The sequence below is a fragment of the Pristiophorus japonicus genome, chromosome 7, assembly GCF_044704955.1.
Source record: "Pristiophorus japonicus isolate sPriJap1 chromosome 7, sPriJap1.hap1, whole genome shotgun sequence".
In the NCBI taxonomy this organism is placed as follows: domain Eukaryota; kingdom Metazoa; phylum Chordata; class Chondrichthyes; family Pristiophoridae; genus Pristiophorus; species Pristiophorus japonicus.
Window position 1 is genome coordinate 176,395,813 of NC_091983.1, and position 72,089 is coordinate 176,467,901.

Here is a 72,089-nt window from a genome sequence, read left to right on the forward strand (position 1 = left end):
CACCATTCAATAATCTGCCTTCCTGTTTTTACCACCAAAGTGGATAACCTCACATTTATCGACATTATACCGCATTTACTATGTATTTGCCCACGCACCTAACCTGTCCAAGTCACCCTGCAGCATCTTAGCATCCCCCTCACAGCTCACACTGCCACCCAGCTTAGCATCATCTGCAAACTTGGAGATATTACATTCAATTCCTTCGTCTAGCTCATTAATGTATATTGTAAATAGCTGGGGTCCCAACACTGAACCTTGCGGTACCCCACTAGTCACTGCCTGCCATTCTGAAAAGGACCCGTTTATTCCTACTCCTTGCTTCCTGTCTGCCAACCAGTTCTCTATCCACGTCAGTACATTACCCCCAATACCATGTACTTTAATTTTGCACACCAATCCCCTGTGTGGGGCCTTGTCAAAAACCTTTTGAAAGTCTAAATACACCACAGCCACTGGCTCCCCCTTGTCCACTCTACTAGTTACATCCTCAAAAAACATTCATAAGAACATAAGAATAAGGAAAAGGAGTAGGCCATCTAGCCCCTCGAGCCTGCTCCGCCATTCAACAAGATCATGGCTGATCTGGCCGTGGACTCAGCTCCACTTACCCGCCCGCTCCCCATAACCCTTAATTCCCTTATTGGTTAAAAATCTATCTATCTGTGATTTGAATACATTCAATGAGCTAGCCTGAACTGCTTCCTTGAGCAGAGAATTCCACAGATTCACAACCCTCTGGGAGAAGAAATTCCATCTCAACTCTGTTTTAAATTGGCTCCCTCGTATTTTGAGGCTGTGCCCCCTAGTTCTAGTCTCCCCGACCAGTGGACTCAATAGCTTCCTCACCCCACATAAACATAAATCGCAAAAATAAAAACAACCACACTTACCTAATGTATTCATTCCTTCCCTCGCCGCTGCCAGGACAGCTTTGACCGCCTGGTTGTTCAGGTGGTCCCACTTGAGCATGCTACAAAAATCGAAACTATGATCGTTGCACACTGGCTCGATGTTCCCGGGCAGTACTGATCAGCGGCATCGGCACACTGAATGTGTTGAGCGGCGCAAATGCCCCTGTTCCGACACTCTCCAGGGGCGGTAAGTGAACGAATTTCCACCCCAATGTATTATATAATACAGCTAATCTCCTGTGCTATTTCACATGAAAAAAAAACAATATTTACTATTCCTGCAATTATCCCTTGTTCTTTCTTACTCAATTCTTGTTTTATTATTTGTCTTCCAATTTTAGTCTCTCTCTACATTGCATTGACATTTCTCATTTTGGTCTGTCTGTCTCCGTTTCTTTTTCTCCCTTTTAACTTTTGCTTGTTGTGCCTCCTTGTCTCTCTCTCTCTCTCAATATGTCTTAATGGCTCTTGGACACATTGCTTTAGCTATGTACTTAATTTTTATTACTTTTTTTTTAAAGCCCGAGATATGCAGCAACATTTACAAGATTGAAGTTAGGTATTGGGATCATGCAGGGAGGGATTGCTTGGAGGCGGTAGAAAAAATGGGAGCCATAGAGTTGGGCTGGGCTTGAGTAGGGAGGCTGGGGTTGAGATGCAGATGGTGATGTGGCTTGAAATGGGGGCGTTAGAATGGGGCCAGGCAGGAAATAGGGAGGGTGGTTGGAATCTGGAGTACACATGGTGATGTGAAAGGGGTCTTTGATGCACATTATGGAACCATTTCATGGAGGAGGCTGGAGTGCAAGATCTGTCATCAATTTGCAATGGTTGGCGCAGTGCGTGGGGCTGAATGCAAGAGAACTAATGGAGACCTGGGATTTGATCGCACTACAAAAGAAATACTAATGTTTAGTAGCACTGGGGAACGGGTTCTTGAAGTTTTGAAGCACTACAGAGGTTTTCCTAGGGTTTCACCGCCCTAGGGTGGGCTTGTGATTTGGTAGAACCCTGAAAGAAGCCCTGAGGTCCTGAAGAGGAAATGTGGGGACTGGTGCCACAACAGGGAGAGGATCTCCCTATCTAGAAGTATATGTGGGTGGCCCTCTTGTCTAGTAGCACTGGAGTGAGTGGGAGGGGCTCTGATAGCACTGGAGAGGGTCTTCCGATCTGGAGAGGGCAAAGAAATGGGTTACAGCTGCTCCAGAATCATTCAATGCATCATTAATATGGTGCCTGTGTGCATCATCGGACTCTAGGCTGCTCATGTGCCCATGAGACCTACTTTGACTACAGGAGAGCCCAAGTAAGGAATAGAATTTCGAGGCATGCACTCCAAATTGAACTTCAAGCTACTCCCCTAGAAGTAGGCCTCTCCAAGAAAACATAGTCTTACATGATATAGACAACTCTGCATAAGAATATGCATTTTGTTCTGAATAGTTTCAATTTTTTTATGGATTTAGTAACTCAAAACAAATTCACAAAATTATCTTAATAATTTGATTGGTCACTTTTTGCTACTTATCAGTTTAGTAATTTTAGATCCACAAAAAGAACAATTGCTCAGTTTTATGCTTGCTCATTCTCATTGTTTTACCTTACTTTCGTTTTGTAAATTTCCAGCTCTTCATTTCTGCTTTGCTGCCAATATATGCATAAATGGAGGTGTGATGTCCAAAATGTAATAGTGTGATGTGCCAGATAAAACACATAAGTGCAGTGGTATGAAAAATTCCAGTGGAAGCTTGTTGTTGATGTAAACTACAACTGTAAATTTGTCAGCAGTATTACTAATCAAATTAAAGATATTACCTCGAATGTACATCATAGAAATAGGCTATTCGGCCCAATTGCCCTATGCCGGTGTTTATGCTCTCCACGAGCCTCCTCCCACCTTACTTCATCTCACCCTATGAACATATCCTTCAGTCCCTTTCTCCCTTGTGTGTTTATCCAGCTTACCCTTAAATGCATCTAGTGGTAGCGAGTTCTACATTCTAACCACTCTCTGGGTCAAGAAGTTTCTCCTGAATTCCTTACTGAATTTATTAGTGACTATCTCATATTTATGGCTTCTAGTTTTGGTGTCTCCAAAATCATATCTTTTCTATCTCTACCCTAGCATACCCCTTCATAATCTTAAAGACCTCTATCAGGTCGCCCCTCAGTCATTCTTCTAGAGGAAAGAGCCCCAGCACATTCAATCTGTCCTGATAAATATAACCTCTCAGTTCATAGAATCATAGAAATTTACAGCACGGAAGGCGGCCATTTCGGCCCATTGTGTCTGTGACGGCCAACCACGAGCTATCCAGCTTAATCCCACTTTCCAGCTCTTGGTCCGTAGCCCTGTAGGTTACGACACTTCAAGTGCATATTCAAGTATTTTTAAAATGTGGTGAGGGTTTCTGCTTCTACCACCCTTTCAGGCAGTGAGTTCCAGACCCCCACCACCCTCTGGGTGAAGAAATTTCCCCTCATATCTCCTCTAAACCTCCCCCAATTACTTTAAATCTATGCCCCCTGGTTGTTGACCCCTCCACCAAGGGAACGGGTCCTTTCTATCCACTCTATCCAGACCCCTCATAATTTTATACACCTCAGCCTCCCGTTCCAAAGAAAACAAACCCAGCATCTCCAATCTTTCCTCATAGCCAAAATTCTCCAGTCCAGGTAACATTCTTGTAAATCTCCTCTGCATCCTTTCCAGTGCAATCACATCTTTCCTGTAATGTGGTGATCAGAACTGCACACAGTACTCCAGCTGTGGCCTAACCAGTGTTTTATACAGTTCAAGCATAACCTCCTTCCTCTTGTATTCTATGCCTCAACTAATAAAGTCAAGTATTGTATATGCCTTAACCATTTTATCTACCTGGCCTGCTGCCTTCAGGGATCTATGGACCTGCACTCCAAGGTCCCTTTGACTCTCTCCACTTTTCTGTATCGTACCATTATTGTGTATTCCTTTGCCTTGTGAGACTTCCCCAGATGCATTACTTCACACTTCTCCAGATTGAATTCCATTTTGCCCACCTGACCAGTACATTGATATCTTTCTGCAGTCTACTGCTTTCTTCATTATCAACCACACAGCCTACTTTAGTGTCATCTGCAAACTTCTTAATCATACCCCCAACATTCAAGTCCAAGTCATTGATATATATCACAAAAAGCAAGGGACCCAGCACTGAACCTTGCAGAACCCCACTGGATACAGCCTTCTAGTCACCAAAACATCCATTAACCATTACCCTTTGCTTCCTACCTCTGAGCCAGTTCTGGTATCATCTTTGCAAATCCCTTTTTGGACTTCTCCAGTGCCTCCATATCCTTTTTATAACATGGAGACCAGAACTGTGCACAGTACTCCAAGTGTGGTCTAACCAAGGTTCTATACAAGTTTAACATGAATTCTGTTTTTCAATTCTATACCTCTAGGAATGACCCCCCCCCCCAGTGCTTGGTTTGCTTTTTTTAAAGGCCTTATTAATCCATATTCCACTTGTCCTCTACTGTACTCTTATTGAGTAACCCATCCCAATCCATTTGCTTTAGTTATTCCTTCATTTCTTTGAAGTGAACCTTGTATATTAGACCCAGTCTTGTGTATACCTGACTCCCAGATTATATTGAAATTGATTGTTCCCCCATAGTGCTATGACTTATATTTCCCGAACATTGTGTGTCACTAACCGATACCAAGTCAAGGTGTGCACTGTCTGGTACAGCTTCCATGATGGACTGGATTACGAAGCAGTCACACGTTGCATTTACCAACTCTGAATCTAAACCACTTGGGTTTTCCGCAATTTACATTTGGGTGATTGAAGTCACCCATTAAAATAACTTGTGTTTTCAGACCCTTCCTATCGCTTCGTGAAGCAAACTGTCTTCCGTCTTGTGCTGAACTGAAGATCTGTAGCATACCCCAATGTAGGCTTGGATTTTTTTAGATTTGGAGATGTCTAGCCCGAGTTGCTGAATTTGAATCTCGCCCCTCCCACAGGATCAGGTGCAACTCTCCCAAGTGTTCTCGACATATATGACTACACCTCCTATCCTGTTCGCTCTTGTCTATTCTCAACTACACCTCTTATCCTGTCCACTCTTGTTTATTCTGGACGCTCTATGACCTTGAATATTAAAATTTGTGCTGTTTTTGTTATTCTCACTACTTCATCATTCCACCATTGGCGGCCATGCTTTCAGCTGCCCAGGCTCGAATTAGGTTGTTCAGAAACCAACAGTGGAGTTTGTAAGTAGTTGATGAAATTATGTACAATATCCAGCGCTTGATTACTGCTTTTTGAACTGTCTCCCAGGTAAGCATTTCTTTGTACATATATATTAAAGTTATTTCCAAAAATGTTTAATAATGCTATCTTATTACAAAGACCTGTTTGACTGCATTAACAGAAATTATGTAAGCCTATGGTTAGTACAATCCATTATGATGCAGGTATTGAAAGATTACACTACATGATTTGTAGAAAGGTGCAACAGGTACTTTATTTATAGTTTACTAGGTTGTTCATTGTGTATATAGAAGTACAAAGTAAATACCTCACATTGTATTCTCCTCCATAGAAACAATCAGGACTAAGGGAATATCCAGATGCTTCCACTGTGAGAAAATCTTCATAGTTCAATTATGGCAATCAAAAAAGCTATTAAGTTTGTTTTAAAATATTTTATTGAATTTAGGAGCATTATGAAAGGTTAATATTGATAAGGTCATTAATATTAGCAACAATCTGTATATATAATTTTAAATTATAATGCAGCAATTTGGAACATGGTTGGGTTGAACAGGCCGTGGTTGCACATTCCCACCTACCTGCAATCTGACCCCTGTTTCCCAGCCAATACTCGGCTTACTTCACATCTGACAGTCTAGCTGACGATGCAAAGTTAGAATGAGGTCTAATCAACTGGATTGGGAAAACAACTCCACAATAAAGAATGAGAATACAATGAATGTGCATTGAATAAAGGTGTGCACCAGCTTTGCCAAGCCTCCCTTGCGCAGAATTGATTTAAATGAACAGTAAAACCCACAATGTTGATTTCCTCACCTTTCACTCCTCCCTCCCCTATGATATTTCAATGCCACATTGAAAATTGCCCTAAACTGGGGCTCTGATTTAAAATGTGGAACATTTTAGATCCAAATATAAAATTAATTTGTCACTGAGGTAGACCATGCTACTAGTTCTTTTCATAAGTTTAAAAATAAGAATTTAAAATCCATTCCTTATTTTGGTGAAATGCACAAAGACTGTGAATACTCATTTAGGCAATTTGGCAGCAAAAGGTTTTTACAAAATGAAGGCAAGGAGAGGCTGAAATTACTCCTAGATTATGAAATAACCATGGGATATTTTATTAATCTAATTATTTTGGTTGTAGGATTTCCAGCTGACACTGTCATGAGAACTTTAGGGGAATGGAATAGCTGTGTGAGAAGCATTAAGTGTGGAATATGGCACGGCATGGAGAGGGTGTTTCTCCATGAGCCTTGCACATTTCTCCACGGAAAGGTTTTCAGCTCTCTTGCATTGGCTATAGTTCTATGCCTAAATCTCTAAAAAGCTGGTTAAATTTTATTCCTTAAGGGAAAGGATCTGCTTTACTGAGCAGAGACCTTGAGCTACATCTTTAATCACTGTTAATTAGTGCTAAAATCATTGCCTCTGTGAGCAGCAACAAAGGTTGGAGTCTTAAAAACCCTTTTCTGAATTCCCACCACTGGCCCAGTCAGTAAAGGAACCACCTGGTGTTATACAGACCAGAAGGTCCCACGTCCAGACTCCTGAGTCTAGACTTTCCACTTGAGTTGCATCAGGTCTCCACTGTAACTTAAGCAGGAGATTTTTCATGTAGGGAACGGTAGCATAGTAGTTATGTTATTAGACTAGTAATCCAGGGACATGAGTTCAAATCCCACCACAGCAGCTGGGGAATTTAAATTCAGTTAATTAAATAAATCTGGAATAAAAAGCTAGTATCCGTAATGGTGACCATGAAACTACTGGATCATTTGGTTCACTAATGTTCTTTAGAAAAGCAGGTGTCCAAACTTAAATAGCTTTAATGGCACTTGTGTAATTATGGTGCACTGCAGCAGAGTGACCAGAATAAACAACAATATTTGCTTTGCTGTAAAATATTTAATCATTTTGGCTTCAATTTAAAAAAAAACACGAGTTCTTGGAAAATGAAAATAAAATTGTTTTTATTAATGAAGTAATCCTCAGTCCCATTATGACTATAAAACTCTGTCATGTCACTGAAATTGTGTCGGTTCTCAACAGTGAACCAGGAAGATACGGTATTCTGACACACTATCCTCCTGACTCCGTGGAATCTGGATATTACAGATGGTTAGAAACTATACTCCTTCCTTAGCGTGGGGGGTGGGAATTGAGTTTCCTCAGTTATTCCAGCAGACTCCCACCATAACTGTCAGGTTCCAGATGGCTTGAATATGGCTGGGACATGGATAGGCCAGGTCCCAGCTTAAACTGGGATTCCCTGCTTGGCCTTGTAAGGGGTGGAGCCTTCGCCCACCACTTACAAGGCCAATTGCAATGGAGGAGGTGGGACCAGGGTCTCCTTATACGGAGAGCTCCTGGTTCATTTTATGGGATCTGACATATGTCTGGAGGCCAAAACGCCCAGTGAGATGAGGGAACCCGCCTTGAGAAAGGTACAAGTGGGCTCCACTGGAGGGGGTTTCTAGACCAGGGGAAACGAGAAGATATATATTTTTAAAATCCTAGCATCAGTCCCCTGTATAAGGGGAGCCAGGTAACCCTAGTCTGGGGAGTGGAGGAGCAGGTACAGTAGCCCATCCCTCAGGTGGCAGGTGGATACCCGAGAAACATTTGCCTGCCAGCCCCATACATTGAAGTGCACTGGCAGGCACAATCCTGCTGCAACTGCCAGGATTACACCCTGCGTTACTTCAGATCCACGGCACCAGCAAACTCACAACCTGAAACAGACTTGCACTATCAACTTTAGTTTCCTTCAGACGTCGGGGTACTGAAATGGCTGAAGAGGTATTGGTAATACTGACTCTCTTGCACAAAAACACCATATAGCCTCACAGTTGTGTATATTACCAAAAGCTGCATCAAAAACTTTTTGTTCCCAGAGATTTTTGATGTTGATCGCCACCAGTTCCATGTTGCCTTGGTTACTGCTAACCGTGCTGAATAAGTAGAAACAGCAGGTGCTGTTACGCACCTGCCCAATGGATCCATTTTACCTACATTAAGGAGCATATTAAAAATTAGCACCATTAAGAGTAGACAGTGCAGCATTTATAGCTCCAAAAATATCCACACTAAAATAAAGACACCGGATTGCCTTCCCTAAATCTGCATTTTATGGCCATTTTAAACAAGCAGATGGTTTCCTTATTTAAAAGTATAACAATAATTTGTCAATTCAAAAGGGATTTACTTAATTATTCCTTTTGAAATTCTCTTTTGATTTAAGTTCAAAAGTCACAAACACTTTGGAATAAACAGTCACAGATGTGTTGCTAATCTGCTGCTGAATAGTCAGTGGCTTGGTGTTGTCAGGTGTTGGTGCTTCAGAGGCTAGTCCCTCATTCTCCTTGGTTTCTTCTTCCCGGATGATCAAAGGTCTGCCGAGGGACTGGCCAAGCAGTCGGCACACTTCAAATGCTTTACGTCGAGAATTAGCAACAGCTCGAAGACATGCCTGCCGTCTATACAAAAAAAAGAATCTCTGATGTAGTTTTATTTTATTCAGTGAATTTCTTTTTAGTTAAAAGACATTTCAGGTGACACTTATGCCTTGGATTTTAACTCCCTCCCCCCATAATAGCTGGCGGAAATCAGGCAGAGGGTTAGTTAAAATGGAGCGGGGGACTTATGCAGTCCTTTTCCGCCCTGATCTGGATGACTACCTTTTTAAATTGCGGACGTCAAGGCCACATGCCCCAAGCCAGTGGGGTCCCCTTCAAATATGCAGGTCGGGCTCAGATGTTATTAGCGAGGCACTGTAACCTGAGGCCCGAGCAAGCGAGTGGTGGCTCCTCCACCATGCAAAACCTGCCAGAAACAGCCAGGGCTGGAATAGGCCAGACGAGGCAAGATGGATATTAAGGGATATGGGGATCGTGCAAGAAAGTGGAATTGAGGTTGAAGATCAGCCATGATATTGAATGGCAGAGCAGATTCGAGGGGCCGAATGGCCTACTCCTGCTCCTATTTCTTATGTTAAAAAAAATAATTTTTATTCTTTGGAGTAGCAGGAATGGTGGGAGATCGGCAGATTCTCCAAAGAATCAGTATAAATGGCCATAGTTTTATTAATTATTTGCCAACTGTCAAGACTTCTGGATCAATAAATTCTCCTTCTGATAACAATTTCACATGCTATTAAAAATTGTGCAATAAAATTTTTCATATTTCCACAATTCCTGTATACATGATAAAAATTAAACCCATATTAAAATTGATTTTTTTCCTGCCTTTGTGATGCAGTATTATTCTGTTATCCTCATGCAGTAAACATAGTAGGCAGCATCTCCTGAAACATTCCATTTTTAGTCACACAAATCTCAGGAATTGGGGGAGAGTAACAAATGGGATTAAAAAAGGTTAGAGGAGCAGAAACAGAGATTAGGGCAGGTCCTGGTTAAAAGTGGGCAACGGTGTTATATAGGATTCTGTTCCGAGATCACTTTTGTTCTCTGTGTACATCAATGATTTGGATTTAGGGCTGTAGGATGTGCTGTCCAAATTTATAGACAATATAGGGTACTAAGCTAGGAGGTAGAGTAAATAAGTCTGAAGACTAAAGGAAGCTGCAAAGGGATATTGATAATATGATGGGAAATTGGCAAAAAAAAATGGCAGATAGAATTCAATGTCAATAAATTTAATAGCCTTGTGCAGGCTGACAGAGAGTTAACTGTTCAACATCAGCTTGAAGCCAACTCAATCCCAAAAGAATCATATTACCAATCCTGACTCCAATAAAGCTAACCATTACCCAGTCAGATAGCAGAGACGTACAACAGGCTCCCAGAGAGGATAGTTGATTTGGGATCAACTAACACCTTTAAAAAGGAAACTGGGTCAGTATGTTAATATCTGCTATACAGATATTAATACAGGTAGCAGCGTTTGATTTTTATTTTCAAGAGAGAACTTAGTTTTCTTTAAAGTAATGGATCAACATAGGAAGATGTGCATGTAAAAACAACCACGTGGATTTTGAAGAAGTTTGAAGGACTGACCGGCTTTTTTTCACTGTACTTCCTTATATCATCATCATAGGCGGTCCCTCGAACCAGGATGACTTGCTTCCACACGAGTTCACAGATGTTTCAATGAAGGACCTAATATTCCAGGTCCCGAACTGCATATTGAAGAGTGGAAGATGCCTGTGCGTGGATTCTTTTAACATGTGGTGACTGTTGCACATCAGCCACCACACGGGTTTGACAGAGCTAGCCTTTATCTAGTGGCAAGGGTTAACCAGGTCGACTGGAGACCTGCACGGACCCAGTGTGCACACATATCGCAGTGTGGGCTGGCCTGTGCTGCCCTCGGCTCTTCTGGGCCCTGTACTCTCATTTACCACACCTCCATCATGATCTCTTGCCATTCCTCCACCATAAACATTGGCCGCACCTCCGCCATAATCTCTCACCAATCCTCCGCCATGATCACTCAACGGTTCTCCACCTCGATCACTCGCCGCACCTCCGTCACGACCTTCCCGCTCCTCTGCTGTACCTGGGCCCCGCCGATGTTCCTGCCCAGGCTCCAAACAGCAACCTGGATCCTGATGACGTCACCCAGTTGCCCACCTCGAAGCCGTCGCACACCTGGAGTAGCTCATGCTAGAAGCTGTAGTGGCCGCTCCAGGTAGCCCTGACCTGCGGAGATATTCTCACGCAGGCTGGGGTGGCCCATGATGTTGAGGTCCAATAAGGGGAATAACAGCCTATAAGCAATCCTATACAAACTGCGACATTTTCTATACAGCTCAAAGGTTTGACTGGCCGCTAGCAGACCTCCAGTGGCGCTGCTCACAGTGGGTCGGCGAATACAGGGTTTTGTAACAGGGGTACTATCGACAAAGTGTGGCGAGGAAAGGGTTACAGGAAGTAAGTGTGGCCCCTACATGAAGTATGCATTATACGGAAGAAATTTTTAAAATACATTTTGAGTCAATCTCCTGTGGGGCTGAACGCAGGGAGTCGAGGCCTGTCTGGTTTAACAGGAGACGTGGTGAGACAATTACAGCACCACTGTTATAGGCAGATCTGTGAGCGGCGTGAAGCCACAGGTAGATGCAGGATGGGAGGCAATGCAACAGGCAAGGCAAGGCCTTGAGGAAGCTCAGAAGTTGCTGAGCTGCAGGTATGGGACAAAGCCATGGAGGCTGGGGGAATACTGTTCACATTTTAAAAAAATTAATGGTACCTGGTCCAGCAGCAGAGGCCCGGGAGGGACGGGGCCAGAGGGGCGGGTCCAAAGCCAGAGCCGGAGCGGGGACAGAGGTGGGACCAGGGGCGGGGACCAGAGGCTGGGAGAGGGGCGGGGACCAGAGGCTGGGAGAGGGGCGGGGACCAGAGGCTGGGAGAGGGGCGGGGACCAGAGGCTGGGAGAGGGGCGGGGAGAGGGGCGGGGACCAGAGGCGGGGAGAGGGGCGGGGACCAGAGGCCGGGAGAGGGACCGGGACCAGAGGCGGGAAGAGGGGCCGGGACCAGAGGCGGGGAGAGGGGCCGGGACCAGAGGCGGGGAGAGGGGCCGGGACCAGAGGCGGGGAGAGGGGCCGGGACCAGAGGCGGGGAGAGGGGCCGGGACCAGAGGCGGGGAGAGGGGCCGGGACCAGAGGCGGGGAGAGGGGCCGGGACCAGAGGCGGGGAGAGGGGCCGGGACCAGAGGCGGGGAGAGGGGCCGGGACCAGAGGCGGGGAGAGGGGCCGGGACCAGAGGCGGGGAGAGGGGCCGGGACCAGAGGCGGGGAGAGGGGCCGGGACCAGAGGCGGGGAGAGGGGCCGGGACCAGAGGCGGGGAGAGGGGCCGGGACCAGAGGCGGGGAGAGGGGCCGGGACCAGAGGCGGGGAGAGGGGCCGGGACCAGAGGCGGGGAGAGGGGCCGGGACCAGAGGCGGGGAGAGGGGCCGGGACCAGAGGCGGGGAGAGGGGCCGGGACCAGAGGCGGGGAGAGGGGCGGGGACCAGAGGCTGGGAAAGGGGCGGGGACCAGAGGCGGGGAGAGGGGCGGGGACCAGAGGCTGGGAAAGGGGCGGGGACCAGAGGCTGGGAAAGGGGCGGGGACCAGAGGCTGGGAAAGGGGCGGGGACCAGAGCCTGGGAAAGGGGCGGGGACCAGAGGCTGGGAAAGGGACGGGGACCAGAGGGGCGGGTCCAAAGCCAGAGCCGGGACCAGGGGCAGGGACCAGAGGCGGGGAGAGGGGCGGGTCCAGAGGCTGGGAGAGGGGCAGGGACCAGAGGCGGGGAGAGGGGCGGGGACCAGAGGCGGTGAGAGGGGCTGGGACCAGAGGCGGTGAGAGGGGCGGGGACCAGAGGCGGTGAGAGGGGCTGGGACCAGAGGCGGGGACCAGAGGCCGTGAGAGGGGCTGGGACCAGAGGCGGTGAGAGGGGCTGGGACCAGAGGCGGGGACCAGAGGCGGTGAGAGGGGCTGGGACCAGCGGCGGGGACCAGAGTCGGTGAGAGGGGCGGGGACCAGAGGCGGGGAGAGGGGCGGGGCCAAGGCAGCATCGGAGCGGGGCCAAACATGGAGAGGAGGCGGGTCCAGGCACAGAGCCGAAGAGGGGCAGGGCCAGAGGCAGGGAGAGGGGCGGGCCACAGGCGGGGCCAGATGCCGAGCCGAAGAGGGGCCATATAATCACCTCCCAAAACACCCATAAATATACTTAGAATCTAATTAATACACAAATTCAAACTATAATCCTTTTTATGGTAACTTGCAATTAAGATCACAAATGTTGTGTGAATTTGTTTTACTGAGGCTTAACTAATGGTGATATCATTCCATCGACAAGGAACTTCAGTTTTCCTGAACATTGAAAAGGCTAAAAGCAGGAGATAAATCAAATGGAAAAAGTAACAGTTTCAGGAATGAATAATACATGAAACAATCTAAAACACTTGCCTTGGAACAATTTGTAACACTATTAACTGTGTCTTGGTCCTCGGTAACAAATGCATAAAGTAGTCTACATTACCTGATGTTTTCCACAGCTTCGGTTGTGTGGTAGAACTGCGGTGAACCAACAATGACAGAACTGTCTAGTTTCTCCACTAACAGGTTACACAAGTTCTCCATCTTGCTAAAGTCATCGAATATAATAGAGGCCTGGGGAAGGGAAAGATATAAATGTCCTTTAAAAATATTGCAAAATAGGATCCAAGTCTCTGGCTTAATTAAGGTCAAATATAATGAAGTGAAAGATAGTCAGTGTATGGAATACTTTTGGGCTTTGGCCAGGCTGATTGATTAACCAGAAATATTATTCTGTGCAACAGAAGTAGTTCTTATTAACCTTCCAATTTTTTTTGAAGATCACAATTGCAAATTGCCAGCAGTATTGCTAGTTTAGCCAACAGGAAATGTGCTTACTGCAGGTTGATGTCTGTTTTTGCTCCACCTATTGGCTCAGATAAGTAATGCAAAAATATATCATGTTCCCATTGTCACTTTTGGATGTCTTCAACATTTTTTGAGTTGTCCATAAATTTCTAAAAATGTAAACTGGACATCAAAAGCCTCTTTAAAATAAAACATATTTTTCCACTTACTTCTCTGTCTTAATATCATAAGATTTTCAACTAATTTTCTTGATAGAGCAATAACAGAACTCAATCCATAATCCCATCCCCTATTCTGTCTCATGGTTGGTTTTGGATTTAGCAAATATTTGAAATCAGATACAGGTGGGACTGAAACCCACACGGTCATAAATACAAGGTGAAGGCTAACTCTCAACATTCATAGATGCTGGAGCGCTGAGGGTAAGCTAACTGTTTCTTTGCTGTGAGGGAGTAAAAATTTGTGCAAAGTTATCCAGATTGCTATCATGCAAATCTGTCTCCCTGTTACAGAACAACACTAGTAGCGACCTAGGATAAGGGCTCCCGCTTGCTCTTTAAACCAGGGTGCATGGAGATCTGAAAGATGCAGGAAAAAAATCTGTCGTCTTTACACAAACACTAGGCAGTAAGCTTGGTTCAGTGGTAGTACCGTCACATAAGAAATAGGAGGAGTAGTAGGCCATTTGGCCCCTCGAGCCTGCTCCGCCATTTAATCATGGACTCAGCTCCACTTCCCTGCCCACTCCCCATAACCCTTTATTCCCTTATCGCTCAAAAATCTGTCTATCTCTGCCTTAAATATATTCAATGACCCAGCCTCCACAGCTCTCTGGGGCCGAGAATTCTACAGATTTACAGCCCTCAGAGAAGAAATTCTTCCCCATCTCAGTTTTAAAGGGGCGACCCCTTATTCTGAGACTATGTCCTCTAGTTATAGTTTCCCCATGTGTGGAAATATCCTCTCTGCTAGTTCACTAACCAATATGTCCCAGAGTAGTAGGAGCTGGGTTCTCCCCTGTAATTATCTATAAAAATAGCTTTTTGATCTCACTTAGATTTTCTGGAGAAGATACTTCCCTCTTTAAATCATTTCAGAGAGGCTGCCAATCAGGTCACTATTCAGCATTATCTTAGTGACTTGTACGAAAGCAGCATTCAGTACAAGAGGCCCAGAAGTTGCTAACCATTCTTCTTGGTTAGTGATTGGTGTGTGGGCAAAGAGATAATGACCTCATAAAGACCTTCGACACTGTCAACCGGGAGGGATTATGGAATGTCCTCCTCAAATTCGGCTGCCCTCAAAAGTTTGTTACCATCCTCCGCCTGCTTCACGGCGACATGCAAGCAGTGATCCCGACCAACGAATCCACCACAGATCCAATTCGCGTACGGACCAGGGTCAAGCAAGGCTGTCTCATCACACCAACGCTCTTCACGATCTTCTTTGCTGCAATGCTCCATCTCATCCTCAATAAGCTCCCCACTGGAGTGGAGCTAATCTACAGAACAAATGTGAAATTGTTCAACCTCCGTCGCCTCCAGTCCAGATCCAAGGTTGTCCCATCCTTGCGTTTGTGAACACTCGGAGGTCGAACTGCAAACCATCGTCAACACCTTCACTGAAGCGTATGAGAGTATGGGTCTTACATTAAACATCCGTAAGACAAAGGTTCTCTACCAACTGCCCCCGCCACGCAGTAATGCCCCCTGAATATTAAGATCCATGACGAGGCCTTGGACAACATGGACCATTTTCCATACCTCGGGAGCCTACTGTCAACAAGGGCAGACGTCGATGACGAGGTCCAACACCGCCTTCACTGTGCCGATCACCTGAGGAAGAGGGTATTTGAAGACTAGGACCTCAAACCAGCACCAACCTCATGGTCTAGAGTGATTCCCGCCCTCCTATATGCTGCAGAAACTTGGACTATGTACAGCAGGCACCTCAAAGCACTGGAGAAGTACCACTAATGCTGCCTCCGCAAGATTCTGCAAATCCATTATCAGGATAGGCGCACCAACGTTAGTATTCTCGCTTAGGCCAACATCCCCAGCATCAAAGCATTAACCATGCATGGGCGTGCCACATAGTCTGCATGCCCGATATTAGACTCCCAAAACAAGCACACTACTCAGAGCTCCGACGCAGCAATCGAGTCCCAGGTGGGCAGAGGAAACACTTAGACACCCTCAAAGCCTCCTTGAAAAAGTGCAACATCCCCACCAACACCTAGGAATCCCTGGACCAATACCGCTCAAAGTGGAGGAGAAGCATCCAGGAAGGCACCGAACACCTCGAGCCTCTTCGCTGGGAACACACGGAAGCCAGGCGCAAACAACGGAAGGAGTGCACGGCAACCCAAGTACCCCACCCACCCATTCCTTCAACCACCGTCTGCCCCACCTGTGAGAGACCGTAGATACCGAATTGATCTCATCAGTCACCGGAGAACTCATTAGTGTGGAAGCAAGTCATCTTCGACTCCGAAGGACTGCCCAAGAAGAATGGGGCCAATTTTTTTTTGTGCCCCAGTTACGTTTATTTCCCAGGTGCAAAGCAGAAGAAACAAGGGCAAGATGATTTCGGGTCTCTGCCTTTTTCTGTTGTCCACATAATTGTGGTGGTTTCCCAGAGAGGGGATGCCCACAATTAGTCGGCCTTACTGCATGCTCCCAACACCTCTTCAGACGAGAGGATCTGAGAGGGGACTAGGAAGTCCTGAAGACCTAAAGATATTTTAGAAAGTAGTAGCTGAATGGTCATTGTAGATGGACGCCCTCTGGCTGCTGTTTTTAGGCAAACAGCTGGATGGCCTGGAAGCTGGCAGCCGTTACCACTGCTGCAGGCCTCTTCGGCAAGATAGGTGTGGGGGTGGGGGGGGCGGGGGTGGAGGAAGCAAGCAAGTCGGCCTTGATAACTTTTTGGTAAACTAATTAAAGACAGCCACCTAAACAGCATAAAAGCTACAACCTCAAGCAACAGGCCTGAATTTTACACAAACAAATACAGATAAAGCATTCAGGCAAACCCACATTAACAGGACTACGCATTTCCAATATTACATCTGTAACTGATTTAAATTAATTCCATTCAACAATCATCATCTCCTTTCCAATGAAACCCAAAACTGATGGTAACAACTAGTTCTTCGTCCATATTAACCAATGTAATTAACCTAATGCTGAGGGCACAGTTTACGTGCAGTATTTTCTTACAAGTTTATAAAAAGTTATAACCGAGTAATACCTCTGCTTCCATGTGATAGGCACTTTCAACTCGCCGAAAATCCTTAGTCACTGTAATATTGTCCTCCTAGAACATTAACAAATCATTTGAAACCAAAAAGTATTTAATAAAGAAGTATTAGTACTAAAAGTGTAGTGTAGGATTACACTCAGAATAAAATCATTGCATCACTGAGCAGATGAAATACCTTATTGTGAGCAGACAGTAGTCTGGAGTCTCCAACCCCCAAGGTATCTCCCACTGGGTAATAGAAGACATTTATTTCAATTCAGCATGAACAGGATTCATTATGTCAGAAGCCACAATTCCTGCTAATAAATGAAACTGAGCTATGACATGAACCCCTAGGACTCGAGGATTTTCCATGTGTGCACTTTCCCCAACTACAAGAGCCTGGAATCCTGACCTGAGGACAAGACTTCAGTTTTTTGCGAGAGCTATGGCAGGGTTGAGCCTGGGGGAAGATTTCACTTGGTGGGAAAGGGAAACCAGCAGAGACAACTAAACAGATGGTCTCAATCTTAATGACAAAAAAGTCCATGAGCTCCTCACACTTGTTGTACAGGAGAGGGGTTTAAGGAGACAGTTGGTAGTGGGGAAAACAAGCCAGTGGTTATTTTTGATATCTAGTATGATCCTGGAGTAGTGGGTGGTTATGGCAGAGGAGAGTGAAGATGCCAGTGCTTGATGTGGTTCAGCCAGATGTGGTGATGTTTGGCTAAGTCAGATATGAGAAGTGATGTTCCACAAGGATTGGTGCTGGGACCACTGTTGTTCACCATTTACATAAACAATTTGGACTCTGGAATCAGAAGTACAATATCAACATTTACAGATGACACTAAATTGGGGGGGGCGTGGTTAATACAGGAGGAGGACTGCAATAAAATACAGGAAGACAGTAATAAACTTGCATAATGGGCATGTAATTGACAAATGAAGTTCAATATAGATAAGTGCGAAGGAATACATTTTGGTGGGAAGCCACATACTCCTTGGAAAATAAGTGTCTAATGGGGGTATAGATACACAAATCACTAAAAGTAGCATTACAGGTTAATAAGCCATAAAAAAAAGCAAACAAAGCACTGGAGTTCATTTCTAGAGGGATAGAATCGAAAAGCAGAGAAGTTATGTTAAACTTGTATGGAACCTTGGTTAGACCACACTTGGGAGTATTGTGAACAGTTCTGGTCCACATATTACAAAAAGGATATAGAAACACTGGGGATGGTGCAAGATTTATTAAAATGATACCTATCAGGAATGAGTGAACAGGCTGGGGCTCTTTTCTCTAGCAACGAAAAGACTGAGGGGTGACCAGAACTAGGGATCATAAATAGAAGATACTCACTAATCAATCCAATAGGGAATTCAGGAGGAACTTCTTTACCCAGAGAGTGTTTAAAATGTGGAATTTGTTACACAAGGTGTAGTTGAGGGGAATAGCATAGATGCATTTAAGGGGAAGCTAGAGAAGCACGAGGGAGAAAGGAATAGAAGGGTATGTTGATGGGGTTAGATAAAGAGTGGGAGGAGGCTCGTGTGGAGCATACATACTGGCATGGATCTATTGGGCTGAATGGCATGTTTCTGTGCTGTAAATACTTTGTAATATACTCACGCCTACACCCTTTGAACTCAAGGGAGTGAAGATGAGGGAACTGATCAGAATGGGAGAGAGTAAAGATTTTATTGGAGTCAAGGGCATTAAAAGTTGGTTCGACGATTGTTTTGACAGTTGATTCCCCTCCCCTCAGAGATTGACTGCAGTGCTCCATTGCTACTCCAACTAAGAACAGTTAACTCAGCACTAAGCAGGGTTTGAGCCTGGGGCCTTCTTGGCCTGTATGGCTCAGTACCACACTATGAGGATTATTTCCCACTGGGGAGCAAGTTCAGTTTCAAAACAAACAAACACTGTTAAATGCTTAAAGTTTACTTTGGATTGGTTTAACATTGGTTTAATTAGCTCAGGGAAATTGAGCATGGTTAGCATTCACTGTTGATTTTCTTTTAGATGCATTAAAATGTTCACAGAAATATTAATCTATGTGACTATTGAGCTTAAACTAACATTCTGAATGTTAATTAAATGGGATGCTTAGTGCCCACATGAAATTGGCCGCAAAGCTTTTACAATACTCCATTATGCTTTCTAGTAATAATCAATTTATCCTTAACCCCCTCATCAACATGCTACCCCGGCAAGGGGTCAGCTTTATTGTGTACTGACGACACACAGCTCTATTTTCCACCACGTCCCTCAATCCCACATCTACCTCTATGCTGTCAGACTGCCCATTTGGCACTGCTGCCAATGAGTCAAATTTTCTTACTGAAGCTATTGTATTCACAACCATAAGAAGCTCGGCTCCCTTGCCATTCACTGGATAGCCCTTTCAGGCCAATCACTGAGGCTGAAACCTGGTCACCCTTTTTGACCCAGAAATAAGATTCAAACTCCACTTCCTCTGCATCAGCATGACTGCTTACTTCGAACTCCGTAATATCGCCCATCTCCTCCTTACCTCACCCCCATTGGCAGAGAAATTACTATTTATTATTTATAGAGGAATAGCCAGATTCTAGCACTCCCTACCCCACAAATTGGCCTGGATTTTTATCTGATTTTTTGCCTCTCTCCAAGAGATCACTGGGTTTTTGGGTGGGGTGGAGTATGTATACATTGTAGTACACAGGCTGAATGGACCAGCATGTCTTTTCCTGTCCATCATTGTATGCACTTCAAGATAGAATTTCTCCGATACCATCTTACTACCCTACCATTTTCTACCCTCCATAAACTCCATCGCATTCAAAATTCAGCCACCTATATCCTAAAATCAATCTTTCTAACCACGTTAAGTAAGCCCCACTCACCCAGTACTCCATTCTTGCTGGGATACATTGGTTTCCGTTGTCCCAATACCATGGACTTAAAATCCTCATCATCAAATGCCTCTGCAACCTTACACCACTCTACCGCTGGAACCTATTCCAGTCTTTGACCCCTCCTACACCCTCAGTCCTCCGAGTCATTCCTTGCACCCTACAACTAGTGGGACAATCATCTAACTCAGCTGCACACTCTGGAATTCCTTCCTTGAACCCCTCAACCTCACCAGTTCTCTCCCCAAATTAGAAAACCCTTTTAAAATCCATCTTCTTAACCATGCTTTTAAGCACCTCTCCTAAATCTCCCATCATGGCTCAGACTCTGTTCATTTTATTCTCACCAATTCACCCTTCACTGTTACTTATATAGATTCAGTATTAACATTGGACCATTCGTAATTTAAAATTTTTACTATTACAGATCAGAATTTTACAGATTTTTGCACATTATGACTGTTGTGGTAATACCAAGTACCCGCTGATGGCACTGTTGAACTGTTAGAAACCACAGTGTCACCAACAGAAGCTTGGTGCTTTGTAACTGTTCATTGCAAATTTATATTTTGCCATAAAAGTGTCCACATATATGGTGGAGTCCATCTTGCACTATTCAAGCAAATAATATACTGCATCATTTTGAGGATCACACTCTAAATACCTACTCAGAATAGACAATCACTTGGGAGGGGAAAATATTATTACATTGAGATCACTGGATAAAAGGCAACAAAAACTAAATTCGTAACCACATTACATTACAGTCTGTCTGATGCAGACAATTTCTTCAAATGCAAATAACACAAGAATTTGGATAGGGGTTTCCAAGTGACCCTACCAAATATCTCCCCGTGCAGCAATAATACCCACAGCTGCTGAACATCAGAGAGATATCAGTAGTAACATTTATGATTACCAAAAATGATATCCTAGATGCAGGCTGACTACCTTGTCAATAGTCAGTTCATTATTATGTCACTTTTAACTAGGTGACTACTAACAATGACCTGTATCGACAACGAATCATAGAATAGTACAGCACAGAAGGCGGCTATTCGGCCAATCGAATCTGCACCAGCTCTTTCGATCACAAAGATGAGGCCACATCGCGTCGCTGCCACTTCATGCATCAGTATAAATGTGACCAATGTTGATGTGTCTCACTCTCAAGGTGCTAATTTAACCCAATTGCGTGTTAACTGCAAAATGGGAATCCGAGCACTTTCCCCAGGCATGACAATTAGTAAAGGAGGGAGGGAACAATGTGATACTGATCAGATAATCTGTTTTTTTAGTGACATTGGTTTGAGGGATAAATATTGGCCAGGGCACCGGGGCTAACTCCCCTGCTTTTCTTCGAACTCGTGCCATGGGATCTTTTTCGTCCATCTGAGGGCACACAGGGCCTCGGATAAACATCTTGTGGAACTAAACTACAGAACCAGTGGGAACCTGTTCAACCTGCGCCGTCTCCAGGCCAGATCCAAGACCAGCCCAACCTCTCGTCGAGCTATGACATATTTGTATGTCATAGCGGATGATGCCTGCGTCTGCGCACATACAGAGGCTGACCTCCAGGACATAGTCGACATATTTACTGAGGCGTACGAAAGCATAGGCCTTACGCTAAACATCCGTAAGACAAAGGTCCTCCACCAGCCTGTCCTCACTGCACAGCACTGCCCCCAGTCATCAAGAATCAACGGCGCGGCCCTGGACACCATGGACCACTTCGCATACCTCGGGAGCCTCCTATCAACAAGAGCAGGTATCGATGACGAGATCCAACACTGCCTCCAGTGCGCCAGTGAAGCCTTCGGCCGCCTGAGGAAAAGAGTGTTTGAAGACCAGGCCCTCAAAACTGCCACCAAGCTCATGGCCTACAGGGCTGTTGTTTTACCTGCCCTCCTGTATGGCTCAGAGACATGAACCATGTACAGCAGACACAAGACTCCCAAAGCAAGTGCTCTACTCGGTGCTCCTTCATGGCAAACGGACCAAAGGTGGGCAGTGGAAACGCCACAAGGACACCCTCAAAGCATCCACACTGACACCTGGGAGTCCCTGGCCCAAGACCACCTTAAGTGGAGGAAGTGCATCTGAGAGGGCGCTGAGCACCTCGAGTCTCAACGCCGAGAGCATGCAGAAATCAAGTGCAGGCAGCGGAAAAAGCGTGTGACAAACCAGTCCCACCCACTCCTTCCCTCAACGACTATCTGTCCCACCTGTGGCAGAGTCTGTGACTCTCGTATTGGACTGTTCAGCTACCAAAGAATTCACTTCAGGAGTGGAAGCAAGTCTTCCTCGATTCCGAGGGACTGCCTATGATGATGATGATGATGACTGCACTGAAGGGTCAGCCTAGATTTTTGAGTTCAAGTCTCTGGAGTGGGACTTAAACCTACAACCTTTTCACTCAGAGGCGAGAGTGCTGGCACGAAAGGGTACAGAGTCCTCTCTCTCTCTCTCTCTCTCTTGCCCCTTTACTGGCAATGTGTGGCAGGAATTTGGGGGCAGCGCTTCCAATGAGCACAGCCCCTCGCCACGAGCATTAACTGGTGTCAAGGATGCAGCGCCTGTCTGGCTGGCAGCGGCGGCTGCGTGAGGATTTAAAGATTTAAAGTAATTGGCAGAAAGATTAGAGGGGAGTTGAGGAGATTTATTTTTCACCCAGAGGTTGGTGGAGGTTTGCAACTCACTGTCAGTAAGGCCAGTAGAGGCAGAAGCGCTCATCATATTTAAAAAGTACCTGGATATGCACCTGAAGTGTTGTAACCTACAAGGAGGGACCAAGAGATGGAAAGTGGGATTAGGCTGGATAGTTCTTTTTCGGCATGGACGATGGGCCTCCTTCTGTGCTGTAAATCTCTATGATTCAATGCGGTCTGGGAGCAGGAGGCTCACTCCTCGTAGTCCAGCCCCCTCACCATCACGAATGACAAATGTTGGCAGTGCTGGCCTTGCCTCTACCCACATCCCCCAGCGCTCCCCACTTACCCCACCCCCCCAGCGGCTTCCTACACATCCCCCTTAGCCACCCCCCCAAACAACACCCTCACCCAATCCCCAGCACCCTTCACCCAATCTCCTTACTTACCCACCCCTCACCCAATCCCCAGCACCCTTCACCCAATCTCCTTACTTACCCACCCCTCACCCAATCTCCTTACTTACCCACCCCTCACCCAATCCCCAGCACCCTTCACCCAATCTCCTTACTTACCCACCCCTCACCCAATCTCCTTACTTACCCACCCCTCACCCAATCCCCAGCACCCTTCACCCAATCTCCTTACTTACCCACCCCTCGACCAATCTCCTTACTTACCCACCCCTCACCCAATCCCCAGCACCCTTCACCCAATCTCCTTACTTACCCACCCCTCACCCAATCTCCTTACTTACCCACCCCTCACCCAATCCCCAGCACCCTTCACCCAATCTCCTTACTTACCCACCCCTCGACCAATCTCCTTACTTACCCACCCCTCACCCAATCCCCAGCACCCTTCACCCAATCTCCTTACTTACCCACCCCTCACCCAATCTCCTTACTTACCCACCCCTCACCCAATCCCCAGCACCCTTCACCCAATCTCCTTACTTACCCACCCCTCGACCAATCTCCTTACTTACCCACCCCTCACCCAATCTCCTTACTTACCCACCCCTCACCCAATCTCCTTACTTACCCACCCCTCACCCAATCCCCAGCACCCTTCACCCAATCTCCTTACTTACCCACCCCTCACCCAATCTCCTTACTTACCCACCCCTCACCCGCACTGACATCATTACCTACCCCCATCAGCCCACTCCTACCCACCCGGCCCCCACTCACCGACACTCCGTGGCTGCGGACGCTCTGCACGATGTAGTCGAGCCGCCGGCTGACGCTGCACTTGGCCTGCAGCGCCACGTCCTTCCTGCTGGCCACCAGCACGCAGACCCGCGCCCGGTCGGGCGGCGCCGACACCTCGGCCGAGGCGCTGACCTGCACCTCCCGTTCGTCCTGCGGGGTCGCCGCCGCCACAGGCGACCTGGCTCCACGGCGCAGGGGCCAACCCAGCTTTTTGGCCTTCTCCGGATCCGTCAACAGCGCCGCGAAGACTTGAGCCGGAGTTATCTCCATGGTTACCAGCCGGCGCGCAAACTGGCGGAGAGTCGGCGCTTTGCTGCTATGGCAACCACCGCCCGGGGGGTCTGTGCCCGGAGACAGGCGCGCGTGCTCATAGGCGCGCGTCATGGCTGCGCCGCGCGCTTGCTAACAATGAAATGCAGAATTGGTGCAAACCTCAACATGCTGCAAAAGTCTCAGCACCTCAGGCAGCATCTGCCATCAGAGAAACAGAATTAACGTTTCAGGTCGATGATGAATTTTCATCAAGAAAGACTTGCATTTCTATATAGTGCCTTTCGCGATCTCAGGATGACCCAAAGTGCTTTACAGCCAACGAAGTTGGAGTGTAGTCATTGTTGTAATGTGGGAAACGCAACAGCCAATCTGCGCACAGCAAGCTCCCACAAACAGCAGTGTGATAATGACCAGATAATCTGTTTTTCAGTAATGGTGATTCAAGGATAAATATTGGCCAGGTCACTGGTGATAACTCCCCTGCTCTTCTTTGAAATAGTGCCATGGGATCTTTTACGTTGACATGTGAGAGCAGACAGGGCCTCGGTTTAACGCCTCATCCCAAAGACGGCACCTCCGACAATGCAGAGCTCCCTCAGTACTGCAGTGCAGTGTCAGCCTAGATTTTTGTGCTCAAGTCTCTGGAGTGAGACTTGAACCCCCCAACCTTCCGACTCAGAGTTGAGAGTGCTACCCACTGAGCCATGGCTGACAAAAAAGGTAAAAGAGGGGCAGGTAAAAAAGGGAAGAGGTCTGTGATAGGGTGAAACGCATGAGTGATTAAATCACAAAAGGGATAATGGTGCAAGGCAAAAGGAGGCATCCAATTTCCACCCTTCCCTCACTTTCACATGGTCCATCTCCAACTCTTCCCTTTCCTTCCTCGACTTCTCCCTCTCCATTTCTAGGGATAGGCTTTCGACCAGTATCCACTATAAAGCCACTGACTCCCACAGCTACCTGGACTACACTTCCTCCCACCCCTCACCCTGTAAGGACTCCATTCCATTCTCCCAGTTTCTCTGTCTCCGTCGTATCTGCTCTGACGACACCACCTTTCACACTAGTGTCTCTGACATGTCTTCCTTTTTCCTCAACAGAGGATTCCCCTCTGCCGTGGTTAACATGGCCCTCGGCTGTTCGTTCTATTTCCTGCACCTCTGCTCGCATCCCTTCCCCTCCCTCTCAGAACCACGACAGAGTTCCCCTTGTCCTCACCTTTCACCCCACCAGCCTCCACGTTCAATGGATCATCCTTCGCCATTTCTGCCACCTCCAGCGTGACCCTACCACCAATCACATTTTCCTCTCCCCTCCCCTCTCAGCATTCCGAAGGGACCATTCCCTCCGCGATACCCTGCAGTCACCCTCAGCACCCCTGGCATCCCTTCCCACGACACCTTCCCATGCAAGCGCAGGAGATGCAACACCTGCCCTTTTACCTCCATCCTTCCCACTATCCAGGGCCCCAAATACTCCTTCCAGGTGAAACAGTGATTTACTTGTACTTCTTTCAATTTAGTACACTGTATTCACTGCTCACGACGTGGTCTCCTCTACATTGGGGAGACAAAGCGTAGATTGGGTGACCGCTTTGCGGATCACCGCCGTTCAGTCCGCAAGTGTGACCCTGAGCTTCCGTTCACATATCACTTTAATTCTCCACTCCATTCCCATTCTGACCTCTCCGTCCTCGGTCTCCTACACTGTTCCAATGAAGCTCAACCAACTCGAGGAACAGCACCTCATCTTTCGTTTATGCACTTTACATCCTTCTGGACTCAACATTGAGTTCAACAATGTCAGAGTGTAACCGCTGCCAATCTTTGGCTCCCTTCCCCCACCTCCCTCCCAGAGCCTGTTTCTTTTTTTCTCCTTGTCTCTAATGACAGCTGGTCATTATCCCGCCATTCACACCCTATCGTGACTAATGTTTCTCTAACTCCCGGCATTACCATTTGAATTTGGGCCATCATCCCTTTTGTCTCTAATCTCTCCTGTCTTCCACCCTATCACAGACCTTCCCTTTTGTTCTTTCTTCCCCTCCCTCTTTCAGTGCTTGTTAAGAATCCATTCTTTCCGAACACTCTCCAGTTCTGACAAAGGGTCACCAAACTGAAACGTTAACTTTGCTTTCTCTCCATAGATGCTGCCTGACCCGCTGAGATTTCCAGCATTTTCTGTTTTTATTCCAGATTCCAGCACCTGCAGTATTTTGCTTTTATAAAACGAGGGTGGTAATGGGACAAATAAAGAAACAAATGATGTGGTCAGAGGAGTTGTAAATGGTTACAGCAGATTGGCATGGAAAATCTGGCTGAGGCAAAAGCTCCCGTGGCCCTGGAGTTGTGGAGATCAGTGATTAGACTGCAGGGGTGCAGAACACCCTGCAGGCTGTGTACCAGTTGGTAATCCCCATCCCAAGCAGCTACTCCACTCCCAGTGGCCCTGGTGCAGCCATCCTTCATTACCTGTTGTCTGAGAAAAAATGCTGCAAACACTCAGCAGGTCTAGCCATTGACCTTTTTTTTTACTTCCATCAGGCTCCCAGACCCTTGTTGTGTATCTGTAAAGCATGCACTCCCATGTTCCGCCACCATGGAGCGCATCCCCTGAAGTCCCAAGGGATCCCAGCATCCCTTGGGAGCACTGTATATAAGCCGGCCCCTAAGGCCTGTTCCTCACTCTGGAGTGTCTTAATAAAGACTGAGGTCACTGTTACTTTAACCTCCCTGTGTGCAGTCTCGTCTGTGTGAGGAACACAATAACTGGCGATGAGTATATGAATCCAACGCAAAGATGCAGCAAACTGTGGGCATCCTGGAGAAGTTCTCGGAGGGCGAGGAGTGGGAAGCCTATGTCGAACGATTAGACCAGTACTTTGTAGCCAACGAGCTGGACGGAGAAGGAAGCGCTGCAAAAAGGAGAGCGGTCCTCCTCATGGGTTACGGGACACCGACCTACAGCCTCATGAAGAATCTTTTGGCTCCGGTGAAATCCACAGATAAGTCATATGAGGAACTGCGTACACTGGTTCTGGAGCATCTTAACCCGAGGGAGAGCGTGCTGATGGCGAGGTATCGGTTCTATATGTACCAGCGATCTGACGGTCAGGATTTGCGGCGATTATAAAGTAACTATTAATCGTTTCTCACTACAGGACCAATACCCGCTACCTAAGACAGACGACCTTTTTGCGACAATGGCAGGAGGCAAGACGTTCACCAAGCTCGACCTGACTTCGGCCTACATGACGCAGGAGCTGGAGGCGTCTTCGAAGGGTCTCACCTGAATCAACATGCACAAGGGACTGTTCATCTACAACAGATGCCCGTTTGGAATTCGGTCGGCTGCAGCGATCTTCCAGAGAAACATGGAGAGCCTATTCAAGTCGGTACCACGCACGGTGGTTTTTCAGGATGACATATTGGTCACGGGTCGGGACACTGTCAAGCACTACAAAACCTGGAGGAGGTCCTCCAGCGACTGGATCGCATAGGGCTGCGGCTGAAGAGGTCGAACTGCATCTTCATGGCAACAGAAGTGGAGTTTTTGGGGAGAAAGATCGCGGCAGACAGCATTCGGCCCACAGACGCCAAGACAGAGGCTATCAGGAACGCGCCCAGGCCACAGAACGTCACGGAGCTGCGGTCGTTCCTGGGACTCCTCAACTATTTTGGTAACTTCCTACCAGGGTTAAGCACCCTCTTAGAGCCCCTACATGTGTTATTGCATAAAGGTGAGAACTGGGTATGGGGGAAAAAGCAAGTAATTGCTTTTGAGAAAGCCAGAAACATTTTATGCTCCAACAAGCTGCTTGTATTGTATAACCCGTGTAAAAGACTCGTGCTAGCATGTGATGCGTCGTCATATGGAGTCGGGTGTGTATTAAAACAAGCTAACGTTGCGGGGAAGTTGCAACCTGTCGCCTATGCTTCCAGGAGCTTGTCTGAGGCCGAGAGGGCCTACAGCATTATTGAGAAAGAGGCATTAGTGTGTGTGTTTGGGGTAAAGAAAATGCATCAGTACCTGTTTGGCCTCAAATTTGAGCTGGAAACCGATCACAAGCCCCTCACATCCCTGTTCGCTGAAAACAAGGGGATAAATACTAATGCCTCAGCCCGCATACAAAGGTGGGCACTCGTGCTATCAGCGTATAACTATACCATCCGCCACAGACCAGGCATTGAGAACTGTGCGGATGCTCTCAGCCGGCTACAATTGCCCACCACAGGGGTGGAAATGGCGCAGCCTGCAAACTTGTTGATGGGTGGCGCAGTCCGCAGACTTGTTGACGGTCATGGAAGCGTTTGAAAATGATAAATCACCTGTCACGGCCCGCCAGATTAGGACTTGGACCAGCCAAGATCCTCTGCTGTTCTTAGTAAAAAAACTGTGTACTGCATGGGATCTGGGCCAGCATCCCCGTTGAAATACAAGAGCTAATCAAGCCTTTCCAGCGGCGAAAGGATGAGCTGTCCATTCAGGCAGACTGCCTGTTGTGGGGTAACCTTAGTGCTGCCCAAAAAGGGCAGGGAGACGGTCATCACGGATCTCCACATCACACACACAGGTATAGTAATGATGAAAGCGATAGCCAGATCCCACGTGTGGTGGCCCGGTATCGACTCTGACTTTGAGTCCTGTGTACGGCAATGCAGCATGTGTGCTCAGTTGAGCAACGCGCCCAGAGAGGTACCACTAAGTTTGTGGTCCTGGCCCTCCAGACCATGGTCGAGGATCCATGTTGACTATGTGCGCCCGTTTCTCGGTAAAATGTTCCTGGTGCTGGTGGATGCTTTTTCAAAATGGATTGAATGTGAAATTATATCGGGAAGCACCGCCACCGCCACCTTTGAAAGCCTGAGGGCCATGTTTGCCACCCATGGCCTGCCTGACATACTGGTCAGTGACAATGGGCCATGTTTCACCAGTGCCGAATTTAAAGAATTCATGACCCGCAATGGGATCAAACATGTCGCCTCGGCCCCGTTTAAACCAGCCTCCAATGGGCAGGCAGAGCGGGCAGTACAAACAACCAAACAGAGCCTCAAACGAGTCACAGAAGGCTCACTCCAAACCCGCCTGTCCCGAGTACTGCTCAGCTACCGCACGAGACCCCACTCGCTCACAGAGGTGCCCCTGGCTGAGCTACTGATGAAAAGGACACTTAAAACCAGACTCTCGCTGGTTCACCCCAACCTGCATGATCAGGTAGAGAGCAGACGGCTTACAACAAAATGTAAACGATGGTCGCGCCACTGTGTCACGGGAAATTGATCTGAATGACCCTGTGTATGTGCTAAACTATGGACATGGTCCCAAGTGGATCGCGGGCACGGTGATAGCTAAAGAAGGGAGTCGGGTGTTTGTAGTCAATGAACAAATTTGCAGAAAGCACCTGGACCAAACGAGGCTGCGGTTCACAGACTGCCCTGAACAACCCACAGCAGACACTACCTTTTTCGAGCCCACAACACACACCCAAAGGATCAACAACACCACGCCGGACCAGGAAACCAAACCCATCACGCCCAACAGCCCAGCAAGGCCAGGCTCACCCAGCAACCCTGCAGGGCCAACAGCACACCAGCCCAGCGAGGGCACAGCCAACACACCAGAACAGACATTTGTACCAAGGCGGTCTACCAGGGAAAGAAAGGCTCCCCACTGCCTCACCTTGTAAATAGTTTTCACTTTGACTTTGGGGGGTAGTGATGTTGTGTATCTGTAAAGCATGCACTCCCATGTTCTGCCACCAGGGAGTGCATCCCCTGAAGTCCCAAGGGATCCCAGCATCCCTTGGGAGCACTGTATATAAGCCGGCCCCTAAGGCCTGTTCCTCACTCTGGAGTGTCTTATTAAAGACTGAGGTCACTGTTACTTTCACCACCCTGTGTGCAGCCTCATCTGTGTTAGGAACACAACAACCCTGATTTGCTTTGCCAATTTTTCATGCTTCCCTTTTTATCCACTTATCTCCACTCCTTTAGTGATTCACGCACTCTCTGTTTATTATGCATGTTGTTTATTTTTGATTTCTCGATATGTCTTCTATTTTTTCATACTTTCCTTTTAACCATCACTTGGTTTTCACATAAGCACTTAGAACAACAACTTCAACAACAACTTGTATTTATATAGCGCTTTAAACATAGTAAAACTTCCTAAGATGCATCACAGGAATATTATAAGACAAAGAATTTAACACCGAGCCACATAAAGAGATATTAGGACAAATGACCAAAATCTTAGTCAAAGAGGTATGTTTTAAGGAGTGTCTTAAAGAAGGAAAGAGAGGCGGAGAGTTTTAGGGAGGGAATTCTAGAGCTTACAGCCTTGGCAGCTGAAGGCACGGCCACAAATGGTTGAGCAATTCAAATCAGGGGTGCTCAAGAGGGCAGAATTAGAGGTTATTATATTTCTTTTAAATGCAGATATTTCCTCCCTCATTTTGTTCCTTTTAAAATGCTGTTCATCTATAATATCTTCTTGTTCTGAAGAAGAGTCCATACCTGAAATGTTAACTTGTCTATTGTCTTCACAGATACTCCATGATCTGCTGAGTGTATCTGGCATTTTCTGATTTTGTTTTTGATATTGGTTCCTCTGCTCTCTGCCCTCATGTAATGCAACATTTTCCTTATTGCAGCTTCTTGAATATATTGTGAGGGTGTTTAACAAGTAAAATAATTCATCATCATCATAGGCAGTCCCTTGGAGTCAAGGATGACTTGCTTTCACACTAGAAATGAGTTCTCAGGTGACTGAAGAGTCTAATGTGGGACCTACAGTCTCTGTCACAGGTGGTGTTGTGTATGCATGTCTGTTTACTGTGTGATGTCTGTAACACTTATGCCACATTGAATGTACCCTTATACTGCATACACCTTACCGGTACACCAGAGGGTGCTGCTGCTGGAGACCTAGGGGTTGCCTGCACACAGCAGGTAACCCAGTATAAAAGGGAACTCACAGCTTGTTATCGGCACTCAGGAGCTGCAAATAAAGGACTACAGGTCTCGACAGTTTAAGTATCATACCCTGCCTCGTGGAGTCATTACTAAAGGTGCCTACATACACTACAACTGGTGACAAGGATGGGCGAAAGAAATGGATTCCCAACATCCAGGATCGAACCTGTGGAAGAAAAGAGCACCACAGCCTACCTGCAGCAAGACCAGAAAATGGCTGCAGCACCACAAGCAACAGAACCTGTAATCAAAATGGCCTCCGCCATGCCGTGAGTGAACATGGAGGAGCATCATGTGATATCTAGCGGCCAATCGGATTTGAAGGCTCCCTTAAAGGAGGTAATCAAAAAAATTTAAAGGGGATGTTTCAACTATTTGAGTACACGGACTTTAAAGCTAAAGATGCAATTCAAGGGTGCAAGTATGAAAATGCATGCAATGTAACCATGTGACTAATGAGATGAATGCAGGTGTCAGTAAGGTTAAGAACAAGTTTATTATGCTTAACAATAATGATAAAGAATGTGAAATGCCTAATGTAACCATGTCTGTTGAAACCAGGACACCCAAAAGTGATGCAAATGCTAGAATGTATAATGCAGGCTCGACTATGTGTGATCATAGAAACATAGAAACATAGAAAATAGGTGCAGGAGTAGGCCATTCGGCCCTTCTAGCCTGCACCGCCATTCAATGAGTTCATGGCTGAACATACAACTTCAGTACCCCATTCCTGCTTTCTCGCCATACCCCTTGATCCCCCTAGTAGTAAGGACCTCATCTAACTCCTTTTTGAATATATTTAGTGAATTGGCCTCAACAACTTTCTGTGGTAGAGAATTCCACAGGTTCACCACTCTCTGGGTGATGAAGTTCCTCTGCATCTCGGTCCTAAATGGCTTACCCCTTATCCTCAGAGCCAAGGTGTCATGTATACCGGTAGGACACTGCCAAAGGACATTGGTTCCACAGGGACCATGCTGATGCCAATGGAATCCCCCTGTGGGAGACCCCCCAGGTCCAGCAGGCTACCTGACCATGTAGCCTGGACCTTTGGAACGAATGTGATGTCCCTTGCAGGACACACACACAGGCAGTGGGAGCAGACCCACGACAGGGACAGTGGTCAATGGGCAGCCCAGCCACCCCAATGGCAACCTGCACCAGACCAGCTCTACAGCCCCTGGCCACCAGGGCCAACACCAGGAGCATAAGGCCAATACCCTCCAGCTTCCCTGGCAAACCCTGGGATGATCTGACCCTCATCCCAATTGGTGGACAAGGAGCCCACCCAGTCTTGTGGCCCTGCCCACCACCCCACAACTCCCCACATCACAGTTTATACACAGCACCCACTGCTGCCGTGGCTACCTCTCCAAGGGATCCCACAACAGTGACACCCACTTGGTTTGTGTATGAGGGAGGGGAAACATACGAGGCCAGCCTCAAGCACAGGGGTCACACCTGGCAACCACACAACCTCCATAGCCCACCACTGATCACCTCCCCTGGTCATGACAATAAGGATATAAAAAATGCTCAGGGGGAGTATTGTTGTGTATGCATGCCTGTTTACTGTGTGATGTCTGTAACACTGTTATGCCACATTGAATGTACCCTTATACTACACACACCTTAGCGGTACACCAGAGGGTGCTGCTGCTGAAGACCTAGGGGTTGCCTGCACACGGCAGGTAACCCAGAATAAAAGGGAACTCACAGCTTGTTGTCGGCACTCAGGAGCTGCAAATAAAGGACTACAGGTCTTGACAGTTTAAGTATTATACCCTGCCTCGTGGAGTCATTACTAAAGGTGCCTACATGCACTACAGGTGGGGCAGACGGTGGTTGAAGGAAAAGGTAGGTGGGGCGTCTGGGTTTCCGCATGTTCCTTCCGCTGTCGGCGCTTCGCTTCAGCTTGTTCTCGGCGAAGAGACTCGAGGTGTTCAGCGCCTTCCCGGATGCTTTTCCTCCATTTTGGGCAGACTTGGGCCAAGGATTCCCAGGTGTCAATGGGGATGTTACATTTTTTCAAGGAGGCTTTGAGGGTGTCCTTGAAGCATTTCCTCTGCCTACCTAGGGCTTGCTTGCCGTGTCGAAGCTCAGAGTAGAGCGCTTGTTTTGGGAGTCTCGTTCAGGCATGCGGGCGAAGAGGCTCGTCCAGCGGAGCTGATCGAGCGTGGTCAATGCTTCGATGCTTGGGATATTGGCCTGAACGAAGACACTGACGTTGGTGGCCTATCCTGCAGGATCTTGCGGAGGCAGCGTAGGTGGTACTTCCCCAGTGTTTTGAGGTGCCTGCTGTATATAGTCCATGACTCTGAGCCATAATTATGATGCTGGGAACTGTTAGGTACTTTTACATAGAGGGCTGTAAGGAGGCGGGCAGGTCGGAAGGCCTCCTCATAGGACTGCTCCTGGGCATGGCCAAAGGGGCCATTACCCGGTCCAGGTAGTGGGCGGTTGAAGGGGTCGTTCAGCCCGACTGCCTGCCTCTCTTCCGTGGTTACATCTGAGCCAGGGTGTCCCTGGAGATGGAGCACGCGCTGTCCACCGGTACGCTTGCGGCCTTCCGCGAGAGGTGGCCGCCAAATGGACTAGAGTGCATCATCACCCCCGGCAACCAAATTTTAATTTGAACCACATGTCTAAAGTTTAATTTGTCTAAGTTTGTCGGTTTTAGTGCCCCTCCCCCCCTCCACCCCCGCCCTTTTAATATTTGTATTAATATTTGCCATCTAATTTACCCCTTTAATAAGGGGGCATTTGATTTACGGACCCAACTAAAAATATTTGAAGGGTGAGGACTGCCAATCCAATCGAGTCACTAAAAACAGCACTGGGCCCTGACTCCGTTAGGTGTGTCGAGGATGCTCAGGCACGTGGGGCGATCCCGTCCAAACTGAGCCCTGTCCGGACGGAATTCCTCATCGGCGCCAAGCCCCGAAACCTACCTCGGGAGCCTGCGCCTCACAACTTGAGCCTCCTCCGGGAAATCCCCTACATGCCTTTCAGTTCTGCGCGGAGGGGATTCCTGTACAAGCTGCTCTTGCACACTCCACGAATGATACTTAAAGGGTTGACGGTGGATAGGCAATGGCAGACATTTAAAGATCACATGCATGAACTTCAACAATTGTACATCTCGGTCTGGAGTAAAAATAAAACGGGGAAGGTGGCTCAACGTGGCTAACAAGGGAAATTAGGGATAGTGTTAAATCCAAGGAAGAGGCATATAAATTGGCCAGAAAAAGCAGCAAACCTAAGGACTGGGAGAAATTTAGAATTCAGCAGTGGAGGACAAAGGGTTTAATTAGGATGGGGAAAATAGAGCATGAGAGGAAGCTTGCTGGGAACATAAAAACTGACTGCAAAAGCTTCTATAGATATGTGAAGAGAAAAAGATTAGTGAAGACAAACGTAGGTCCCTTGCAGTCAAAATCAGGTGAATTTATAACGGGGAACAAAGAAATCACAGACCAATTCAACAAATACTTTGGTTCTGTCTTCACTAAGGAAGACACAAATAACCTTCCGGAAATACTGGGGGACTGAGGGTCTAGCGAGGAGGAGGAACTGAAGGAAATCCTTATTAGTCAGGAAATTGTGTTAGGGAAATTGATGGGATTGAAAGCCAATAAATCCCCAGGGCCTTATAGTCTGCATTCCAGAGTACTTAAGAAAGTGGCCCAAGAAATAGTGGATGCATTGGTGATCATTTTCCAACAGTCTATCGACTCTGGATCAGTTCCTATGGACTGGAGGGTAGCTAATGTAACACCACTATTTTAAAAAGAAGGGAGAGAGAAAACGAGGAATTATAGACCGGTTAGCCTGACATCGGTAGTGGGGAAAATGTTGGAATCAATTATTAAAGATGAAATAGCAGCGCATTTGGAAAGCAGTGACAGGATTGGTGCAAGTCAGCATGGATTTATGAAAGGGAAATCATGCTTGACAAATCTTCTAGAATATTTTGAGGATGTAACCAGTAGAGTGGACAAGGGAGAACCAGTGGATGTGGTGTATTTGACTTTCAAAAGGCTTTTGACAAGGTCCCACACAAGAGATTGGTGTGCAAAATTAAAGCACATGGTATTGGGGGTAATGTATTGACGTGGATAGAGAACTGGTTGGCAGACAGGAAGCAGAGAGTCGTGATAGACGGGTCCTTTTCAGAATGGCAGGCAGTGTCTAGTGGGGTGCCGCAGGGCTCAGTGCTGGGACCCCAGCTATTTACAATATACATCAATGATTTAGATGAAGGAATTGAGTGTAATATCTCCAAGTTTGCAGATAGCACTAAGCTGGGTGGTGGTGTGAGCTGCGAGGAGCATGCTAGAAGGCTGCAGGATGACTTGGACAGGTTAGACGAGTGGGAAAATGCATGGCAGATGCAGTATAATGTGGATAAATGTGAGGTTAACCAATTTGGTGGTAAAAACATGAAGGCAGAATATTATCTGAATGGCGGCAGTTTAGGAAAAGGGGAGATGCAACGAGACCTAGGTGTCATGGTACATCTGTCATTGAAAGTTGGCATGCAGGTACAGTAGGCGGTGAAGAAGGCAAATGGCATGTTGACCTTCATAGCTAGGGGATTTGAGTATAGGAGCAGGGAGGTCTTACTGCAGTTGTACAGGGCCTTGGTGAGGCCGCACCTCGAATATTGTGTTCAGTTTTAGTCTCCTAATCTGAGGAAGGACGTTCTTGCTATTGAGGGGGTGCAGCGAAGGTTCACCAGACTGATTCCCAGGATGGCAGGACTGACATATGAGGAGAGACTGGATCAACTGGGCCTGTATTCACTGGAGTTTAGAAGAATGAGAGGGGATCTCATAGAAACATATAAAATTTTGACGGGACTGGACAGGTTAGATGCAGGAAGAATGTTCCCGATGTTGGGGAAGTCCAGAACCAGGGGTCACAATCTAAGGATAAGGGGTAAGCCATTTAGGACTGAGATGAGGCGAAACTTCTTCACTCAGAGAATTGTTAACCCGTGGAATTCTCTACCACAGAGAGTTGTTGATGCCAGTTCATTAGATATATTCAAGAGGGAGTTAGATATGGCCCTTACGGCTAAAAGGATCAAGGGGTATGGACAGAAAGCAGGAAAGGGGTACTGAGATGAGTGATCAGCCATGATCTTATTGAATGTTGGTGCCGGCTCGAAGGGCTGAATGGCATCCTCCTGCACCTATTTTCTATGTTTTTATGTTTGCCATCCTCGTCTGCCACCCGGACATGCCATGACGCACCATCTTGCCATCCGGAGGAGGCAGGGGTCCCCAATGCAGTGCTCTCTCTGCGGGAGTCCTTCCTCTATTTTTTGGGGACTTGGCCTGGAGGATGTTGCACGAAGCAGTCCCGTGCAATAAGTTTTAAAATCGGTTCACGGGCTCTCAGGCCGTCTGTAATTTCTGCGATCTGGAGGAGTCCGAGTTCCACATTTATGTCGAATGTGTGAGGTTGCAGCCCCTCTTCCAGTATTTGATGGGGCTGCTCCTCAAATTCTGGTTGCACTTCAGTCCCACACTCCTGATCTTTGGGCACCCTGTGCGGAAGGGAGCGGGCAGGTCAGAAGGCCTCCGTGTCGGACTGCTCCTGGGCATGGCCAAGGTGGCCATCAACCGGTCCAGGCAGCAGCGGTCGAGGGGGTCGTTCAGCCCAACTGCCTGCCTCTCTTCCATGGTTACATCCGAGCCAGGGTGTCCCTGGAGATGGAGCACGCATTGTCCACCGGTACGCTCGCGGTACAAATTTTAATTGACTATGAAATGTTTAAAGTCTAATTTGTTTAATTGTCGGTTTTAATGCCCCCTCCCCCTTTAATCAGGGGGCACTTGATTTAATGATTTATTGATTTATTGATTTACAGATACAACCAAAATAGTTGTAAGGATATGGAATGTCCTACTGAATTACTGTTTGAAACAGAGACCGTGTCATAATAAATTAGATAAAATGGTTGAAGGAAAGGGAGATAAAGGGGGATAAAGGGAAATGGGAACAGAGCACGCACGGATTAGTACAGATGATAAACACAGGCTGGTTGGGTCGAACAACCCATTTCCATCTTATAATTTCTATGCAATTCACCAGTGATAAAATCATAGTCGAATTTGTTTGAAGTGAGGCCTGTTCACAATCAACAAATTAATATATTTCACACCAAATAATATACTGGCTTTATTTGTTTAAATTGATTTGAAATTATTGGCACTTTTATTCCTCCCCCAATACTTTTCCTTTCTCTCCAAAAAAAAAAGGAGATTCTGTTGTGTTCCGAACACAGATGAGACTGCACACAGGGAGGTTAAAGTAACAGTGACCTCAGTCTTTAATAAGACACTCCAGAGTGAAGAACAGGCCTTAGGGGCCAGCTTATATACAGTGCTTCCAAGGGATGCTGGGATCCTTTTGGACTTCAGGGAATGCGCTCCCTGGTGGCAGAACATGGGAGTGCATGCTTTACTGATACACAATATCACTCTCCCCCCAAAGTCAAAGTGAAAACTATTTGCAAGGTGAGGTGGTCGGGAGCCTTTCTTTCCTTGGTGGACCGCCTCGGTACAAATATCTGTTCTGGTGTGTTGGCTGTGCCCTCGCTGGGCTGGCGTGTTGTTGGCTCTGCAGGGCTGCTGGGTGAGCCTGGCCTTGCTGGACTGTTGAGCATGATGGGTTCGATTTCCTGGTCTGGGGTGGTGTCGTTGATCCTTTGGGTGTGTGTTGTGTGCTCGAAAAAGGTGGTGTCTGCTGTGGGTTGTTCAGGGCAGTCTGTGAATCGCAGCCTCGTTTGGTCCAGATGTTTTCTGCAAATTTGTCCATTGTCTAGTTTGACTACAAACACCCTACTCCCTTCTTTAGCTATCACAGTGCTCGCAATTCACTTGGGACCATGTCCATAGTTTAGCACATACACAGGGTCATTCAGATCAATTTCCCGTGACACAGTGGCGCGACCATCGTTTACATTTTGTTGCTGCCGCGCGCTCTCTACCTGATCATGCAGGTTGGGGTGAACCAGCGAGAGTCTGGTTTTAAGTGTCCTTTTCATGAGTAGCTCAGCCGGGAGCACCCCTGTGAGCGAGTGGGGTCTTGTGCGGTAGCTGAGCAGTACTCGGGACAGGCGGGTTTGGAGTGAGCCGTCTGTGACTCGTTTAAGGCTCTGTTTGATAGTTTGTATTGCCTGCTCTGCCTGCCCATTGGAGGCTGGTTTAAACGGGGCCGAGGTGACATGTTTGATCCCATTGCGGGTCATGAATTCTTTAAATTCGGTGAAACATGGCCCATTGTCACTGACCAGTATGTCAGGCAGACCGTGGGTGGCAAACATGGCCCTCAGGCTTTCAATGGTGGCGGTGGCGGTGCTTCCCAACATTATTTCACATTCAATCCATTTTGAAAAGGCATCCACCACCACCAGGAATATTTTACCGAGAAACGGGCCCGCATAGTCGACATGGATCCTCGACCATGGTCTGGAGGGCCAGGACCACAAACTTAGTGGTGCCTCTCTGGGCGCGTTGCTCAACTGAGCACACACGCTGCATTGCTGTACACAGGACTCTAAGCCAGAGTCGATACCGGGCCACCACACGTGGGATCTGGCTATCGCTTTCATCATTACTATACCCGGGTGTGTGTTGTGGAGATCCGTGATGAACGTCTCCCTGCCCTTTTGGGGTAGCACTACGCGGTTACCCCACAACAGGCAGTCTGTCTGATTGGCTTGATTGGCTCTTGCATTTCAATGGGGATGCTGGCCCAGATCCCATGCAGTACAGTTTTTTACTTGGGACAGCAGAGGATCTTGGCTGGTCCAAGTCCTAATCTGGCGGGCCGTGACAGGTGATTTATCATTTTCAAACGCTTCCATGACCATCAACAAGTCTGCGGGCTGCGCCACCATCAACAAGTTTGCAGGCTGCGCCATTTCCACCCCCGTGGTGGGCAATGGTAGTTGACTGAGAGCATCCGCACAATTCTCGGTGCCTGGCATTTGGCGGATGGTATAATTGTACGCTGATAGCGCGAGTGCCCACCTTTGTATGCGGGCTGAGGCATTAGTATTTATCCCCTTGTTTTCAGTGAACAGGAATATGAGGAGCTTGTGATCGGTTTCCAGCTCAAATTTGAGGCCAAACAGGTACTGATGCATTTTCTTTACCCCGAACACACATGCTAATGCCTCTTTCTCAATCATGCTGTCGGCCCTCTCGGCCTTAGACAAGCTCCTGGCTTGTTCCACAGCTCTTGCAAACATACCCTTTGAAGCGGCATGAATAGGCTGAATGGAAGCCTTCACAACGCCAAAAATTGCCTTGCATTCTTCCTTTGTTGGGGACTCTGAGTCATCGGAGGCCTGCTGGCAGTTGCAGACTCGTGGTTTCTGCCCTGTACATTTCTGCTCGCAAACACATTTCCAGTTAATTAATAACATTGCTAGCACTTGTATGCTGAGAGATTTGTTTGGTGTTATCACTGGTGGACATAAACGCCTGTGCTTTCGCAATGGCCTTACTGAGGGTCGGTGTTTCTATAGTCAAACGTTTTCGTAGGACTGTCTCGTGGCCAATGCCCAGTACAAAAAAGTCTCTGAGCATTTGCTCCAGGTAGCCATCAAACTCACATTGTCCTGCAAGTCGCCTTAGCTCGGCAACATAGCTCGCCACTTCCTGACCTTCAGATCGCTGGCACGTGTAGAACCGATACCTCGCCATCAGCATGCTCTCCCTCGGGTTAAGATGCTCCCGAACCAGTGTACACAGCTCCTCATACGACTTATCTGTGGGTTTTACTGGAGCCAGAAGATTCTTCATGAGGCTGTAGGTCGGTGCCCCGCAGACCGTGAGGAGGACCGCTCTCCTTTTTGCAGCACTTCCTTCTCCGTCCAGCTCGTTGGCTACAAAGTAGTGGTCTAGCCGTTCGACATAGGCTTCCCAGTCCTCACCCTCCGAGAACTTCTCCAGGATGCCCACAGTTTGCTGCATCTTTGTGTTGGATTCTTCTACTCGTCGTTAGTTGTTGTGATACCTAATACAGATGAGACTGTACACAGGGAGGTTAAAGTAACAGTGACCTCAGTCTTTAATAAGACACTCCAGAATGGGTAACAGGCCTTAGGGGCCGGCTTATATACAGTGCTCCCAAGAGATGCTGGGATCCCTTGGGACTTCAGGGGATGCGCTCCCTGGTGGCGGAACATGGGAGTGCATGCTTTACAGATACACAACAGATTCTTCCAGACATTTATCATATTGTAGTGGAGGCAGTTTTAGTAATATAACATGCCAAAGTGCTAACTTTCATTTAATGCAGGAGTAAAGAACCTGGCAAGGATAAAGTTATTTGTAAATGTGCTCTGGTGAAAACTCCATCTTTGTGGAGGAGTGATTGATGGGTTGAATTATCTGAAGTAAGGCTTTTATCTTAATAAGTTGAAGTATATAAAAGAAAGTTTTGTGCTTTAGATTGTAGAAGGAGAGAAGTTTGAAGGAGCAAATCTGTAATTAGAAGTTTATTGACAGAAGAATGTTTTGAGTATGAGTGTGTTGAAGTTCATGCCCAATGCTGTCTGGCAATGAGAAACAGAAGACTGTTGAAGAGCCAGGAAGAAAACTATGGGCTATTAGTAGTTACAGATGCCAATATCCTAAGAATGAATTAAAAAGTAGATGCTTGCTTTCTAGTTATTGACTCACCTCTGGACCATGTGTTAATATATGGATGCGATTCTTTGTACTAACTGAACTGCAACCATTTCTTTGATTGGCACTCCAGACCTGTTGCTGATTGGTCCTCTTGGAGGATAAGCCACACCCTGAAGTTCCTCTGGAATGTGTAACTGAGTGAACTTCCAATTTGTAATTCGATCCATTTTGAATTCAGAAGCCACAGAGGATAGATCTCCTCAAAAGCCATCAAGTTCCAGCCGAAATCCCTTACCCCAGCCCATGCATCCCTCCACCAGCTGAAGACCCTTACCCCAGTACATGTGCTGCCTCCCATAACTGAAGTCCATCAACCCAGCGTAAGTGCTTCCCTCCCCCAGCTGAAGTCCATTACCCCGGTAATCCCTCCGCCAGCTGAAGACCCTTACCCAAGCACAAGACCTTCCCCCCCGCCCCCCATAGATGGGGCATGGTGTGCAGATTGTTAACATGTTTACTGGGTATGAAGTGAATCGTGACAATGTCGTGACTTCTGGATTTCATCCACCTCAACGATGTCCCTTGTAACAAATGCACCGAACTGGCATGCACTAGGATGTAGGACAAACGTGATCCGTCTTCTCTGAGTTTCCTCTCTCCCTTCCGATTTCCCACCCCCCCACCTGTGTCTCTCTCTCCCCCCTCCGATTTCCCACCCCCCCACCTGTGTCTCTCTCTCCCCCCCCATGCTCTCTTACCCCCCCTCCCAAGCTTTCTCTCTCTCTGCCCCCCCAAGCACTCTCTCCCCAAGCACTCTCTCTCCCCCCCCCCAGCACTCTCTCCCCCCCTCCCCCCTCCCCCCGCACTCTCTCCCCCCCTCCCCCCGCACTCTCTCCCCCCCTCCCCCCGCACTCTCTCCCCCCCTCCCCCCGCACTCTCTCCCCCCTCCCCCCGCACTCTCTCTCCCCCCCCCTCCCCCACAAGCTCTCTCTCCCCCCCCTCCCCCACAAGCTCTCTCCCCCCCTCCCCCACAAGCTCTCTCTCCCCCCCTCCCCCACAAGCTCTCTCTCCCCCCCTCCCCCACAAGCTCTCTCCCCCCCTCCCCCACAAGCTCTCTCTCCCCCCCTCCCCCACAAGCTCTCTCTCCCCCCCTCCCCCACAAGCTCTCTCCTCCCCCTCCCCCACAAGCTCTCTCCCCCCCTCCCCCACAAGCTCTCTCTCCCCCCCCTCCCCCACAAGCTCTCTCTCCCCCCCTCCCCCACAAGCTCTCTCTCCCCCCCTCCCCCACAAGCTCTCTCTCCCCCCCTCCCCCACAAGCTCTCTCTCCCCCTCCTCCCCCACAAGCTCTCTCTCCCCCCCTCTCCTCCCCCACAAGCTCTCTCTCCCCCCCTCTCCTCCCCCACAAGCTCTCTCTCCCCCCCTCTCCTCCCCCACAAGCTCTCTCTCCCCCCCTCTCCTCCCCCACAAGCTCTCTCTCCCCCCCTCTCCTCCCCCACAAGCTCTCTCTCCCCCCCTCTCCTCCCCCACAAGCTCTCTCTCCCCCCCTCTCCTCCCCCACAAGCTCTCTCTCCCCCCCTCTCCTCCCCCACAAGCTCTCTCTCCCCCCCTCTCCTCCCCCACAAGCTCTCTCTCCCCCCCTCTCCTCCCCCACAAGCTCTCTCTCCCCCCCTCTCCTCCCCCACAAGCTCTCTCTCCCCCCTCTCCTCCCCCACAAGCTCTCTCTCCCCCCCTCTCCTCCCCCACAAGCTCTCTCTCCCCCCTCTCCTCCCCCACAAGCTCTCTCTCCCCCTCCTCCCCCACAAGCTCTCTCTCCCCCTCCTCCCCCACAAGCTCTCTCTCCCCCCTCCTCCCCCACAAGCTCTCTCTCCCCCCTCCTCCCCCACAAGCTCTCTCTCCCCCCTCCTCCCCCACAAGCTCTCTCTCCCCCCTCCTCCCCCACAAGCTCTCTCTCCCCCCTCCTCCCCCACAAGCTCTCTCTCCCCCCTCCTCCCCCACAAGCTCTCTCTCCCCCCCCTCCCCCACAAGCTCTCTCTCCCCCCCTCCCCCACAAGCTCTCTCTCCCCCCCTCCCCCACAAGCTCTCTCTCCCCCCCTCCCCCACAAGCTCTCTCTCCCCCTCCTCCCCCACAAGCTCTCTCTCCCCCCCTCTCCTCCCCCACAAGCTCTCTCTCCCCCCCTCTCCTCCCCCACAAGCTCTCTCTCCCCCCCTCTCCTCCCCCACAAGCTCTCTCTCCCCCCCTCTCCTCCCCCACAAGCTCTCTCTCCCCCCCCTCTCCTCCCCCACAAGCTCTCTCTCCCCCCCTCTCCTCCCCCACAAGCTCTCTCTCCCCCCCTATCCTCCCCCACAAGCTCTCTCTCCCCCCCTCTCCTCCCCCACAAGCTCTCTCTCCCCCCCTCTCCTCCCCCCCTCTCCTCCCCCACAAGCTCTCTCTCCCCCCCTCTCCTCCCCCACAAGCTCTCTCTCCCCCCCTCTCCTCCCCCACAAGCTCTCTCTCCCCCCCTCTCCTCCCCCACAAGCTCTCTCTCCCCCCTCTCCTCCCCCACAAGCTCTCTCTCCCCCCCCCTCTCCTCCCCCACAAGCTCTCTCTCCCCCTCCTCCCCCACAAGCTCTCTCTCCCCCTCCTCCCCCACAAGCTCTCTCTCCCCCTCCTCCCCCACAAGCTCTCTCTCCCCCCTCCTCCCCCACAAGCTCTCTCTCCCCCCTCCTCCCCCACAAGCTCTCTCTCCCCCCTCCTCCCCCACAAGCTCTCTCTCCCCCCTCCTCCCCCACAAGCTCTCTCTCCCCCCTCCTCCCCCACAAGCTCTCTCTCCCCCCTCCTCCCCCACAAGCTCTCTCTCCCCCCTCCTCCCCCACAAGCTCTCTCTCCCCCCTCCTCCCCCACAAGCTCTCTCTCCCCCCTCCTCCCCCACAAGCTCTCTCTCCCCCCTCCTCCCCCACAAGCTCTCTCTCCCCCCTCCTCCCCCACAAGCTCTCTCTCCCCCCTCCTCCCCCACAAGCTCTCTCTCCCCCCCCCTCTCCTCCCCCACCTCTCCTCCCCCACAAGCTCTCTCTCCCCCCCCTCTCCTCCCCCACAAGCTCTCTCTCCCCCTATCTCCTCCCCCACAAGCTCTCTCTCCCCCCCCACAAGCTCTCTCTCCCCCCCTCTCCTCCCCCACAAGCTCTCTCTCCCCCCCTCTCCTCCCCCACAAGCTCTCTCTCCCCCCCTCTCCTCCCCCACAAGCTCTCTCTCCCCCCCTCTCCTCCCCCCCTCTCCTCCCCCACAAGCTCTCTCTCCCCCCGCCTCCCCCACAAGCTCTCTCTCCCCCCCTCCTCCCCCACAAGCTCTTTTTTCCCCCTCCCCAAGCTCGCTCTCTCTCTCCCCCCCTCCCCCCCTCCCCCCGCACTGCAGGAGGCTCGAAGCAGCTGAGGCTCGGAGCCCGCGGCCCACTCGACACAGTGGGAGGCTCGGCTGCTCAGTGGGGGCCGAGCCTCAACAGAAAAGGGTTAGTAGGAATTGCGCTGGAGGTGGGCGGAGTCGGTGATATTTGTCCTCACTCTCGCTTCTGCGCATTCGTCTAGTACAATAGTTACTGTGTTAATGTAATGGGCCGTAAGTTCCGGCCTCTCGGTGTGTACAATGTGTGCACGTGCCTAAACCAGCACTTCCGTCCTGGGAGAAGGCCCTTCGCAGGTGGAGATTTGCCCAGCGACTGTCCTTAAAGCTCTTACGCCTGGTAAATGTTTATATTGAAAACCCTGTCCATTAAGGTAAGTTTATTTTTAACCCTTTTACACCATTTTTAAAACATTTTCAAAAATTTTTAAAATTCAATTTCAATTAATTTTAAATATATGAGGTTTTTTTTAATTTATTGTGTTGTGTTTCTGTGTTTTGGGGGGTATTCTCATTGATCGTAATAGGAGCTCGTACAAACAGAACTCACCATTATTATCAATGAGAATATTACATTGTGATTGGTGGTTCAGGCCCACGTGATCCTAGGATGCACTTATGTTCCTGGGATGTGTGGGCCTCTGCGTTGGGCTGCGCATCTAGGCCTCCAACAGGAAGTGTTTGGTCCTCCGGGACCACCAGGTACTTTCATTAAAAATGTTTCGATCGGAAGCGTCCACCCGCGGGAAGCCTCCGACCGCAATTTTTGACCCAATATATTGGGACTTCCTGGTGTTTTTGTTTTTGATACCTAAATTTGCTCAAGTTATGGTACACAAAACAGGCAGAATTCGATGATGGTAATGCCATTGAATGTCAAGGAGAGGTGGTTAGACTTTCATTGGAGATGGTCGTTGCCTGGCACTTGTGTGGTATGAATGCTACTTGCAACTTATCGGCACTGAATGTTGTCCAGGTCTTGCTGTTTGCAGGAATAGACATTTTCATTAGCTGAGGAATTGTGAATCAATCTGATCACTGTGCAATCATCAGCAACAGGCCCACTTCAGACCATTTAATGGAGGCAAGGTCATTGATGAAGCAGCTGAAGATAGTTGGGCCTGGGACACTGCCCTGAGGAACACCAGCAGCAATGTCCTGGGCCAGAGATGGTTGGCCTCCAACAACCACAATATAAGATCATCACCACAAGAACAAAAGAAAGAAGAGGCTGCATTTATATAGGGGCTTTCATGTCCTGAAAACATCCCCAAGTGTTCCAGAACCAATGATTTTTTTTTGAAGTTTAGTTACTGGTGCGACGTAGTCAAACACACCAGCCAATTTACACAGTGCAAGGTCCCACAGACAGCAATCAGATAAATGAGCAGATCACGGGGGAGAAATTGGACTCTCTTTCGCCTCCCGTTAGTGCCTCGGGGGGGGGGGGGGGAGGGATAATGGGGCGCTACCGGCTCTGCGAGCAGGCGCAGCGAGAGTATCGTAGCCCGCGAAATTGCCATGAATTTCTGCGGCTGCATTAACCCCCAGTGCCACGACCTCCTGCGCCCCAGAGATCGTGGCATCATCTGGCTGCGTAGCGCCCCAGATGCGAACTTCGGTTCCGTGCCCTGCAGCATCGTCGGGCGACAACACCGGCAGCTGCAGGAGGTGTTGCATGGGAGGCTGGTTGCTTGGGGAGTGGTATTTAAAGGTAATGCCACTCAGGTAACTTAAAATTTGTTTGCAGCCCTTGGGTGATTTATTTTCCATTTTGCTCTGCCGAGATTGATAAGCCCTGCACTCTGTTAGAGTGATTGGTACTGATCGCCATGGATCGCAGCTGCCGGCGGAAACAACGGACATCATTGCAATGCAGAACCTGCAGCAATGGCCCTTCCCTTTTAAGGGAGGGAAGGAGCTTCGGATCCTGGCAGCACTGCTCAACATTGTGCAGTGCTGCACCGCTACTGCCCCCCCTTGCCAGCTTTAGCGCTCCGAGAGAAGTGGGAGCACTAGATTTAGCATTCCACTTCCTTCCTGGAGCGCTGAACCGGAAGTTCACATCGACTTCACTTGCATAGTCCTCAGCAATACTTTCGCGCGACCACAAAAATTATCACCCCAAACGGGGTGCTGTGCAATTTGTAGTCCCATCTGTTTTAGTGGCATTGCTTGAGGGATACATGTTGCCCAATATATAAGGAGAACTCCCCCTTTCTTCTTCAAGTACCATGGGATCTTTTACATCCACCTGAGCAGGCAGGCTTGGACCTCTGACAGTGCAGCACTTCCTCAGTACTGCACTGAAGTACTAGCTTGGATTATATGGTGAAGTCTGGAGTGTGGCTTAAAAGTAGTGGTTAGCAGAATATTTTCTGTGCAGAATATTATGAGGACATGGAAACAGCTGTGGAAGCAGAATCCATGGGAGCTTTTAAAAGGGAGGTAGATAAATATTTCAAAAATAAAATAAAAAGAAGGTTTGAGGAAAGGGGAGAGGAATAGTATGAAATGGAAAGGTCTTTCAAAGAGCCAACACAGACACAATGAGCAGAGTAGCCTCCTTCTGTGCTGTAAAACCCTATGATTCTAGCATGTGTAAAATGTTGCATTTTGAAGCTCAGAAGCAAAAAGGAACAAATTATTATTACAATCGGTAAGAAAGATTACAATTGAGTGAAAGTTGGAGGCTATCAACTGATCACATATTTTCCTGTATTACAATCAAGGTTGTGTGAGAGGTGCGAGAAGAGCCTCCCCATAGTATACTAATGTGAAAAGTACTTATTTGACATGAAAGAGAAGACCGAGGGGTCGAAATTCATCGCCGCCCAAAACAGGTCGCACCTACCGCTTCTGATGTGTTTTCACCGCCGCTGTGGATGAGGTGACCTCTTGCGCGAAATTCAGCTCTTTGTCATTTTTTTCGAGCAGACCAGATGTTGGTCATAATGGGGGCGGTAGTGCGGCGGTGAGCACTCTAGGGGGGTGGAAGTGAAGGCGGGACAGAGTCTCTGCTGCTGTCAGTTATCAGCGCAGCGCTGATGCCGTCATGGCGCTTGTGCGTCACAACGTCTCTCCCCTTCACTTAAAGGGGAGGACTTCTGCGAGCTCTGCAATTCTTTTAGTTAGGTCCAGGGAGGGTGTTATGTATGTTAACTGGGTTTTACCTGCCACCAGAGGGCGCGACTGTTGGAGTCCTAATGGTCACTGGCAGACACGTGCAAGCTGTGTATATAATGTTGGCAGCCAAGTTGAATCCTCACTTTGAGAATAAATAAACTGGAGTAAGGTCATGCCTGAACTAGCTCACCGTACTTAGCCTCGTGGAGTTATTCGATACTTAACAATTGGCGACGAGTTAAAAATACGAACTTTCATGCAACCATGTCTGTTGGAATTTTGGAGAGATTCGTAGCCAATGGATTGGAAGAAACCGATAATGCAATATAGCGCAGGGCGGTTCTCCTCACCATTTGTGGGTCAAAAATTTGTGGTCTTATCAAGAATCACCGACTCGACCAACGGATAAGGCTTACGATGAATTGTGTACACTGGTTCGGAACCTCTTTAAACTGAAGGAAAGCTTCATTATGGCGAGTTATCGTTTCTATACGCACAATCGCTCCGAGGGCCAGGATGTGGCGGAATTCGTCGGCGACCTGAGACGTTTCGCTGGGCCGTGCAACTTTGGAGCTGCATTGGAGGAAATGCTGCAGGACTTTTTCGTGCTTGGCATTGGCCACGAGGTCATCCTTCGAAAGCTGCTGGCTGCTGAATCACAAGATCTGAGCAGGGCCATTACGATCGCCCAGGCGTGCCTGTCCACGGACAAAAACTCGAAACAGCTATCTTCCCAGCATCGAAACTCACTGACAAGTACTGTGTATAAAATAATATCGTCGGCAAGCAGAGTTGCACATGGCAGGGCCTACTCGTCTGCATTCGTATGACCTGCAACTGCTCAAAGTCTGCCATCAGGGGTGAATTAAATCTCGCCGCCTTGGTGTTGCGGGGGCTACCATTGGGCCCATCAATGCCAATTCAAGCAATGCGTGTGCAAAGGCTGTGCAACAATGGGGCACCTTCAGCGAATGTGTCTGCAACCGAGCAGGCGTGCTGCGACACACCACGTGGCTGAGGATGATCGATTCAGCGTAGATCAAGCGGCACAGGCAACTAAACCTGAAGTACAGGATGAAGAAGTGTATGGAGTACATTCTTTTACCAATAGTCCTCCGATAATGCTGGAAGTTAAATAAAATGGGGTTCCAGTATCCATGGAATTGGACACGGGTGCAAGTCAGTCAATAATGAGCCAGAGGGCTTTCGAAAAGCCGTGGGACACTAAGACAAAAAGACCCAAACTGAGCCCAATCAATGTAAAGCTGCGTACCTACACCAAAGAGCTCATACTAATCATTGGCAGGGTGACAGCAAAGGAGCTGTGCATGATTTATCGTTGTGGATCATTCCAGGCAATGGCCCAACGCTGTTCGGCAGGAGTTAGCTCGAGAAAATTAAATGTAACTGGAATGATATTAAAGCCTTATCAGTGGATGACACTTTGTGTGGTCAAGTGTGCTGAGCAAGTTTCCCTCGTTAGATATAGTCCTTAATATTAGGGGGATCAAGGGGTATGGCGAGAAAGCAGGAATGGGGTACTGAGGTTGCATGTTCAGCCATGAACTCATTGAATGGCGGTGCAGGCTCGAAGGGCCGAATGGCCTACTCCTGCACCTATTTTCTATGTTTCTATGTTGTTCGAACCAGGCATCGATAACTTCACGGGAGCCAAGGTGCAGATCCACCTAAGCCCGGATGCAAGACTCGTCCATCACAAGGCTCAGGCGGTTCCGTACATGATGAGGGAGAAGGTCGAGATCGAACTGGACAGACTTTAACGGGAAGGAATCACATCACCAGTCGAGTTCAGCGAATGGGCCAGTCCAATTGTCCCAGTGTTGAAAAGTGATGGCACAGTCAGGATCTGTGGCGACTACAAGGTAACGATCAACCGAGTCTCGATACAGGATCAGTACCCGTTACCCAAGGCTGATGACCTGTTTGCAATGCTAGCGGGGGGGAAGTTGTTCACCAAATTGGACCTGACCTCTGCTTACATGACACAGGAGCTGGTCGAATCTTCTAAAAAACTGACGTGCATCAACACAAAGGACTGTTTATATACCACAGCTGCCCTTTCGGAATTCGCTCGGCGGCAGTCATATTTCAGAGAAATATGGAGCGTTTGCTGAAGTCCGTCCCGAGATCCGTTGAGTTCTAAGATGACATCCTGATCACCGGTCACGATGCCACCGAACACCTGTACAACCTGGCAGAGGTTCTACGTCGTCAGGCTAAAACACTCCCAAGTGCGTTTTCATGGCATTAGAAGTCGAATTCCTGGGGAGAAAGATTGCAGCAGATGGCATCAGGCCTACGGACTCGAAGACCGAGGCAATCAAGAATGCACCCAGACCCCAGAGTGTGACAGAGCTGCGTTCGTTCCTGGGTCTTCTCAACTATTTCGGTAACTTTCTACTTAGTTGGAGCACATTGCTTGAGCCCTTGCACATGTTGCTGAGAAAGGGTAATGACTGGGTTTGGGGCAAATCTCAAGACAGAGCCTTTGAGAAGGCCAAGATCCTGCTATGTTCCAATAAATTACTGGTACACTATGACCCATGTAAGTGGTTAGTGTGGCCTGCGATGCCTCATCATATGGGATCGGTTGTATGCTCCAGCAAGCCAATGTATCAGGCAAACTCCAACTAGTTGCATATGCGTCCAGAAGTCTGTCTAAGGCTGAAAGAGAAGGGATTAGGAAAATGCACCAATACCTGTTTGGGCTTCGGTTTGAGCTTGAAACAGACCACAGGCCGCTCATTTCATTGTTTTCCGAGAGGAACGGTATAAACACCAATGCCTCGGCCCGGATCCAAAGATGGGCACTGACATTATCCGCTTATGATTATGTCATCTGTCACAGAGCAGGCAGTGAAAACTGTGCTGATGCGCTTAGCCGACTACCATTGCCCACAACCTGGGTGGAAATGCCGTAGCCCGCAGACTTGCTGCTGGTCATGGATGCCTTCGAGCGTGAGGTGTCACCCGTGACGGCTTGCCAAATTAGGACCTGGACCAGCCAGGATCCTGTACTGTCAAGCGTAAAAAGGTGTGTCCTAAATGGAAATTGATCTGCCATTCCCAGGGAAATGCAGGATGAAATTAAGCCTTATAGCTGCCACAAAGATGAATTGTCTATTCAGTCTGATTGTCTGTTATGGGGTAATCATGTTGTTATGCAAAAAAAAAAGGCGGGGTAACTTTTGTGCGAGATTTACACAGTACCACCCAGGCATTGTCATGATGAAGGCCATTGCCTGGTCTCATGTTTGGTGGCTCGGCATTGACTCGGACTTGGAGTCATGCGTGCATCAGTGCAACACTTGCATGTAACTGAGAAACGCACTGCTGGAGGCTCCGCTGAGTCTGCGGTCATGGCCATCCAAACTGTGGTCAAGGATCCACATAAACTTTGCCGGCCCCTTTCTTGGCAAAATGTTTTTAGTGGTAGTGGACGCTTACTCCAAATAGATTGAATGCGTAATCATGTCATCCAGCACGTCCACAGCCACTATTGAAAGCCTCTGGGCCATGCCCGACGTCCTTGTCAGCGACAATGGACCGTGTTTCACCATTACGGAGTTCCACGAGTTTATGACCCATAATGTCATCAAGCATGTCAGATCTGCCCCTTTAAAACCCGCGTCTATTGGTCAAGCGGAGCGGGCTGTCCAAACCATTAAGCAGAGCTTAAAACACGTGACTCACGGCTCCCTACAGACCCGCTTGTCCCGCATTTTGCTCAGTTACTGGACGAGTCCCCACTCGCTCACCGGGGTCCCTCCTGCTGAGCTGTTAATGAAGAGAGGCCTCAAAACCAGGCTCTCCCTTGTACACCCAGATCTCAATGATCATTTCTGTTATGTATGCAATAAAGGTTCAAACTGAGTACTGTTTAACTAAGCAAGGTACAAACTTGGCTCTGCTTTATTTAGGCCCAAAATGCCTGACTCTCAAAATAGCTGGCCTTTTATACCTGAGCAGCACCATGTGTGTGCTGCTCAGTGGCCTCCAACAATGACACCATCTGGTAACTACAAACAGAATGTACATACATGACCATACCCCCCTCTGAGATCTTATCACACTCTTTCACAGGTTGAGACGGTCAGGTGCTTTGCACTCCTGGGTTGACCGTCTCAGTTCGATTCCAGCCTTGGGTGAGTGCTGATGGCTGGATGACTGACTTGTTGGGGGTGGCAGTGGCCATATCACGAATTGCAAGTCCATTTTTATTGAACAGGTTCGTAATGGAAATTCCGGGTTCACTGATGACCCTCGAGTCCTCTGAAGACTGCTGTTAGTTTGGTTGGTCGTCGATGGTTTCTTCGTCCAACTGTTCTGGCTCGTCTGTGTGCCTCAGCTTTGTCTGATCCATGTGTTCCTGCGAGTTTGCCCATTCTTGAGCTTAATAATGAATACTCTTGCCCTCCTTGGCCATGATCCATTTGGGACCCTGACCATAGTTCAACACGTATACAGGATCATTAACAGAAATCTCGCGTGACACAGTTGCGCGATCATGGTACCCTTGTTGACTTTGTCTTCTGTATTCAACATGATTATTTAAATCCGGGTGTACCAGAGATAGCTTGGTCTTAAGACCTCTTTTCATTATGAGTTCAGCAGGCGAGACACGGATCTTGTCCTGTAATTCAGCAGTATACAAGACAAGCGGGTCTGCAGTGACCCTTGGCTTTGCTTGATAATTTGTACTGCACGTTCAGCTTGCCCGTTGGACGCAGGCTTGAATGGTGCTGACTTTACATGTTTTATGCCATTGAGTTTCACAAACTCCTGAAACTCCTGACTTGTCGCTCACCGCTATGTCAGGCTGACCATGTGTCGTGAACATGACATTGAAATTCTCAATGGTTGCCGTGGACGTGCTGGATGACATGATTATGCATTCTATCCACTTCGAATAAGCGTCCACCACCACTAAAAACATCTTGCCCAGGAAGGGATCTGCAAAATCTACACGGATCCTGGACCAAGGTTTGGATGGCCATGACCACAGACTCAGTGGCGATTCTTCTGGTGCTTTGCTGAGCTGCATGCAAGTGTTGCACTGATGCACGCATGCTTCCAGCTCAGAATCAATTCCTGGCCACCATACATGGGACCTGGCAGTGGCATGACATGACAATGTCGAAACCAGAAGGCAACGGCAGCAATGGTACCACGATCGCGCGGCCGTGTCACGTGACGTATCACGAGAACCCAGGTCTCGTTGCACCTTCCCTTTTCCTAATCTGCCGCCATTCAGATAATAATCTGCCGCCTTGTTTTTGACCCCAAAATGGATAACCTCACATTTATCCACATTATACTGCATCTGCCATGCATTTGCCCACTCACCTAACCTGTCCAAGTCACCCTGCAGCCTCTTAGCGTCCATCTCACAGCTCACACCGCCACTCAGTTTAGTGTCATCCGCAAACTTGGAGAAATTACACTCAACTCCTTCATCTAAATCGTTAATGTATATTGTAAATAGCTGGGGTCCCAGCATTGAGCCCTGCGGCACTCCACTAGTCACTGCCTGCCATTCTGAAAAGGACCCATTTATCCCGACTCTCTGCTTCCTGTCTGCCAACCGTTTCTCTATCCACGTCAGTACATTACCCCCAATACCATGCGCTTTGATTTTGCACACCAATCTCTTGTGCGGGACCTTGTCAAAAGCCTTTTGAAAGTCTAAATACATCACATCCACTGGTTCTCCCTAGTCCACTCTACTAGTTACATCCTCAAAAAATTCCAGAAGATTCGTCAAGCATGATTTCCCTTTCATAAATCCATCCTGTCACTGCTTTCCAAATGCGCTGTTATTTCATCTTTAATGATTGATTCCAACATTTTCCCCACTACTGATGTCAGGCTAACTGGTCTATAATTACCCGTTTTCTCTCTCCCTCCTTTTTTAAAAAGTGGTGTTACATTAGCTACACTCCAGTCCATAGGAACTGATTCAGAGTCGATAGACTGTTGGAAAGTGATCACCAATGCATCCACTATTTCTCGGGCCATTTCCTTAAGTACTGTGGGATGCAGACTATCAGGCTCTGGGGATTTATTGGCCTTCAATCCCATCAATTTCCCTAACACAATTTCCCGCCTAATAAGGATGGATATCCTTCAGTTCCTCCTTCTCAGTAGACCACTGTCCCCTAGTACATTCGGAAGGTTATTTGGGTCTTCCTTCGTGAAGACAGAACCGAAGTATTTGTTCAATTGGTCTGCCATTTCTTTGTTCCCCATTATAAATTCACCTGAATCCGACTGCAAGGAACCGATGTTTGTCTTCACTAATCTTTTTCCCTTCACATATTTATTGGAAAGGGTGGTGTGCGAAGACTTGGAATATAAGGAGGCTTATGATAAATGTCAGGTTCATAATACAGTTGAGAACCAAGCTGAATACAGAAAGTACAGAGGAGAATTGAAAAAGGATAAGAAGGACAAAGAGAGTGTATGAGAATAAATTATGGGATGACATAAAAGGGAACCCAAAAGTCTTTAATAAACATATAAATAGTAAAAAGGGTAGTCACAGGAAGTGTGGGCCGAGTAGGAACCAAAAAAGGGATTTTCTCGTGGAGGCAGAGCACATGGCTGAGGTACTGAATTAGTACTTTGCATCTGCATTCAAAAAGAAAAGGATGCTGTCACAGTAAAGAAGGAGGTAGTAGAAAAATTGGATGAGATAAAAATAGATAAAGAGGCGGTACTTAAGGTTGGGAGTGCTCAAAGTCTGGATGGGAATGGAGCCTAGGTTGCTGAGGGAAGTAAGGGTGGAGATAGTGGAGACTCTGGCCACAATCTTCCAATGCATCTTAGATATGGGAGGATGAGAGGATTGCAAATGTTACACTCCTGTTCAAAAAAGGGTAGAGGGATAAACCTGCCCACTCCAAGCCAGTCAGCCTAACATCTTTGGTGAAGGATCTTTTAGAGACAATAATCCGAGACAAGCTCAATTGTCAGTTGGAAAAATAAGGGTTATTAAATGATAGCCAGCTTGGAAGTGTTAAAGGCAAATCATGTTTGACTAATTTGTTTGAGTGCTTTTGGTGACATAATGGAGAGGGTTGATGAAAGCAGTGCAGTTGATGTATATATGGACTTTCAAAAGCCATTTGATAAAGTTTCACATCATGGACTTGTCAGCAAAATTGAAGCCCTTTGGATTAAAGGGGCAGTGGCAGCATGGATATGAAATTGGCTAAGTGACAGAATGCAGAGAGTAGTGGTAAATGGTTGTTTTTCAAACTGGAGGGAAGTATACAGTGCTGTCCCCCAGGGGTCGGTAATAGACCCATGCTTTTCTGATATTTATTAATGTCTTAGACTTGGGTGTACAGGGCACAATTTCAAAGTTTGCAGATGACATGAAACTCGGAATTGTAGTAAACAGTGAGAAGGGTATTAACAGACTTCAGGAGAGCATAGACTGTTGAGATGTGCAGAGACATGGCAGATGCAATTTAACACAGCGAAGTGTGAAGTGATTCATTTTGGCAGGAAGAATGAGAAGAGGCAATATGAACTAAATGGTACAATTTTAAAGGGGATGCAGGAACAGGGAGTCCTGAGGTGTACCTACACAAATCTTTGAAAGTGACAGGATTAGTCGAGAAGGCTATTAAAAAAGCATATGGGATCCTTGGCTTTCTAAACAGAGGCATAGAATAAGGGAAGTTATGTTAAACCTTTATAAATCATGATTAGGCCCCAGTTGGAGTATTGTGTCCAATCTGGGTACCACACTTTAGTAAGGATGTCAAGGCCTTGGAGAGGGTGCAAAAGTGATTTACTAGAATGATACCAGGGATGCAGGACTTCAGTTATGTGGAGAGACTGGAGAAGCTGGGGTTCTTCTTAGAGCAGAGAAGGTTAAGGGGAGATTTAATAGAGCTGTTCAAAATCATGAATGGTTTGATAGAGTAAATAAGGAGAAACGGTTTCCAGTGGCAAAAGAGTCGATAACCAGAGAACACAGATTTAAGGTGATTGGCAAAAGAACCAGCGGCAAGATGAGGAGATATATTTTTAAGCAGTGAATTGCTTTCATCTGGAACGCACTGCCTGAAAGGGTGGAAGAAGCAAATTTAACAATAACTTTCAAAGGGAATTGGGAAGAAAAGGAAAGATTTGCAGGGCTAATGTGAAAGTGCAGGGGAGTGGGACTAATTAAATAGCTCTTTCAAAGATTCAGCATAGGCACAATGGGCTCCTTCTGTGCTGTTTCATTCTATGGTTTATCAAAAAATGTAAAGTTAGAAAGTAATAGTTCTAATAACATTTTATAGTACGTAATGTGTTAGAATTGCACCAAGGTCTGTTGGTTTCCTCAGCTCATGAGATAACATCAGCGTTGAAGGGTTTCTGTGAACCTATTTCAATTCCTTGTATGGCCATAACAAACATTGAGTATTTATTTTCTCATGGCTGTGTTGCTAAATCATAAACTTGCCTATGCCAGCATAATGACAGATGTTATTCTAACTGGCATGGAAGGTTTCATATCTTGTGTTATATATGAATAAAGAGTCTGACTGGATACTGTGAGCTCAAAGTAAAGTGTGACCGTAGCCTTTTATTGCAGGTCTCCAGAGTGCCTCTCCAGCCTGTGAGGCCTCCTTAAGTATCTGTGCTCCCAAGGGATTGTGGGATCTCTTGGGACTCCAGGGGATGAGCCCTCTGGTGGCTGTACAAGGTATATACAAGTTTAAATACATAAAACACTTCCCCCCCCCCCCGCCCCCCCCCCCCCAAAGTCAACAGTGTAACTATTTACAAGGTGAGTCGATCGGGGGCCTTTCTTTCCCTGGTTGATCATCTCGGTGCAAATGCTGGTTTTGGTGAATTGTTTGTTGGGCCCTCGCTGGGCTGCTGTGCAGCTGGCCTGGTGTGGTGAGTGTTATGTATTGTCCAGGTACATTAAATGTATAAGTGCAATGGTGCGCCACAGAGGGCGCTGTGGTGGGAGACCTGAAAGTACCTGCAAGACAGAGTATAAAAGGCTGCCACCATACCTGAGAGGCACTCTGGAGTCAGACAATAAAGGACTAAGGTCACAGCAATTACCACAACACCAGACCGTGTGGCGTCAGTGATTTGAGTGCTACATACATCACATTGGCGACAAGGACACAGATGAACTTCACGCATCACGCAACTATGGCTACTCTGGGCTCGTTAAAGGATTTTACAGTGGGAAATGATTGGGAGGCCTTTATGGAAAGGCTCGAGTACTACTTCACAGCAAACGACCTGACGGGGCACACGGACGCACAGAGAGAAGTGTAAGGCGATATTACTTTCCAGATGTGGCGATGAGGTTTACTGTCTCGTCAGGGATTTGCTGGCACCCGGGAGCACCAGGGCCAAGTCATATGAGGAGTTGATCGTACTCATTCGTGACCAACTTAAACCGAACGAGAGCATCCTCACGGCCCGGCACAAATTCTACCACCACTGCAGACCTGAGGGCCAGGATGTCACCAAATATGCTACGGACCTCAGGAGACTCGCGGAGCCGTGTGATTTTGGCACACACCTTGAAGACGCGTTGCGAGACGTTTTTGTTATGGGGATTGGCCATGAGGGTCTCCTTCACAAGCTGTTATCCATGGAACCTACAGTCACCCTGAAGCAAGCCATCACCACCAGCAGGGCGTTTATGGCATTGACTTGAAGCACCAAGCAAATGATCCACACAGTCTCGAACCCGGCAGGCACTGTCCACAGGATGGCGCCCACCATGGACAAAACTGCAGAACGTGGCTCTGCCCAGGGCAGAGAGCACGGACCTCTGGGTCCTGGAACTCAGAGTCCGCCGAGGGAGGCTAATTGAGTAGCAGCATGCTGGCGCTGCGGAGGAAGCCATGGGGCTTACCGGTGCAGGTTTGCGGAGTACACGTGCAATACCTGCCACACAAAAGGCCACCTTCAGCGTATGTGTAAAAGACATCTGACTCACCGTGTGGCTGAGGAGATGGCAGAGGGTCCATTTTCCAGTGAGGAGCAGGCAGAAGAAGACGAGGTGTTGTTTGGACTGTATACGTGTACCGACGGTTCGGCCCCGGTGATTATGGAGGTCAAGATTAACGGAGTCCCTGTGAGTATGGAAGTAGATACTGGCTTGTGTCCGTCGTTGATGAGTCAGGAAACTTTTGAAAAACTGTGGGTTAACACAGCTACACGACCCAAGCTGGTCCCGGTCACGGCAAAGCTGCGAACCTACACCAAGGAACTGATACCTGTTCTCGGCAGAGCGGATGTGCAGGTATCTCACGGTGGCGAGACAAACGGTTTACCTTTGTGGGTCATTGCAGGCGATGGGCCGACGCTTCTCGGCAGAAGATGGATGGGAAAGGTCCGTGGGAGCTGGGAAGACTTCACTCCTCCACAGACCGCTGTCCCCCGGGTCCCCAAAGAGCAGCGCCGACCGAGCTGGAGAGGAAATAAGCAGTTCATCAGCAGCCTCAATTCCACAGGCCACAGCAACCCTGCAGTCCCAACCCTGGAAGAGCAGCTTTTCAACCCGGCTGCAGGAGCGGCGGCAGGTGCTGGAACAGGAGGAGAGGCCACAGGAGAGGCAGCACCAGCGGCAGGAACGGAGGCGGCAGGTACGACTCGGGAGAACGTGATTTCTCGGACAGATGCAGGAGCCAGAACAGAGGATCCGGCCAGATTCAAGATCATGTTTTGGCTGTTTCCTTTCTTTCTTTCTTCGTTATTTCTTCTTTTCCAGAGAGTAAAACGACAGGCCAGCGAGCTCAAGATGGCGGCAGCAGAGCTCTGCAAAGAACAAAGGCAAACAGTACAACTAAAATGGCAGCGCCCAAGCCTTGTAGGAACCACAAGATGGTGTCTTAAAAGGGAAATGTACCCGGGAGTTGTTGGCGGTCCCCACAAAGAGACTTTTGTAAGGCAAGAGCGAGTCTAAATGAGCAATGTGAATGTAGGATGACAGATTCATGATAAAAATTAATATTTTAATGCTGAATGGTTACTGTGTTTAAAATTATGGATATGAATTACGAAAAGAGTTAATACCACGAGGTTGAAGTAAAAGGGATATGGACCCGTGACTAACATGACCAATGGGCTAATGCGATTTTTGATTTAGGTGATACATGCAATGGTTCAGTGGCTGCTAAGGCGACTACTTCATGAGAACAGAGGCAACGCACCAGTTGCGATACCCTGTCTCAGCGCAGCCCATTACCTCGTGCAAAAAGGGGCTATATACCGCCACCGTACCTCACCCAGAGGAGCTGGGATTAAATAACTGTTCAGTGTACCTGCAACCTTTTGACATAACATCTGTACCACATATATGTACCATACAAATGTACCGTCTATGTATACCTGCTTTCTGTTGGTTATGCTCATGTGCTTTATCCACCATGTAAGGACTGCAAATACCACATGTTTGCATTGGGTCCTCCTCATGGGGGAGAAGAGGGAAGTGGATGGTCATGGACTCACACTCACAAATCAACCAGGACGAATAAGGCCGAGGTCACTGGCAATGGCTTTTGGAACTGGGGGGGGAAGTGAGATGTTATGTATTGTCCAGGTACATTAAATGTATAAGTACAATGGTGTGCCACAGAGGGCGCTGTGGTGGGAGACCTGAAAGTACCTGCAAGACAGAGTATAAAAGGCTGCCCACCACACCTGAGAGGCACTCTGGAGTCAGACAATAAAGGACTAAGGTCACAACAGTTACCACAACACCAGACCGTGTGGAGTCAGTGATTTGAGTGCTACATACATCACAGTGAGTCCTGCTGGGCTGCTACAGGTGATGGGTTCTGCTTCGTGGTCAACCGCTGTGTCGGTAGCCACTGGTGTGTATGTTGGGGGGGGTCAAAGAAGGTAAGGTCCAAAGTGGGTTGCTCAGGATAGTCCATAAATCTGAGTTTGATTTGGTCCAAGTGTTTCCGGTGAATGAGTCCATTTGAAAGTTTGACCCGAAACACCCTGCTCCCCTCTTTGGCCACGACAGTGCCGGGAAGCCACTTGAGACCTTGTCCATAATTCAATACAAATACAGGATCATTGATTTCAATTTCATGTGACACATTTGCGCAATCATGATATATACTTTGTTGAAGCCGCCTGCTCTCTACCTGTTCATGTAGATCATGGTGAACTAACGAGAGCCTTGTCTTAAGTGCCCTTTTCATGAGCAGTTCAGCAGGTGGAATCCCAGTGAGCGAGTGGGGTCTCGTGCAGTAGCTAAGCAGAACTCTGGATAGGTGAGTCTGCAGTGAGCCTTCAGTTACCCTCTTCAAGCCCTGCTTGATAGTTTGCACCGCTCTCTCTGTCTGACGCTGGTTTGAACGGGGCAGATGTAACATATTTGATCCCGAACTCTTTGAACTCGGCACTGGTAAAACATGGCCCGTTGTCGCTCACCAGGACATCGGGTAGTCCATGCGTGGCAAACATGGCTCGCAGGATTTCAGTGGTGGCAGCGGATGTGCTAGCCGACATTATCTCTCATCCATTTGGAGTACGCATCTACAACCACAAGGAACATTTTACCCAAAAAACGGGCCTGCATAGTCGACATGGACCCTGGACCACGGTTTGGAAGGCCAAGACCATAAACTTAGTGGCGCCTCCCTGGGTACATTGCTTAACTGCGAGCATGTGTTACATCTGTGCACGTAGGACTCTAAGTCCGCATCGATACCGGGCCACACGTGGGATCTGGCTATTGCTTTCATCATTACGACGCCTGGGTGAGTACTGTGGAGGTCATTGATGAAAGTGACTCTACCTTCTTGGGAACCACTACCTGTATAGATATTTCATCTTTGCACTGCTGGTACGGCTTGATCTCTTCCTGCATTTCCACTGGGACACTGGACCAGCTCCCATAGAGCACACAGTTTTTTTACTAGGGACAGTAAGGGGTCCTAGCTTGTCCAGGGTCTAATCTGTCGGGTTGTGATGGGTGCTTGCTCACTCTCAAATGCTTCTATAACCATGGCTAGATCTGCGGGCTGCGCCATTTCCACCCCCGTGTTGGGCAATGGCAGCCTACTGAAAGCATCGGCTCAGTTTTCAGTGCTGGACCTGTGGCGGATGGTAGAGTTGTATGTGGACAACATGAGTGCCCATCTCTGGATGCGGGCCGAGGCATTAGTATTTATCCCCTTACTCTTGGAAACCAGGGATATTAGTGGCTTATGGTCTGTTTCCAATTCAAATTTTAGTCCAACCAGATATTGATGCATTTTCTTTGCCACATAGACACACACTAATGCTTCTTTTTCAATCATGCTGTAGGCTCTCTCAGCCTTAGACAGACTTCTGGATGCATAAGCAACCGGTTGCAATTTCCCAGATTCATTAGCTTGTTGCAATACACACTGACGCCATATGACGATGCATCACATGCTAGTACCAAACGCTTACATGGATCATACAACACAAGCAATTTGTTTGAGCATAACAATTTTCTAGCTTTTACAAAGGCATTTTCTTGGCTTTTGCCCCACACCCATTCGTCTCCTTTACGCAGTAAGGCGTGCAGTGCTTCTAACAGTGTGCTGAGACCCGGTAAGAAGTTACCAAAGTAGTTCAGGGGTCCTAGAAACGACCGCAGCTCCGTCAAGTTCTGGGGCCTCGGTGCATTCTTGATTGCCTTCGTCTTCGAATCGGTGGGTCTAATGCCGTCCACCGCGATTCTTCTTCCCAGTAACTCCACTTTAGGCGCCAGGAAAACGCACTTTGAGCATTTCAACCTGAGCCCCACGCAGTTGAATTGACTAAGAACCTCCTCCAGGTTCTGCAGATGCTCGACTGTGTCCCGACCTGTAACCAATTGTTGTCCTGGAAGACCACCGTACGAGGGACCGACTTCAGTAAGCTTTTCATGTTTCTCTGGAATATCGCCGCGGCTGATCGAATTCCAAACGGGCATCTGTTATAGAAACATAGAAACATAGAAAATAAGTTCAGGAGTAGGCCATTCGGCCCTTCTAGCCTGCACCGCCATTCAATGAGTTCATGGCTGAACATTCAACTTCAGTACCCCATTCCTGCTTTCTCGCCATACCCCTTGATCCCCCTAGTAGTAAGGACCTCATCTAACTCCTTTTTGAATATATTTAGTGAATTGGCCTCAACAACTTTCTGTGGTAGAGAATTCCACAGGTTCACCACTCTCTGGGTGAAGAAGTTCCTCCGCATCTCGGTCCTAAATGGCTTACCCCTTATCCTTAGACTGTGACCTCTGGTTCTGGACTTCCCCAACATTGGGAACATTCTTCCTGCATCTAACCTGTCTAACCCCGTCAGAATTTTAAATGTTTCTATGAGGTCCCCTCTCATTCTTCTGAACTCCAGTGAATACAAGCCCAGTTGATCCAGTCTTTCTTGATAGGTCAGTCCCACCATCCCGGGAATCAGTCTGGTGAACCTTCGCTGCACTCCCTCAATAGCAAGAATGTCCTTCCTCAGGTTAGGAGACCAAAACTGTATACAATACTCCAGGTGTGGCCTCACCAATGCCCTATACAACTGTAGCAACACCTCCCTGCCCCTGTACTCAAATCCCCTTGCTATGAAGGCCAACATGCCATTTGCTTTCTTAACCGCCTGCTGCACCTGCATGCCAACCTTCAATGACTGATGTACCATGACACCCAGGTCTCTTCATTTTATAAATGAAGAGACCTTTGTGCATGTTGCAGATGAGGCCCTTCGATGATTCCTCCAGCTCCTGCGTCATGTAGGCCGAGATCAAGTCCAGCTTCGTGAACGTCTTTCCTCCTGCCAGCGTAGCAAAAAGGTCGTCAGCCTTTGGTAATGGGTATTGGTCCTGCAGGGAGAAACGATTGATAGTTACTTTATAATCACCACAGATTCTGATGGTGCTGTCTCCCTTGAGGACTGCGACAATCAGACTGGCCCACTCATTGAATTCGATCGGTGAAATGATGCCCTCTCATTGCAGCCTGTCCAGCTCAATGTCACCCTTTCTCTCATCATGTATGGTACTGCTCTCACCTTGTGATGGATGGGTCATGCCCTTGGAATCAGGTGGATCTGCACTTTTGTTCCTTGGAATTTCCCGATGCCTGGTTCGAACAGCAAAGGGAACTTGTTTAAGACCTGGGCACACGAAGTGTCATCAGCGGACGAGAGCGCTCGGACGTCGTCCCAGTTCCAGCGTATCTTTCCCAGCCAGCTCCTGCCGAGCAGCACGGGACCATCGCCCGGTACCACCCAGAATGGTAGCTTGTGCACTGCTCCATCGTAGGAGACCTTTACAGTAGCACTGCCGATTATGGGAATCAGTTCCTTTGTGTAAGTTCTCAGTTTCATGCGAATGGGAGTCAAGACTAGCCTTGAGGCCTTGCTGCATCACAATTTTTCGAAAGTCTTTTTTCTCATAATGGACTGGCTCGCGCCTGTGTCCAGCTCTATTGACACTGCAAGTCCATTTAATTCAACCTTCAGCATTATCGGGGGACACTTTGTGGTAAATGTGTGCACCCTGTATAACTCTGCCTTCTCGGTCTGAGGCTTTGGTTTGTCGTGATCCGCCATGGATCTGTCCTCCTCTGCAACATGGTGGTTTGCAGGATTAACAGGGTTTGGAGCTCACCTGAACATACATTGGAAGTGTCCCATTGTTCCACAGCCCTTGCAAATGTACCCTTTGAAACGGCATGAATGGAAATAATGATCACCCCCGCAGCGCCAACAAGGTGTTAATGGCCTTGCATTCATCACCCTTGATGGTGGACTCTGAGACATCTGCAGACGTGCAGCTGCAGGCAAGTGGGGCCTGCCCTGTACATTGTGATTAGAAAATAACATCACTTTGTTCATAGTACTTGTAGCAACACTCGTGTGCTGAGAGATTTGCTTAGTATTGTCACTGGTGGCAATGAATGCCTGGGCTATCGCTATGGCCTTACTCAAGGTTTGGGTTGCTACAGTCAAAAGTTTGTGAAGCATCAGTTCATGGCCAATGCCAAGTACGAAACAGTCTCTGAGCATGTGCTCCAAAATGTCCTTCAAATTCGCAATGTCCTGCAAGGCGTCTTAGCTCGGCGACATAACTCGCCACTTTCTGGCCTTCAGACCTTTTGTAGGTGTAGAACTGGTACCTCGCCATCAGAACACTTTCCTTCAGGTTCAGATGCTCCTGGACCAGTGTGCACAAATCATCGTATGATTTCTCTGTGGGTTTCGCTGGAACAAGCAGATTTTTCATGAGGCCATACGTTGGTGTCCCGCAGATGGTGAGGAGAATCGGCCTTCATTTGGCAATGTTCACTTCTCCTTCCAGCTCGTTGGCCACGAAGTATTGGTTGAGTCGCTCCACGAAGGTTTCCCAATCATCTCCCTCCGAAAATTTCTCCAGGCTGCTCACTGTTCTCTGCATCATTGGGTTCGTCATCTGTATCTCGTCGCCAGTTGTTATATATGAATAAAGAGTCTGACTGGATACTGTGAGCTCAAAGTAAAGTGTGACCGTAGTCTTTTATTGCAGGTCTCCAGAGTTCTTCTCCAGCCTGTGAGGCCTCCTTAAGTACCTGTGCTCCCAACGGATTGTGGGATCCCTTGGGACTCCAGGGGATGAGCCCTCTGGTGGCTGTACAAGGTATATACAAATTTACATACATAACATCTTGCTCTTCCCTAACTGATAGACCTGGCAGTGCATCTTGATTTAATTCCGACTGTTTATAAAAATTCTGCCTATTGTGTCATATGTTTTGATCATTCTCAAGCATCCTATGCCATAAATTTTCTAAGTCCACTATTAGAGTTGATATGTGTAACCTTATTGAAAAGAAGCATCAACTAAATCAGGAGCGCTATTTTATGTTAACGCATGACCACGGGACAAGGGGATACAAGTATAAACTGGTGAAAGAAAGTTCAGACTTGATGTCAGGAAATACTTCTTCATGTAGAGATATCATTATCTGGAATGGTCTTCCTGGTAGGGTAGTGGAGGCAAAAAACTCCGGAGTCATTCACAAGCAATTGGATACTGAGATGGTACATTCCTATGGATGGGTGAGCTTGGTGAACCGAATGTCCAACACCCCCGCCCCCTGTACTTATCTTTGTGATCTTTCTGAACTGCTATCTTGAAGAAGATGTGCATTTATTTTTTGTGATGAGGGTGAAAGCAGCAAACTATATAGGCATAGCAGGATCCTACAAACAGCGATTGGATAAAAGACTCTTGGTTGAGAGAGGAATATTGGACAAGGAAGCAGGAGAATTCCCTGCTGTTCTTTGAACAGTAACATGGGATCTTTAATATCAACCTGAGCCACAGGACAGGCATATAGTGCTTTGGTTTAACATCTTGTCTAACAGACCAAGGGGGACAAATTTGGGTAATTTGCGCCTCCCGTTAGCGCCCCCACCAAATTTGGCGGGAGTTTAACGGCGGTGGTAACACAGTCCAACGAAGCTTCACAGCCACCCATCATCAAATATGAATCCAATGAGCTACTGCAAGTTTTTGAAGAACACTCTGTAGGAATTTGTGATTGAGGCTCTGATGCCTGTTAGGCCTTTATGACCATGTGTAGTGCCCCGGACTCTAAATTGGGTATCGCCCCCTGAAGCTGCGCAGGCAAGGACATCGCAAGTGGGGCGAAAGTTGAAGGAGAGGTGGCCGGTTATTCCTAAAACAAAATTCCGATTTTCTTGTGCTCCCTGCTGCCGCTTTGGACGCGGCGTCTGTGCCGTGATCGGTCAGCCCGGCAGTTTGCTTGAGTGCTGGGCTGTTGGCGTGGCACTCCGCTCCCCGGTGGTTCAGTTGGACCCTTTTTTTTCCCTGCAAAGTATGCAGCTTGAATTCCCTTTAATTCAGGGAAGTGTCCCTCCTACATGGCCCAGTGCATATCACTGCTGAGCTGTGCACCCCGCTACCGCCCCAGAAAGGAAGAGCATCAGAACATAAGAACATAAGAAATAGGAGCAGGAGTAGGCCATATGGCCCCTCGAGCCTGTTCTGCCATTCAATAAGATCATGGCTGATCCGATCTTGGCCTCAACTTCACTTTCCTGCCTGTTCCCCATAACCCTTGACTCTCCTATAGTTCAAGAATCTGTCTCCGCCTTGAATATGTTCAATGACTCACCTTCCACAGCTCTCTAGGGTAGAGAATTCCAAAGCTTCACAACCCTCAGAGAAAAAATTCCTTCTCATCTCCACCTTAAATGGGCGACCCCTTATTCTGAAACTCTGCCCCAGTTCTAGATTCCTCTACGAAACATTATCTCAGCATCTACCCTGAAGAGCTCCCTCAGAATCTTATACGTTTCAATAAGATCACCTCTCATTCTTCTGAACTCTCATGAGTACAGGCCTAACCTACTCAACTTTTCCTCATAAGACAATGCCTTCATCCCAGGAATCAACCTAGTGGACCTTCTCTGAACTGGAGCAAAAGTCTTCAGCATGACTGCCAGGATATTGTGGGGGCCCATAGCCTTTGCTGTATCCAGTGCGCTCAGCAGCTTCTTGATATCACATGGAGTAAATCGAATTGGCTGAAAACTAGCTTCTGTGATGGCAGGACTGACGTACCAACATCAGTGTTCTCTCTCAGGCCAACATCCCCAGCATCGAAGCATTGATCACACCCAATCAGCTCCGTGGACAGGCCACATTATCCGCATGCCTGATACAAGACTCCCAAAACAAGCGCTCTACTCCAAGCTCCGTCACAATATGTGAGTCCCAGGAGGGCAGAGAAAATGCTTCAAGGACACCCTCAAAGCCTCCTTGAAAAAATGAAACATCTCCATCAACTCTTGGGAATCTCTGGCCCAAGACCGTTCAAAGTGGCGGAGAAACATCCGAGAAGGCGCCGAACACTTCGAATCTCTTCGTTGAGAACACAAGGAAGCCAAGCACAAACAGTGGAAGGAGCATACGACATACCAAGCACCCCACCCACCCATCCCTTCAACCACCACCTGCCCCACCTGTGTCAGAGACCGTAGATCCCGCATTGGACTCATTAGTCACCTGAGAACTCATATTAGTGAGGAAGCAAGTCATCCTCTGTTATATATGTGGACTTGTATTTACTCTGTACAGCCACCAGAGGGCTCATTCCCCGGAGTCCCAAGGGATCCCATAATCCTTTGGAAGCACAGGTATTTAAGAAGACTTCCCAGGTTGGAGAGGCACTCTGGAGACCTGCCATAAAAAACTAAGGTCACACTTTACTTTGAGCTCACAGTCTGAATCTTTCTCCACACACTACAACTGCAGAAAAAGTGGGCATCCTGGAGAAATTTTTGGAGGGAGATGATTGGGAAACTTTTGTGGAGCGACTTGACCAATACTTCGTGGCCAACGAGCTAGATGGGGAAGAGAGCGCTGCCAAACGTAGAGTGATCCTCCTCACCGTCGGTGGGGCACCAACGTATGGCCTCATTTAGAATCTGCTCACTCCAGTGAAACCCACGGCGAAATCGTGCGACGATTTGTGCACACTGATCGGAGAGCCTTTGAACCCGAAGAAAAGCATTCTGATGACGAGGTACCGGTTCGACACCAACAAAAGGTCTGAAGGCCGCGAAGTGGCGAGTTATGTTGCGAGCTGAGACGCCTTGTAGAACATTGTGAATTTGAAAGACATTTGGAGCACATGCTCAGAGACTTTTTCATACTTGGCAGTGGCCACGAAACCATACTTCGCAAGCTTTTGACTGTAGAGACCCCAACCTTGAGTAAGGCCATAGTGATAGCCCAGGCGTTCATTGCCACCAGTGACAATACGAAGCAAATCTCTCAGCACATAAGTGCTGCTATAAGTACTGTGAACAAAGTGATGCTGTTTTCGAATGGTAACGTACAGGGCAGGTCACACATACCTGCAGCTACACGTCCGCAGATGTCTGAGACCACCATCAAGGGTGATGAATGCAAGGCTATTAACACCTTGTTGGCGCTGCAGGGGTGATCATCATTTCCATTCATGCCGATTCAAAGGGTACGTTTGCAAGGGCTGTGAAACAATGGGACACCTCCAACGAGTGTGCAGGCGAGCTGCTAAGCCTGTTAAACCTGCAAACCACCACGTTGCAGAGGAGGACAGATCCATGGAGGATCACGACGTACCAGAGCCTCAGATAGAGGGCGTAGAGGTCCATGGGGTGCACACATTCACCACGAATTGTCCCCCGATAATGCTGAATGTTGAACTAAATTCACTCCCAGTGTAATGGAGCTGGACACGGGCGCGCGCCAGTCCATCATGGGCAAAAAGACTTTCGAAAGTTTGTGGTGCAACAAGACCTCAAGGTCAGTCTTAACTCCAGTTTGCACGAGACTAAGAACTTACACTAAAGAACCGATTCCTGTAATCGTCAATGCTACAGTAAAGGTCTCCTACAATGGAGCGGTGCACAGGCTACCACTCTGGGCGGTACCGGGCGATGGTCCCACGCTGCTCGGCAGGAGCTGGCTGGGAAAGATATGCTGGAACTGGGATGACGTCCGAGCGCTATCGCCCGCTGACGACACTTCGTGTGCCCAGGTCTTAAACAAATTTCCTTCGCTGTTCGAACCAGGCATCGGGAAATTCCAAGGAGCAAAAGTGTAGATCCACCTAATTCCGGGGGCGCGACCCATCCATCACAAGGTGAGAGCAGTACCGTACATGATGAAAGGGTAGAGATCGAGCTAGACCGGTTGCAGCGAGAGGGCATAATTTCACCGATCGAGTTCAGCGAGTGGGCCAGTCCTATTGTCCCAGTCCTCAAGGGAGATGGCACCGTCAGAATCTGTGGCGATTACGAAGTAACTATCAATCGTTTCTCCCTGCAGGACCAATACCCACTGCCAAAAGCCGACGACCTCTTTGCAATGCTGGTGGGGGGAAAGACGTTCATGAAGCTGGATCTGACTTCAGCCTACATGAAGCAGGAACTGGAGGAATCATCGAAGGCCCTCACCTAAATCAACATGCACAAAGGTCTTTTTGTTTATAACAGATGCCTGTTTGGAATCCGATCAGTGGTGGCGATATTCCAGAGAAACATGGAAAGTTTACTGAAGTCAGTCCCACACACCATGGTCTTCCAGGATGACATCTTGGTCACAGGTCAGAACACAGTTGAGCACCTGCAGAACCTGGAGGGGGTTCTTAGTCGACTCAAATAAGGTTAAAACGCTCGAAGTGCATTTTCCTGGCGCCTGAAGTGGAGTTCCTGGGAAGGAGGATTGCGGCGGACGGCATCAGGCCCACCAATGCGAAGACGGAGGCAATCGAGAATGCACCGAGGTCACAGAACGTGATGGAGCTGCGGTCGTTTCTGGGACTCTTGAACTACTTTGGTAACTTCTTACCGGCTCTCAGCACACTGCTAGAACCACTGCATGTCTTACTACGAAAAGGGGGCGAATGGGTTTGGGGCAAAAGCCAAGAAAATGCCTTTGTAAAAGTGAGAAAATTGTTATGCTCAAACAAATTGCTTGTGTTGTCTGATCCATGTAAGTGTTTGGTACTAGCATGTGATGCATCGTCATATGGCGTCGTGTGTGTATTGCAACAAGCTAATGATTTCGGGAAACTGCAACTGGTTGCTTATGCATCCAGGAATCTCTCTAAGGCTGAGAGAGCCTACAGCATGATTGAAAAAGAAGCGTTAGCGTTTGTCAATGGGGTAAAGAAAATGCATCAATATCTGTTTGGGCTAAAATTCGAATTGGAAACTGACCATAAGCCACTTATATTCCTGTTTTCTGAGAGCAAAGGGATAAATACCAACGCATCGGCCCGCATCCAGAGATGGGCGCTCACGTTGTCCGCATACAACTATGCCATCTGCCACAGGCCAGGCACAGAAAACTGCGCCGATGCTCTCGGTTGGCTGCCATTGCTCACCATGGGGGTGGAAATGGCGCAGCCCACAGATCTATCCATGGTTATGGAAGCATTTGAGAGTGAGTAATCACCCATCACTGCTCAGCAGATCAAAACCCAGACAAACCAGGACCCCTTATTATCTCTAGTCAAAAGCTGTGTGTTTCATGGGAGCTGGTCCAGTGTCCCAGTGGAAATTCAGGAAGAGATCAAGCTGTTCCAGCAGCGCAAAGTTGAAATGTCTATACAGGCAGACTGCCTTCTGTGGGGCAATCAAGTAGTGGTCCCCAAGAAGGGCAGCGACATCTTCATCAATGACCTCCACAGTACCCACCCAGGCATCATAATGATGAAAGTGATAGCCAGATCCCACGTGTGGAGGCCGAGTAGCAATGCGGACTTGGAGTCCTGCGTTCACAGATGCAATACATGCTTGCAGTTAAGCAATGTACCCAGGGAGGCGCCGCTAAATTTATGGTCTTGGCCCTCCAAACCGTGGTCTAGTGTACACGTCGACTATGCAGGCCCATTCTTGGGTAAAATTTTCCTTGTGGTTGTAGACGCGTACTCTAAGTGGATTGAATGTGAGATAATGTCGGCTAGCATGTGCGCTGTCACCACTGAAAGCCTTTGGGCCATGTTTGCCACACACAGCTGACCCAATGCCCTGGTGAGCGACAACGGGCCATGTTTTACCAGTGCCGAGTTCAAAGAATTCATGACTCGTAACGGGATCAAACATGTCACATCTGCCACGTTTAAACCAGCGTCCAGTGGTCAGGCAGAGAGAGCAGTGCAAACCATCAAGCAAGGCTTGAAGAGGGTAACTGAAGGCTCACTGCAGACTCGCCTATCCCGAGTCCTGCTTAGCTATCATACAAGACCCCACTCACTCACTGGGATCCCACCTGCTGAACTGCTCATGAAAAGAGCACTAAGACAATGCTCTCGTTAGTTCACCGTGATCTACATGAACAGGTAGAGAGCAGGCGGCTTCAACAAAGTGCATACCATGATAGCGCAAATGTGTCAAGCGAGATTGAAGTCAATTATCCTGTATTTGTATTAACTTATGGACAAGGTCCCAAGTGGCCTCCTGACACTGTCGTGGCCAAAGAGGGGAGCAGGGTGTTTCGGGTCAAACTTTCGAATGGACTCATTCATCGGAAACACTTGGACCAAATCAAACTCAGATTCACGGACTACCCTGAGCAACCCACCTTGGACCTTACCTTTTTTGATCTCCCAACACACACACCAGTGGCAACCGACACCACGGTTGACCACGAAGCAGAACCCATCATCCACAGCAGCCCTACAGGGCCCAACACATCAGGCAGCCCAGCAAGGCCAGCTGCACAGCAGCCCAGCGAGGGCCCAACAATGATTCAACAACACCAGCTTTCACGCCGAAACGATCAACCAGGGCAAGAAGGGTCCCAGATCGACTCACATTGTAAATAGTTACATTATTGACTTTGGGGGGGAATATTGTTACATATGTAGACTTGTATTTACTCTGTACAGCCACCAGATGGCTCATTCCCCGGAGTCCCAAGGGATCCCATAAACCCTTGGAAATACAGGTTGGAGAGGCACTCTGGAGACCTGCAATAAAAGACTAAGGTCACACTTTACTTTGAGCTCACAGTCTGACTCTTCCTCTACACACTACATCCTCGACTCCAGGGGATGTCTATGAATAAGAAGAACTAAGCCACAGCTGACACTACAGCAGAGCCTGGACACCATTAAAGCTTGGGCAGATAAGTGGCAATTAACATTCACACCACACAAATGCCAGGCAATGACCATCTCCATCAAAAGATTCTAATCATCTCCCCATGACATTTAATGTCTTTATCATCACTGAATCCCCCACCATCAATGTCCTGGGGTTGCCATTGACCAGAAACTCAATTGGACCAATCATATAAATGCTGTGGCTATTAGAGCAGGTCAAAAGCTGGGTATTCTGTGGCGAGTGGTTCACCTCTTGACCCCTCAAAAGGCTTTCCACCACCTACAAGACACAAGTCAGGAGAATGATGGAATACTCTCCACTTGCCTGATGGATGCAGCTCCAACAACACTCGGGTAGCTCGAAACGATGCAGGACAAAGCAGCCTGGTTGATTGAGAGCCCATCCACCACTTTAAACATCTACTCCCTCCATCACCTACATACCGTTACTACAGTGCGCACTATCCACAAGATGTACTGTAGCAACTTGCCAAGGTTTCTTTGACAGCATCTCCCAAATCCACGTGTTCCATCACCTAGAATTACAAGGGCAGCAGGTGCATGGGAATGCCACCAAGTTCCCCTCCAAGTCGTACACCATCCTGACTTGGAAATGTCTCACCTTTCCTGCATCGTCACTGGGTCACAATCCCTCCCTACCAGCAGACTGGTGGTACCTTCACCACACGAACTGTAGCGGTTCAAGAAGGTGACTCACGACCATCTTCTGAAGGACAACTAAGGATGAGCAATAAATACTGGCTTTGCTATTGAAGACCACATCTTGAGAATGAATTAAAAAAAATATAAATTTACCTGATAACTCTTGATTCACGTGTAGTGACTTTTACAAGAAATATAAAGGCTTCTAAAAATGGATAAGCAAAGTTGCATACCACATGCTGTTAATGCTTTTAGTTAAACAGAGTAAAAATGCATATCTTTTACACAAAAGCGAGTGACCTGTTCCTTGGTGAAAGTTTGAATTTAAGTGCTTGGGGTTTGAAAGCCAGATTTTAATTGAGGAGCATTGCTTAGATGAGGTCTTGTATTAAAGTGTTATGCTTGGATCAGGAATTATATGTAATGGAAGTGAATGGAGAGTGGTTTGTTCCATTGGAATTATATACTGGGCTTGGATCAGGTGTACGTGTTTCTTTTGAGTGATAAATTGCGGTGCTGTAGTATCTGTTCACTGCCACAAGAGACCACTAAAGTATTTCCATAGCTCTCTTGCATTTTTAGCAGACAGATTAAGGCACCAGCTTGGCGAAGCAGGTGAAAATTATCAGATGTTGAAGTTTCCTTTCTTGTTTTTGTAAAATATTAAACAAGAATTGATTTAACATAATAACTGAAACAACTTGACATCATCATAAAGCACTTACAGACTTTCCCAAGAAGCCTTCAGCGTTACAAATTTTATAGCAAGAGGTGGATTTTTCCCAATGTTTTTTTACTGGTTTGCTAAAGCTACAACAACTTGCATTGATATAGTGCCTTTAAC

At 48.1% G+C, this 72,089-nt stretch overlaps 1 protein-coding gene across 1 annotated transcript; it reads right to left on the minus strand.

Moving 5' to 3' along the window:
* Nucleotides 1-7,138: 7,138 nt before the first annotated feature.
* On the minus strand, nucleotides 7,139-23,888 carry irak1bp1 (interleukin-1 receptor-associated kinase 1 binding protein 1). Its single transcript, XM_070885589.1, has 4 exons — nucleotides 23,518-23,888; nucleotides 16,782-16,847; nucleotides 13,165-13,295; nucleotides 7,139-8,661 (listed from the first exon to the last, which is right to left on the minus strand). Exons 1-4 carry the CDS (start codon nucleotides 23,806-23,808, stop codon nucleotides 8,391-8,393), a joined length of 759 nt encoding a protein of 252 aa, XP_070741690.1. The 5' UTR covers nucleotides 23,809-23,888; the 3' UTR covers nucleotides 7,139-8,390.
* Nucleotides 23,889-72,089: the final 48,201 nt, after the last annotated feature.

Excerpts from the sequence above, each read along its gene's own strand:
- irak1bp1 (XM_070885589.1), bottom strand. The coding sequence starts at position 23,808 with ATGGAGATAACTCCGGCTCAAGTCTTCGCGGCGCTGTTGACGGATCCG. Across the intron at positions 16,848-23,517 it reads TCCGCAGCCACGGAGTGTCG|GAGGACAATATTACAGTGAC; the intron begins GTGAGTGGGGGC and ends TTAATGTTCTAG. Across the intron at positions 8,662-13,164 it reads GAAGCTGTGGAAAACATCAG|ACGGCAGGCATGTCTTCGAG; the intron begins GTAATGTAGACT and ends TTTTTTGTATAG.